Here is a 72,089-nt window from a genome sequence, read left to right as displayed (position 1 = left end):
AAATAGCTAGCAGATATTAATTTGAATTTTCCCAGCATAAAGAGAAGATAGAGGTTTAAGGTAATGGATATCCCAATTACCCTCATTCAATTATTACAAATTATATGAATGTATCTAAATATCATATATACCTTGAAAGTATGTACATCTATTAGGTATCAATTTGAAAAAAGAAAAAACCTCATGGAAGAGATGATGCTATGGTTTGAATGTGTCCCCCAAAGTTTACGTGTTGGAAACTTAAACCCCAGTGCAGCAGTATTGAGAGGTGGGACCTTTGAAAGCAATTAGGTCACGAGGGATCTGACCTCAGGAATGAATTAACGTCATTATCCTGGAAGTGTGGGCTTATTATAAAAGTAAGTTCAACCCCCTCTTGGTCTTTTTGGCCCTCTCTTTGCCTTTCTGCCAAGGGATGATACAGCAAGAAAGTCCTCTCAAGATGCCAGTCCTTGAATCTAGGACTTCCCAGCCTCTGCAACCATGATCCAATAAAGTTATATTCATTATACATGACTCAGTTTGTGGTATTGTTATAGCAGCACAGAACAGACTAAAACAGATAACATTTAATATGGGGTGGGAGAAGCAAAGTGCAATGCCACGAAGGCAGAAAAGCATGACTATGTATGTTAGGGGAGGGAGGTAATGGAAAGTCACAGAAAGATTTTGAACAGAGAACTAACTTTAGGGTTGCATTTAATGGATATTAACCAGGGAATGGTATATAACACAGATTTAATTAAAAGGTTGGGGGATGAGAGTAATTGGTGTCGAGATTCAGTTCCCTAATTCTAAACCATGATATATCAGAATAAAGCACATAAAATAGATTTACTTTAGGGGAATATATTAGTCAGTGTTCTCCAGAGAAACAACACAACCGGTAGGATATGTGTCTATCTGTTTACAGACATTTGTCTGCTACTTCTTTCTCACACACGTATACATACATAATTACGGAGGCTGAGAAGGTCCACAAACTGAAGACCCAGGAAAACTGGTGGTATAATTCATTCCAAGTCTGGAAGTCTGAGAACCAGGAGAGTTGATGGTGTAAATTCCAGTCCAAGGACCAGAGAACATGAGATGACTTGTCCAGCTCAAGCAGACAGGCAGGAAGCAAAAGGGAAAATTCCTCCTTCCTCCACATTTTGTTCTATTCAGATGCTCAGTGGATTGGATGATGCACAGCTGTATTGGGAAGGGCAATCTACTTTACTGAGTCTACTGATTCAAATGGTAATTTAATCTGGAAACTCTTTCACAGACACATCCAGAAGTAATGCCTCCTCTGCACATCCTATGGCCAGTCAGGTTGACATATAAACTTAACCAACACAAGTGATAAGACAGTTAGTTCAGACTTGGATATTGAGCTTGAAATGCCAATGGGACATTCAAATGAATAACTCTAGACACTTCTGGCTCCATTCTATCCTTCTAGTGGTGGAGAAATAGACTGTAACTCTTTGTGGCAAGAATTGCAAATAATTTCTTTTTGCCATTTTTAATATCCACCCCACAAATTCTGCAATTTATTTGCTCTATAACCTAGAACATTTATTTAACCTTTCTTAGCCTGAGTTTCCTACTGTGTCAGAAGGAAAACCTCATAGATTTCTGAAGGTTAGATAACACATGTACTTACCTCACACAGTCCTGGAATGTGGTAGGTGCTAAGAAATGGTAACTATGACCATCGTCATCATCCTTACTGACACAGGTTCAAATACTGTCTCCATCACTTAGCTGTGTGATATTTAATCTCTCTAAACATTGGTTTGCTCATCTTCAAAATGAGGATAATAAGAATAACTACTGTAATGGTGGTTGTAATGATTTGTGAGAAATCTGTGTATATAATCTCTTAAAAGGCTAGTACTAGTAACTCCCACATAAAGTTGTTGTGAAGACTTAATAAATTCTTAAATATAAAGCATTTAGCCTGATGGCTGACATATATTCCAAGATTCAATACATGTTAGCTATCATTGCTATAATTACTACTACTACTACTACTACTACTACTACTACTACTACTACACCAATTATATTAGATAGATAATTCACTGTCACCTCTCTATTCACTATGGGTTCTTTAAAGAATTTTGTCAGTACCTATCTCACTTAGAAAACTGGATATTAGATAGCTAGATATAGCTATTTTAAAATATAAACTGAAGATATATAGAGGGTAGTTTTCTATGCATTTCAGGAACTTAGGGGTATCTGGGTTTTAAGTATATATATATATATTTAATTATATCTATATTTCAAATTTAGTTTAAATGAATTTAATTTATTTTTTGTAGTTGCAGGGTCTCAGTGTGTATTCCCAGGCTGGTCTTAAACTGCTGGGCTTAAGTGAATCACACACCTGGGCCTTCCAAAGTGCTGGGATTACAGACATGAGCCCCTGCACACAACCTTAGGTATATTTAGAATGGCATGCATATAGATACTTAAGAATCCTGAGCAAGTATAGGGAGAAAGGTGCACTGATGAGCCTTACTAGGTATCTGTGCTTTGCAGATGGAAGAAGGAAGAGAAGACAGGAAAGGACACATAAGGAAAGACTGGTGATCCAGAAATGGATCCAGAATGATACCAGTCATAGTACCAAGGAAGGAAGAAATTACAAGAAACAGGGGAATGTTCAACAATGCTGAGTGGTACACAAAGGCCTGAGAAAAAATGTAGGCTTTGCCAATTATGGGGTAATTGGTGACCTTTGAGAGAATAGTTATAGAAAGAGAACCAAGGGTGGAGTTAAAATTCCAAGGATCTGAGGAATGAGTGGGTGGTAGGAAAAAATGGAAGCTATGATGGTAGCCTACTTTTTAAATATGTTTTCCAAAGAAGAGAAGAAATAACACAGGGCAGTAACTTGAGAGGGCAGCAAGTCAAAGGAAGGATCTTTATAAGGAGAGGGAATATTTTTAGAAACTCAAACAGAGAGCAAATTAAAACACCATCAAGAGAGGCCCTTGGTGCATAAGATCTTAAAGGAAGTGAAGAAGAACAGGAACAGAGCCCAGGTTGAACCTCATAAAGGGAGGACTTCCATCATCATTAGAGGCATGAGCAAAGGAAAGGGGTGAACAGACTAAAATTACCAAGAGATACTGAGATGGAGAGAATGAAGCTGCACAAAGTCTACATCTGATATCTTGAATCTTACTGGGAAATGAGAAAGTGATTGGTATATTTTGAGAAATAACCAGAAATTGGGTGGGAGCTGAAGGACAGGAGGGCCACATGGAAGGTTGAGAGTTGACTGTACCTGAATATAATAATTTCTGGGCAGTAATGAGAGCTTAGCTAAAATTAGACATATTAAATTGCTGTAGACCCAGCATATTCATTTTCCCTAAGAGTGTTAAATGTCCAGAAAGTGACAGTAGAGAAAGCATATTTTCTTTATATTGAACTTGAAAATGCTAAGACAGGAATGAGAGAAAAGAAAAATGGCAAGGGATGCTGTGAGGCGGTGAAGAGTGTATTACTGTCAGGAATAAGCATATTATTTACATTAAAAATAAACTCAGAGAAGGGAGGATAAATTGAAGAAAAGAGAGAGTTCAAGACACAAGCAAACACCAGTAGGATTAAAAACAAGTTCAGTGATGATGAAGAAACGGAGGATTTGAGGTTGAAGTCAGACTGTGGATTTCCAAAGATCAAAATCTTGGAAGTGAAACCACATCAAGTAAATCTGGGTAGGTCTTGCCTACAGGTGGAGGTCTGCTTCAGGAAGTCCAGAAAGCAGTGAGGAAAGACTGTGTAGGAATATGACCCAGTGTTTACAGACATCAGCTTTGCAGTCAGAATCCCAGCTCTACCACTTTCTAGTTGGGTGACTCTGTGAAAGTTCCTAAACTTTTCCATGTCTGATTCTCATCCATACAATGAAGGTCATATTATTTCCCGGCTTTTAGAACTGATGTGAGGATTAAATGGGATAATATATGTAAAGCATCTCACATGTGACACCTAATAAGGGCTCGAAGTATAGTTTTTATTATTTAGTGTTACTTTCAGTATCTTCATGATTCATATGTCAGTGTTTATCCATGGGAGAGTGACATGGGTTAAGGTGCAGAGAAAGACTGTGAGTGGGGCATAAAAGTCTATGAAGAAGGTATCAGGTTTAGAGGTTAGTGGATGACTGGGTAAAGAAGGCTAGAAACCTAATAAAAATGCCTGCAACAGACATTGACGACCTTAAAAAAGGAAATTCGTTTTAGGTAGAATGGAGTAGAATGGCTCCAAAGTTTAGTGCCATTGGCTTAATGCTATCCTGAAAGACTCAGATTATTTCTCTGCTTGTTTGCTGGTCCTCTTGGGCTATGTTCTGTCATGCTCTTCTTATTATGCCTGCAGTTTTAGATATCCTTGGGGAACAAGTTTTGGAGATCATTAGTAGATCCCTCTAGAAGGTGAGGGTGCTAGCACCTATTGATTTCAGTTTGGAGAATGAGGCAGCAGAGAAGTATTATTCCATATTTTGTTATACAAATGATGCTGCAGTTAGCACCCTTAGAAATGCTTCATTATACATATGTGAAGTATTTTTCTAGGATGAATAGGAAGATATAGAATTGCTTCCAAAGAGCACACATTTTAAACATTGCAGATACTTACAAATGGCATTATCACTTTACACTCTCACTAGCAGTATATTAAAAAATTCTAAGGATTCCCTTACTTCCTACTCATATTTTGATAATATCAAACTTTTAAATATTTGCTAATCTGGTACACAAAAAACCATGTCTCATTGTTTTTTCAATGTGCATTTTTCTGGTTACAAATGAGGCTGAGTATCTTTTCAAATGTTTGTGGATCAGTTGCATTTAATTTTTAATGAATTTCCTCTTCATCACTTTTGCTTGTTTTTCTACTGGATTGCTTATGTTTTCTTAATTTATAGAAATTCCTCATATAGTCTGAATATTAATCCTTTGATTGCTATTTTCATCTATCCTTTGCTTTAGCTTTGTTGAAGATGTCTCCAACAAGGGAAACAAGTTTTAATTTGCAAGTAGGAAACAACTTTTAATTTGCACAAAACTTTTTGTCCTCTTGGATTCTTAGGCTGTTTAACTGGCAGTAACTGGTTGTTTGATTTCCAGAGTCTACTTTGCCCAAAGTCAATTACAGGAAGCTCTTTATACAGTGTCATTTAAAGAATAAAGAGAGAAAGCCTGGACTGCTAAAATATACTTCAACCCATGAGTCTGATGCCATGACTGGAATCCCCCAGATTAGTCATTCCTGAGGGACTTTCTGGAATGTGAGATTTTAACTTGGTGAAGAGTATTATTATGTTGTTGAAACCTATTAACACATTAACAACGATTATGTTCTTTAATGAAATGTTTTTCCTTTTGTAATTTTAACTGAGTAGAGAAAGAACAGAGCAGGAATGAGATGTACAGATAAAGTAAGCAAAGTATGAAAAACAGTATAGGGCCCTGCTATTTGAAGAACTATTATGGAAGGCTCTGGGCAGTAAGGAGGCAAAATTTCTCTGTTTTAGGAAGAAAGAAGGGAGATTAAAAACAAAGATGACCAAAATAAACTTTTGAGTTTTCTCCCATCAGCCTGGAATTCTTTTAATCCTCTAATATTGAGGTTACAATATCAAAATATAGTAGTTTTCCACTTAAATTAGATGTGCGTTTGATTATTCCCTTATCAAAGCAAACTTAAGCAGTTCTGCAGCTATGAGTCAACAGATCCTTTCAAACATTCTTCACAAAAGTCCTGTGATGAGGAAAGTCATTTAAGATTTAAAATGAGAGAATTACAAAGAAAGTGGCATAAAAGACTTGTCCTTTGCCATGTGTTAAGTTACAAGTATTATTCTAACTTTGTAAGTGGTTTTAGTCTCTGAGGGAAAAATATTTAATGAAAGCAGATGTTGATGAGTCACATTTAAGCTCTTATAGTTTAAAACACATTTTTTATTTGTGTATGGAGTTGTTGCTTAGAAGGTGACTGGATAAAGTCCTCAAACCCAAACACTAAATGATGAATTTTCCTGTGTTGTCAATACCAAAGAATTTGGACTACAGAGTCTGTAAGAACACTTCCAACTCTTGTATCCTACACTTTTTAAAAGGAGATTTATGGCCAGGCGTGGTAACTCACGCCTGTAATCCCAGCACTGTAGGAGGCCAAGGCAGGTGGATTACCTGAGGTCAGGAGTTCAAGACTAGCCTGTTCAACATAGTGAAACCCTGTCTTTACTAAAAATACAAAATTACCCAGGGGTGGTGGTGCATGCCTGTAATCCCAGCTATTTGGGAGGCTGAGGCAGGAGAATCGCTTGAACCTGAGAGGCGGCAGTTGCAGTGAGCCGAGATTGCGCCACTGAACTCCAGCCTGGGCAACAAGAGCAAAACTCTGTCTCAAATTAAAAAAAAAAAAAGGCCGGGCACGGTGGCTCATGCCTATAATCCCAGCACTTTGGGAGGCCGAGGCGGGCGGATCACAAGGTCAGGAGATCGAGATCATCCTGGCTAACACGGTGAAACCCTGTCTCTACTAAAAATACAAAAAATTAGCCAGGCATGGTGGCGGGCGCCTGTAGTCCCAGCAACTCGGGAGGCTGTGGCAGGAGAATGGCGTGAACCCGGGAGGTGGAGCTTGCAGTGAGCTGAGATCCGGCCACTGCACTCCAGCCTGGGCGACAGAGCGAGATTCTGTCTCAAAAAAAAAAAAAAAAAAAAAAAAAGATATATGCCTTTTTCGCGTTTGACCTAGTTATACAGCCATGAAATGATGTGACCATGAGGTGATGTAGCCACATGATGAAATAGCCCCCAACTCTTTTCTCCTGCGGCTACTTCTTTAAGTCACTGTTCAGACATTCACGGTGAAGAAGTTAGGGAGAAGAAGAAAATGTTCAAATTGTGAGTATGAGACAAATATTGAGTTATTATTTAATAAATATTTACAGATTGGTTAGCATGTGTGAGACTAACCACAAGTAGACAGACTAACCAAATAACCATAAACACAATCTCAGACAAAGTTAAGTACTACGAAGCATCCTTACAACAAAGGACTTAGGAGTCAAAGAAAACCTTCTCTCAGGAAGGACCAATGTCTGTGCTAAGATTTGAAGGAGGAGCAGGGGTTAAACAGTGAAAGAGTAGACCGGTCACTGTGGCTCACGCCTGTAATCCCAGCACTTTGGGAGGCTGAGGCGGGTGGATCAGGAGGTCAGCAGATCGAGACCATCCTGGCTAACATGGTGAAACCCCGTCTCTCCTAAAAATACAAAAAAACTAGTCGGGCGTGGTGGTGGGTGCCTGTAGTTCCAGCTACTCAGGAGGCTGAGGCAGGAGAATGGCGTGAACCCGGGAGGCGGAGCTTGCAGTGAACCGAGATCGCGCCACTGCACTCCAGCCTGGGCGACAGAGAGAGACTCCGTCTCAAAAAAAAAAAAAAAAAAAAAAGAAAGGAAAGAGAAGGCCAGGCGTGGTGGCTCATACCTGTAATCCCAGCTCTTTAGGAGGCCAAGGCGGGTGGAACACTTAAGGTTAGGAGTTCAAGACCAGCCTGCCCAACGTGGTGAAACAGGCTCTCTACTAAAAATACAAAAATTAGACGGGTGTGGTGGTGCATGCCTGTAATCCCAGCTACTTGGGAGGTTGAGGTAGGAGAATTGCGTGAGCCCGGGAGGCAGAGGTTACAGTGAGTCGAGATCACAGCACTGAACTCCAGTCTGGGCGACAGAGCAAAACTCTGTCTCAAAAAAAAAAAAAAAAAAAGGTGAAAAGGTGAAAGAGTGGGTGAGTTGGCGATGGGCATTCCAGGCAGAACAACAAGCATTCACAGGGCTCCTGTATCAGGAGACAGTGTTGTGTGTTCAGGAAACTTGGAGAAAGGTGATGCATCCCCAAGCTAGTTAGGAGGATTTGGTAATGACTCGGATAACTGGAGAGAGTTCTCTCTCAGATTCTGTGCTACTTTCTTCCTCTCTCTCCCTCTCTCCTAATGGAAAACAAACACTTCAGTCAGGCATTGTTTTAAGCACTTTATACATACTAACTCAACCCTAACTCAACACAAACCAACCAACATATGGCAGAGAATATGAACTCATGATCTTACCCGAGACATCTCTGCTTTGTCTTTTTCACCCCTCAAACACTGAACTATACTTAAGATAACAGACAGTTTCTATAGGGACAAACCCAGGGCATTTAGTTTTTGTAGGGACAAGCCCAGGATTATTTGCGAAAAGGCCAAAATAAATAAATAAATAAATAAAATAAAATAAAATAAAATAAAAATAAAAAGTAAAAAATCCCACACAAGAAATAAAGGAAAAAAAAAGGAAAAAAAGGATGTGGGTATGCAAATGTGTTTTAGTCATGCTGAATCCCAAGGCAAGGTACACTTAGGAAGAAAACTACAAAATACTACAATCCATTCATGTGTTACTTACTTAGTTGTGACGTATAATATTTATTGAGTGTATATTCTGTCAAGTATGGTCCTAAAAATTTTATAATGTATATGTTTATTTAATCCTGACACCCAAACCTGTTATGCCAATTTTACAGAGGAGAAACCAAGAGAAAATTCCAAGGATGCACAGCTAGTGGTAGTGAAGAAAGATGGGAGCTGATTCTGAACAGTCTGGCTGCAGAGCCATGCTTTTAAGCACTAGACTTCACTTACTCATTTGTATGACCAAAAAATGCCTTGTTGCCTCATAAAAAGATTATTTTCTCCCTTTTCTAAAAGAGAGCCTTATGATACTTTAGGAAATGAAGATCTTCTTGACAAATATGAGAGTCAATGAATTAATAAGAAAATAGAGAAACTCTTATGGAACTCTGTAAAAGCAGCAAACACTGAAACTGCACTTTCTCTGACAAAAGATTGTGAATAAGAATATGGAAGTAATTTTGTGGCCAGTGAACACGGAACACTTAAGATATGCAGCAAGCCGCCATGTAACTCTAGACTTCTGAAACTGGTAGTACAAAAACAGCTCTAAGGCTGATTTTGAGCAGGGATTATAGCCAATCCTGCAACACTAAACCAATTACAGCAGAAAAAATTGAGACTACTTTCAACAAAGTTGCAGAATTTTCTGATTTGCATTAAGTGTTTGTCATTTTCTTGGCATGTTTCTCTTTTCATCATTGAAGTGTGAGAGATTATGTGTTTAAAGTCTGCCTCTTTCTCATTTGGGTTTGAATCAAATTCCACAGTGTTCTTTTGGATGAAAGGGGTTCCCTAAAGTTAAAAGGAGTTTCCTCCACTTTTATTGAGATCTAAAGAAGCAGAATTGCAGTTCATCATTCACCAAAGAAGCAAAAACCAAAAAACTACTACTGGACATATCATATTCAAACTGCAGAAAATCAAAAGTTTAAAAAGAAGTCTTGAAAGAAGCCAGAGGAAAAAAATATCTTACTTATAGAGGAGCAAAGATAAGAGCTACATCTGACTGCCCAAAAACCATGCAAGCAGAGTGGAGTAAATATTTAAAGTGTTGAGAGAAAAAAAAAAACCCCACTGACCTAAAACTGAATACTCTGCAAAATTACTCTTCAAAAGTGAAGGAGAAATACTTTCTTAGACAGAGTTGAGGGAATTTGTCGCTAGAAGCTCTGCCATGCAAGAAATGTTAAAAGAAGTTATTTAGAAAAAAAGGAAAATGATATAAGTCAGAAGCCGAGATATAAATAAAGAAAAGAACATCAAGAAAGCTGGGTGCGGTGACTCACGCCTGTAATTCCAGCACTTTGGGAGGTCAAGGCAGGTGGATCACCTGAGGTCAGGAGTTCAAGACCAGCCTGGCCAACATGGAGAAACCCTGTCTCTACAAAAATACAAAATTTAGCCCGGCATGATGGCAGATGCCTGTAACCCCAGCTACTTGGGAGGCTGAGGCGGGAAAATCGCTTGAACCCGGGAGGTAGAGGTTGGAGTGAGCTGAGTTCAAAAAATTGTACTCCAGCCTGGGTGACAGTGAGACTCCATGTCAAAAAAAAAAAAAAAAAAAAAAAAGAAAAAAAAGAACATCGAGAAGGAATAAGTATAGTTAAAATTAAAACTTTTATTTTTCTCATTCTTAATTGATCTAACAAATACAGTTTGTTCAAAATAATAATAGTAATAATGTGTCAATTATGTAGCAAATCAAATCCAATAATGTATTAAAGGAAATTATAGACCATAACCAAAAAGAATTTATCCTAGAAATATAGGGCTGGTTCAACATTTGAAAATCAATTAATATAATCCATTACATAAAAACATACTAAGGAAGAAAAGTCATGTGATTGTATCAGTAGATGCTGAAAAAGCATTAGACAAAATTCAACACTCACTCATAACAAAAACTTTTAAGGCTGGGCGCGGTGGCTCATACCTGTAATCCTAGCACTTTGGGAGGCCGAGGCGGGTAGATCACGAGGTCAGGAGTTCGAGACCAACCTGACCAACATGATGAAACTCCATCTGTACTCAACATACAAAAATTAGCCAGGCGTGGTGGTGGAGGCCTGTAATCCCAGCTACTCAGGAGGCTGAGGCAGGAGAATTGCCTGAACCTGGGAGGCAGAGGTTGCAGTGAGCGGAGATCAGGCCACTGCACTCCAGCCTGGGCGACAGAATGAGACTCCATCTCAAAACAAAACAAAACAAACAAACAAACGAACAAACAAAAACTTTTAGCAAAAAAGCAATAGAGAGGAGCTTCCTCAAATTGATCCTCAATTTGAGCTTCCTCAAATTAAACACTTACAGTTAATATCATACTTAATAGTGAGAAACTTGAAGCTTTCCCACTAAGATCAGAAACAACGTAAAGATGTCCCCTCTCACCATTCCTTTTCAGTACCATACTGGAAAGTTCTAACAAAACAATAAGACAGGAAGAGGAAACAAAAGTATTATAATTAAAAGGAAGAAATAAAACTGTCTTTGTTTGCAGATGACATGAATGTCTAGGGAGAAAATCCAAAAGAATCACCAAACCTCCTCCCTACTCCTGGAACTAATAGGTAATTATAGCAATGTTGCAGGATACGAGGTTATTATGTAAAAGTCAATTACTTTCCTACATAACAGTAATTAATACGTGGAATTTGAAATGAAAAACACAATACCGGCCGGGCACAGTGGCTCATGCCTGTAATCCCAGCACTTTGGGAGGCCAAGGTGGGTGGATTGCCTGAGGTCAGGAGTTCGAGACCACTCTGGCCAACATGATGAAAGCCTGTCTCTACTAAAATAAAAAAATTAGCCAGGTGAGGTGGCAGGCACCTGTAAACCCAGCTACTAGGGAGGCTGAGGACAGGAGAATTGCTTGAACCCAGGAGGCAGAGGTGGCAGTAAGCTGAGATCGCATCACTGCACTCCAGCATGGGCAACAACAATAACAACAACAAAATAAAAATAAAAATAAAAATAAAATAGATAAAATAGGTAAAATAAAAACACAATACCATTTATATTGGCACTCCAAAAATGAAACACATAGGAGTACATCTAACAAAATATGCAAAAGATCTGTATGAGGAAAACTATAAAACTTTGATGAAATCAAAGAACTAAATAGACATTCCATGTTCACAGACAGGAAGATTCAATATGTCAAGATGTCAATTCTTCTCAACTTAATCTATAAGTTAAATGCAATGCCAATCAAAATCCCAGCAGAAGATTTTCTGGATATTGATAAACTGACCATAGAGTTACATGAAGAGGCAAAAGACCCAGAATGGCCAACACAATATTGAAGGAGAACAACAAAGAGCACTGATTATAAATGACTTCAAGATTTACTACAAACCTAGAGTAATCTAGGCAGTGTGGTACTGGTGAAAGAATAGACAAATAGATCATTGAGACAGAAGAGAAAGTCCAGAAATAGACCCACATACACACTTTTACATTGCCAACTAGTTTTTGACAAAGGAGCAAAGGCAGTACAATAGTGCAAAGATAGTCTTTTCAATAAATGGTGCAATAAATGGTTTGATAAATTTATTTAATAAATAAATAAGATATCTGGAGAGCCATATGCAAATATATATACATATGTGTGTGTGTGTGTATATATATATATATATACACGCTGACCTTACACCCTTCACAAAAGTTACATCAAAGTAGATCATACACCAAACGTAAAATGTGAAACTATAAAAGCCTTAGACGATAACGTAAGAGAAAACCTAGATTACCTTGGGTATGGTAATAACTTTTTAGATGCAACACTAAAGGTACAATCCATGAAAAAAGAATGGTAAGCTGGACTGCACTAAAATCTTCTGCTTTATGAAATACACTGTCAAGAGAATGAGAAGACAAACCATAGACTGGGATAAAATGTTTGCAGATATATTTGATAAAGGATTATTAAGCAAAATATATAAACAATTTTTTTTTGAAAAAAAAAAAAACAAAAAAACTGTCACTCTGTCGCCCAGGCTCCTGGAGTGCAGTGGTGTGATCTGGGCTCACTGTAGCCTCCGTCTTCCAGGTTCAAGTGATTCTGCTGCCTCAGCCTCCTGAGTAGCTGGGATTACAGGCCTCCACCACCACGCCTGGCTAATTTTTGTATTTTTAGTAGAGATGGGGTTTCACCATGTTGGCCAGGCTGTTCTCGAACTCCTGATCTCAGGTGATCCACCCACTTCAGCCTCCCAAAGTGCTGGGATTAAACTCAAGAGCCATACACCTGACCCAAATATTACAAACAATCCTGAAAATTCAACAGAAACAACACAATTTTAATATGGGCCAAAGACTTGAGCAGAGAACTCACTGAAGAAGATATATAAATGGCATGTAAGCATACGAAAAGATGCTCCACATCATATGTTATTAGAAAACTGCAAATTATAATAAGCTATCACTATACACCTATTAGAGTGGCCAAAATTCAAAACACTAACACCACCTAATACTGGCAAGAACGTGGAGCAACAGGAACTCTCATTCACTGCTAGTGAGAATGCAAAATGGTACATCCACTTTGAAGACAAATATTGCCAGCTTGGCAATTTCTTATAAAATTAAACATATCATATGATCCAGCAATTGTGTTCCTTTGTATTTACTCAAATGAGTTAAAAACTTATGCGGGAGGCTGAGGCAGGAGAATGGTGTGAACCCGGGAGGCAGAGCTTGCAGTCAGCCGAGATCACGCCACTGCGCTACAGCCTGGGTGACAGAGTGAGACTCCATCTCAAAAAACCAAACCAAACATAAAACAAAACAAAACAAAAAACACAAAAAAACAAAAAAACTCACGTACACACAGAAACTTGCACATGGATGTTTATAGTAGCTTCATTTATAATTTCCAAAACTTTGAATTTTGACATTAGAACCACAATGTCCCTCAGTAGGTGAATAGATGAATAACCTGTGGTGCATCCAGACAATGGAGTATTATTCAATGCCAAAAAAATGAGTTATCAGTTTATAAAATGACATGAAGGAAACGTATATGCGTATTACTAAGTGAAAGAAGCCAATCTAAAAAGGTTACATACTTTATGATTCCAAGTATATGACATGCTGGGAAAGGCAAAACTATGAAAACAATAAAAGGATCAGGGGTTGCCAGGAGTTAGGTGGGAGAGACGGATAAATAGGAGGAGCACAGAGAATTTTTAGGGAAGTAAAACTACTCTGTGTGATAGTATAATGGTGGATACATGCCATTATACACTTGGCCGGGCATGGTGGCTCATGCCTGTACTTTGAGAGGTCAAGGTGGAAGGATCCCTTGAGGCCAGGAGCTTAAGACCACCTTCAGCAACACGGTGAGATGACCCCATCTTTACAAAAAATGGATAAAAAAAAAGTTATCTGGGCATGGTGGCATGTGCCTGTAGTCCCAGTTACTCGGGAGGCTGAGGTGGGAGGATCTCTTGAGCTCAAGAGTTCAAAGTGGCAGTGAGCCACAATTGTGCCACTACACTGCAGGGTGGGTAAAAGAAAAATATCCTGTTTCAAAAACAGACAACCCCTTCAAAATCCCCCGTAATTATACATTTGTTCAAACCCATAGAATGTACACCAAGTGTGGACCCTAATATAATCTATAGACTTTGGGGTGATAATGTATCGATGCAGGTTCATGGATTGTAATGTATGTGCCACTCTGGTGCAGGGTTTTGATAGTGGAGAAGGCTGCACACATGTGGGCTTAGCAGGGAGGTATATGAGAAATCTCTGTACCTTCCACTTAATTTTGCTGTGAATCTAGAACAGATCTGAAAAATAAAGTCGTTAAAAATAAAACAAAACCAGAAACAAACAAAACAAAACAAAGAGCCTTCCTGGACCTCATATCCCTTCCAGTCACCATCTCATTTTTCTGCTGCATCTTACAGAAAAATTCATGAGTTGCCTATGCTCACTAGTTGTCTTTATTTCCTCTCTTCCCATTCCCTCTTGAGTCTGTTCCCACCAGGCTTTTGCCCTCACTATTCCACTGAAATGTGGGCAATACTCAAGTAAGTCCTCATCTTACTTGAAATATCGGTAGCTTTGACACCATGATGCTTCATCTTTCCTGATTAACTTATTTCACTTGATTCCTCAGACACTCATTCACCTCCTCCATTATGGGCCACTCTTTCTTGATTTCCTTTGTTGGTGTCCCCTGATGTCCCTAAATGCTAAGCATTAGAGTGCTTCTAGCTCAGTCCTTGGTCTTCTTTTCTCCATCTACACTTACTTTCTTGGTGATCTCATTCAGTCTTGTGATTTTTAAATCCCACTAAGAACTGAGGACACATCAATTCAAAATACCTCATTTACTGGCTGTAGTGAAGATTAAATGAATTAATGTTGATTAGGCACTTAAAACTGTCTGGGGCAGAGTAAGTACTTTATATAATCAGCTATAATCTTGTAAGCTGTCTAATAGGCACCATAAATGTCACAAGTACAAAACCAAGCTTCCAATTGTCCTCCCTTAAACTCCCCCTCCTGCAGACTTTTCTCACATACCTTACTATTGCTTCCTATCGTATACCGCATCTAGTCTATGAGAAAATCCTAGTGGTTCTACTTTCAAAATATACTTGGAATTCAAATTCTTTCCAATAACTTCATTACTACATCCTTATCCAAGGTATAACTATTTTCCACCCGTTTTATTGCAAATGTACTAACAAGTCTCCCTGCTTTCTCTTGTTTCTCTGTGGTCCAGTTTAACATGGCACACAGAGTAATTCTTATAAAATGTGAAATCATGTGACTTCTTTTCCAAAATCCTCCAATCTTATGCAGGGCCATAGCCAATATCCATGCAATGCCCTATAAAACCCTATGTTAACTGGCCTTTTGATCTTTCTCTGATCTCATGTCCTACCACTCTGTGTGATCACTCTGCTTCTGCCATATTAGCCTTCTTGCTAGTGTATTTGCCACTAGTGTGTTATATTAGGTTGGTGCAAAAGTAATTGCTCTTTTTGGCATCACTTTTAATGGCAAAAATATTATATTAGTGTATAATATATCAAGTATACTCCTTGCTCCATTACCTTTGCATTTGATTTCCTTCTTTCTGGTATGTTCTTCCCACAAGATAATCTGCCCAAATATCTGCTCATCCTCTCTTACTTTCTCCAGTGTCTCTCTCAAAGAATTTTCCTCTCTCTCCTGCATCATAAGGGCCATGAGGGGACAACGCAGCCTGTGCACTAAGCAAAAACTACAAAATCAGTTTCTTGATGAGATCCTCTGAGCATAGATCAAGGCTTGCCTATTGATAGATTCAGTTACAGGAGGCAATCATGACCTTTAGAGTTTATTATAATATTTAGCAAGTTCTTCAAACTTGGGAGGTGATATACATTGAAAATATCATTAGTAGTAGTATATTTTAATCATAAGTTGTTATTTTAATGTGGTAGAATTGCATAATGATTCATATTAGAAAGAAACATGTAATTTGTGTAAATAGAGGATAAAGAAATTCATGGCTTAATCTTTTCTTCTGGAAACATGATTATATTGTACAACATCAAAAGAAGTGAAAGAAGAGAGGGGAAGGAGATAAAGAAAAGGGAGGAGAAAGTTATGAACATTCAGGCTTTGTGCTAAGTGCTTCATATACATTTTCTTCTTCAAAACTCGGCATCCCCAGGGCGAGTCTTTTTCACTTCATTTTACAGGTGAGGATGGTCAGAAGGTTACGGTCATCCAGCTATTAAGCGGAAAGAGTCAGGATTTGTGACTAGGGTTGTGTTACTCTGAGACCCATCCTCTTGCCATTTTACCATGCTGGGATTGGTCTTTAAATCTTTCTACAATAAATAAGTCTTGTTTATTGAGTCAGTGAGTGAAGCCAGAAACCAAGTGGAAAAAAGAGTTCTTTTCAGTCTGCAAATGTCAAGCGTGATAATATGTAACTGTGTTCTTACCATCCAGCTTAAAATCTTGCAACTTAGGCTTTCACAAAAATATGAGGAAGGGAAGAAATTTTCCATCAGCACTTCCAATGTATTAAAGAACTATGAAATGTTACTGCACACAGTTACAATATCCTGCCTCTTTCCTGGAATCCATTCTATGATGGAGAAGGATATGAATCAACTATAAATAGAATGCATTAACCCATCTATTCTTGCCAGAAGCAGTGAAATTTAGTATCTAGGGTAAGGAGAGGTTTAAGGGTCTCCCTGAACTTACTTTTCAGGGGGCAAAGAATTTTGAAATAGTGTATGTCTAAGAAACTATGATTATTCACTGTATTATGATATAGATTGGGGCTTAAACTGTATCATTATTAGAAATATTTCAAGAAAAACAATGTGATACTGTCTCAGGAGAGATTAACCTTAAGCTACGGGGAAAAAAATCTAGTTAATTCATTCAAGTCAACATTGTTTACTAAGTGCCTATTTGTACTTTGAACTCAGCTGGATACTGTGTACAAAGAGAGCATGGTGTACTCAAACGATTTCATAGCCCTAGAAATCCTTCAGGGACCCCTCTTCTTTTGTGAGCTCCCAGAAAATTCAAAAGCTACTTGGGATGAGTTATATCCTGGGCACAAAGAAATAATTTAAGTTGGCCAGCTCCACTCCTTCACAGAGCAAGAAGAATTGAAATAAGGGCAGGGTATTCTTTTTCAGTCCTTTGCCTAACCAACCTAAATATATCCTTTAAATACCTTCTAAAATAGTTTGTCTTACACATTAATTATTTTTTGAATCTGTATCAAAATACATATTCCCAGTACTTAGAGATACTTAGAAATGGATACAATAATTTCCCAATAATTCTTCTGGATACATATGTGTTTAAAAAGTCAACATTCTGGTTTTTTATTGGGACAGCTGATCTGCAAGGTTTATTGTTGACATTCTGTTACTTTAAGTTTGATAGTCATGTTTTCCTTTTAGATTCAATGTTTAATTCATTTGTTGTTGAGACTGTCCTCACCTCCATTCAACTTTTGTGCTGTGTCAAGAACATGTTGTAATCTATATAAATGTTTTGCCTTTTGTTTCTGCTCTCTCAACAATTTGCAATAGTAGTCACTCTCTATTTGGGGCCACTAGTGTGTCACTGTGCTATCCTTTCATATAATAAGGAAGTTGTTCATGGTGTTAGGTCATACAGTTAGAAGTTTCCAAGAAAAGGGTTATTCAATTCTAAATCAACCACACCGTTCAATACACACATACAGCAGTGTCTGTACATAGATGGGAAAAACACTTGGAAAACAAGACTACAATACTCTTGCAGGAGAAGGAAGATGACACACTGAATTTTTACTTCTGAGGCCAAAAGGGCCTTTCTGCCTGCACTTTCATACTCTCTCATCCACTTTGGGCTTTTGAGTGTCCAGGTTCAAGAAACCCTTATCAGTTCTGGCAGCCTTGCCTTACTTGTACGGTTTCTGGAGTTTGGGTGGGGCATCTATGCTTGTTCTGAATGTGAGGCAATTTTCAGGGACCCTAATAAGCAAGGAATTATGACTACTACATAATTGCATTCTTTAACAGTTATGGGACATACAACTTTTGTCAGTTTGTGGTCTGTGCATAAGTTGGGCAGCATCCATGGAAGAGTATAAAGAGAGAGAAAAAACGTTTCTCTGTCCTTACATACAATATGTTGAGATACATTTTCAAACATGTAACTCTAAAACATATTTATAGGAACATCTTCCACTTTAGTGGGAAATATTAAGCTCCAATATTATTTTGCTATTCTTTAGAAAGAAAAGCCTAAGGTAATGTTCGAAAGACCTAGACAGTTGATAGAAACTAATTTGGAATTGAGGTAAACACTGGAAACGTGTTTTTTCATTTTCATGTTGAATATATGAAATAATTAAATAATAATTTTTCTAGGTTGGGTTTGGTGGCTCACACCTGTAATCCCAGCATTTTGGGAGGCCGAGGTGGCAGATCACTTGAACCCAGGAGTTCGAGACCAACCTGGACAACATGGTGAAATGCTGTTTCTACAAAAAAATACAAAAATTAGCCAGGTGTGGTGGTGCAAGCCTGTAAGTCCCAGCTACTTGGGAGGCTAAGGTGGGAGGATCACCCGAGCCCAGGAGGTTGAGGGTTGAGGTTGCAGTGAGCTGTAATCATACCACTCCAGCCTTGGTGACAGCAGGACAGCCTCTCTCTCTCTCACACACACACACATACACACACACACCATTTTCTGTGTTAATAATGGACATGTATAGCTTACTCTGTTTTAAAATTTTCATTTATCATGTAAATTAGTATTGTTTAATTCTTTTCTCTGGGTTATCTAAGTCAATAAATATGAGAGAACTTGGTCAATGTAGTTAAATCTAACTTTTGTTCTATGTTTGGCTAATGCCTATCAAATTATAAGCATATTAAAACAAGACATTATTAATAATAATTATATTTGAAAGTTATTGATGAGTAATTCATTCAGATTCAGAGGAAGCTAGGGAAGGTGGGATATATAAGCAAGGAGAACATCATTTTGGGGTTAAAAATCTGGCCCTTTTTGATGGCATAATAGTCAATAAAATTAACTCAGTTATTGCTTGGGTTTGATGAAATTTTTTGCTAAAGATCACCATTTCTGGCAACATTGAGGACTCAGTAGTGGCAGGGGCTTCTTAGCCACTATCGGATTTTAAGAAGCAGGAGCTGACTAGCTTTGTTGTGTGAGCTATTTCTTGAAATATCTCAGGAATGAGCTTTACTATAGTCTTCATTCCTCTGCGCAAGCCACCTCAGAACCTCTTATCTTACTCTCTAGCTTTATCTAAAGGAAAACTGCATGACATTTGTTTATCATTAAAAGCCTTAGCAGCATCTAATAATTTGATCACTTTGGAGGAATGCCAAGACAAAAACATTCCTTTAATTTTAGCAATAATTATTTGACTGTGAAAGCTTGCTTTTGGAGTTCTGAAACTCTTAATTATTGTTTCCTTAGGTCTAGAATGTTTTCAACTAAATCAGAAATCTCTTACCACTCCTCCTTAGCTTCATGTTCCAACTATACTGAACTAGTTTCAGGGCCTTTACATGAGCTGGGCTCACTCACATCCTGTACCTCTGCTAATGCTGCTCAAACACCAACTTTCACTTACTCATTTGGGCAATTTTAACTTGCACTTCAAGTTTTAGTGAAAACATTATTCCATCTTGCTCCTGCTTTGGTTAGATGCTCCTCTCACATGCTCTCATAGCACACATGCATCTCTCTATCACACAGTATTAAAACCATTTAGTTTTCTGTCTTCCTCATTAGGCTAGGGCTTCCTGGAGACAGGATTTTTTTTTTCTTCTGTTATCCCCAGTACCCAGCACAGTGCTTGGCATATAGTAGCTGCACAAGAGTTTGTTGAATAAATGAAGGAAATAAGTTGAGATGCTTAACAAACGAACAAAACTGTAGGGATTTGACTACTTTTTGCCTCCATGTTTGAAAAAACAAAAACAAAAACAAACTGGAGTCATTGCTAAGCAGACACAGCACCCACATGGCCAGTTTCCATACTGATCTCTGCTCCTAAAATTATTTCAAGTAAATTATTCTCTGTAGCAAGAAGTTCTCCATGTGAAGCAAGCACGTTAGCTTCACATCATTAACATTATGTATAATGGCAGTATATTATTGATGGGGCACTTTGATCATTCTAATTAAAAAGTTCTAGTTATAAGGATTGCTATAAGGATGTCACACTGAGAAACAAGGAATGAGTACATATAGGAATGTAACAAATGGATTCATTTAATGGCTAAGCGGCCTGCTTTAGAAGTTCACTGCTGTCATTTCACAATCTTTTTTTGACACAGAGAGATCAGTATCCATTTTGAATGGATCTGTTATGCCTTGATTCAATTAATTAATATTGCAGATCCATTGCCCAGAAATGAGTTGCTGAATAGACTCAGATATTCTTCTAACTAAATCACAGTAATGTTGATTTTTATATTGGTAATTATAATAGCCCCACAGTATTCAAAGTTTAGGTTAGGAATAAAGAGCTACTCATAAAATAATGCCCTTAGCAAAGCTCTTAAGACAAATCAGGATTTGAATTCTGCTTCAGATGCTTACTAGCTCTGTACCTTGGGTAATCTTCTTAACTTTTCTGGGCCTCATTTACATTTTATGTAAAATAGGTATAACAGTACTCAGATCATAGGATTATTGTGAGGAATACATGAGATTATCATGTAAAGAATTTAGCATGATGCCTGGGACATAGTAAGTGCTCAGTAGACATAAATTGCTCTCCTCCTCTCCTCTTCCTCTTCCTCCATATCATCACTACTACTGCTCCTTATGTGACTGTTATTTCTCCTCAATTCCATTGGGTTTGAGCTCCAAGTAAAGGAAAATCAAATCTAAACTTAATAATTAACAAAATCCAAATTTTAAAAAACCCTTCAAAGTACTTTAAATATCCAGTAATTAATTATAATATCTCATTTGTATAATTATATTTACAATAAAATGCAAATTTAAATATATATTTCTTATATTCATGCTATATAAATATTTTAGAAATTTAGGCATAGTCCCATGAGTGTTTCTGCCATTCAACTTATTAAAATGATTTCAATATAGTTTTTAAGATAGGAAAGTAATACTATAATGTAGAACAAAAAAATTCCCAATCACAATGGAGGAAAAATATTAACTGTGTTTATGAGTTGTGCGATTTGGTAACTTTTCTTTTTTATACTCTCTATATTTTTCAAATTTTATATAACAAAACATTTTATTTTAAGCTTTTAATACATTTTTAGGCAGTAAACATATTAATCTTGTCATGTATATATGCAAATATTACACAAACATAATTTTGTATTTTAGAATACACACTCCTTATAAAAATGGTATAAACCAAATAGGCATGTGTAAAACAGAAAGTTAATTCAACATATGAAAATCAATCAGTGTAATACACCACACATTAACAGACTGAGAAATAAAAACCACACAATCATCTTGATTGATGCAGAAGTCTTAAAAAAATTTTCTTGTGAGATAGGGTATCACTCTGTCACTCAGGCTGGGGTGCAGTGACGCAGTCAGCTCACTGTAACCTCAAACTCCTGGGTTTAAGCAAAGAGAAAAATTTTGATCAAATTCAATACCCTTTAATGATAAAAATACTCAACAAACTAGGAATAGGTGAAACACAGTACCGAAAATTCTAGTCACAGCGGTTAGACAAGAAAAAGAAATAAAAGACATCCATATTGGAAAGGAAGAAGTAAAATTATTTCTATTCACAGACGACATTCTCTTGTATTTAGAAAACCATAAAGATACCACCAAAAAGACCCGTTAATAATTTCAGCAAATTTGCAGGATATATAATCAACATATAAAAGCCAGCTTCATTTCATTTCTTTTTTTTGTTTTTTGAGACGAAGTTTCACTCTTGTTGCCCAGGCTGGAGTGCAATGGTGCGATCTTGGCTCACCGCAACCTCTGTCTCCCGGGTTCAAACGATTCTCCTGCCTCAGCCTCCCAAGTAGCTGGGATTACAGGCATGCGCCTCCACGCCCAGCTAATTTTGTGTTTTTAGTAGAGATGGGGTTTATCCCTGTTGGTCAGGTTGGTCTTGAAGTCCTGACCTCAGGTGATCCGCCTGCCTCGGCCTCCCAAAGTGCTGGGATTACAGGCGTGAGCCACCATGCCCGGCCTGCCAGCTGCAATTCTATACTCTAAAAATAACCAGTCCAAAGAGGAAATTTAAAAACAAGTCCCATTTGCTGTATCATCAAAAAGTATAGAATACTTAGGAATAAACTTAATCAAGGAGATGAAAGACTTGAATACTCAAAGTTATATAATATAGCTAAAAGAAAGCAAAAAAGATAAAATGGAGAGACATCCATGCTCATGGATTGAAAAACTTTAATTTTGTTAAAATGCCCATACTATCCAAAGCCATTTACAGATTCAATGCATTATTTATCAAAATCCCAATGGCAAGCTGGGTGTTGTAGCACATGCCTTAGTCCTAGATTCTTGGAAGGCTGAAGTGGATCACTTTATCCCCAGTTCGAGGCCAGCCTGGGGAACACAGTGAAATCCTGCCACTAAAAAACAAAAAAAATACCAAGGGAATATTTTTGCAGAAACAGAAAAAAAATCTTAAAATTCATATGGAATCTCAAGGGACCATGAATAGCCAAAATAATATTGAAAAAGAACAAATTTGGAGAACCCCTCTTCCTGATTTTAAAACCTACTTCAAAGCAACAGTAATCAAGATGATGTGGTACTGGCATAAATAGATATATAGACCAATGGAACATAACAGCCCAGAAACAAACCCTTGTGTATATGGCCAAATGATTTTTGACAAGGATGCCAAGACTACCTAATGGGGAAAGGACAGTCTCTTCAACAAATGGTGTTGGGAGGACTGGATAACCATATGCAAAGAATGAAGTTGGACTCTTACCTTACACTATATGCAAAAATTAATTCAAAAGAAATTAAAGACCTAGATAAGACCTAAAACTATACAACTCCTAGAAGAAAACATAGGTGAGAAGCTTCGAGGACACCGGACTTGGCAAAGATTTCTTGGATATGACATCCAAAGCATACGTAATAAAACCAAAACCAGAAAAATGTGACTATATCAAATGTAAAAAAAAAATGTGCATCAAAGGAAATAACTGAGAGTAAAAAGGCAAGGTATGGAATGGGAGAAAATATTGAAAATCATATATTGGATAATGTACTGATATACAGAAAATAAAAGGAACGTTTACAACTCAACAACAAAAACCAAATAACTCAATTAAAACATGGGCAAAAGGCTTGAATAGGCAATTCTCTATTATAAATGACCAACAAGCATATGAAAATATGCTTGACATCACTAATTGAGAGAAATGCAAATCAAAACCACACTGAGATATAACCTCACACCCCTTAGGATGGTCACTATCAAAATAACAGAAAGTAAGTGCTGGGGAGGATGTGGAGACACTGGAGGCCTTGTGCACTGTTTTAGGGAGTGTAAAGTGGTACAGTCATTATAAAAAACAATAAAACATTAAAAATAGAATCCTCAAAAAATTAAAAATAGAATGTGATCCAGCAACTCCGCTTCTGGGTATATATCAAAAAGAATTCAAAGCGGGCTCTTAAAGAGAAATTTGCACAGCCATGTTCACTGCAGAAATAGCCAAGAGGTGGAAGCAATCCAAATGTTGGAGAGATGAGTGAATAGAGAAAACATGGTATATACAAGCAATGAAATACCATGCCGCCTTTAAAAAGAGGGAAATACGGTCACATACAACAATGTGGATGAACCTCAAGGACATTATACTGGAAAAACAAGCCAGTCACAAAAGGACAAATACTGTATTATTCCACTTATGTGAAGTATCTAATGTAGTCAAAATCATAGAAATGAAAAGTAGAAAGGTAGTTGCCAAAGGATTGGCGGGAGGAGAAAAATTAAGGTTTTATGAGTTTTGAGTTTCAATTTTGCAAGATGAAAAAGTTCTAGAGATCTGTTGCACAACAACGTGAATATACGTAACACTACTGAACAGTACATTTAGAAATGGTTAAGGTGGTAAATTTGTTAGGTGTCTTTTACAATTTAAAAACAATAAAAACATGAAAATCAAATTCTCTGTAGTTATACCTCTTCCGCCCTACAAACACCAAAGACGACTATGGTTAACAGGCCTATAACTTCTAGATCTTTTTTCATTACATACACACATACACACTATACACTCACCTAGCTTGAGTGCAGTGGTGCAATCTTGGCTCAGTGTAGCTTGGACCTCCCAGGCTCAAGCGATCCTCCAACCTCAGCTTCCTGAATAGCTGGGACCAAAATAAGTCCTGGCTTATTTTGTTTATTTTTTGTAGAGATGGGCTCTATGTTGCCCAGGCAGGTCTTGAACTCCTGAGCTCTAGTGAACCTCCTGCTTCAGCCTCCGAAGTGCTGGGATAACAGGTGTGAGCCACTGCACCCAGTCACACATGCATGAGATTCTCATATAGGCTTGCTTGCTTATTTATTTATTTATTTTGGGGGCAGGTGGGACAGGGATCTTGCTCTGTTGCCAAGGCTGGAGTGCAGAGGTGCAATCAACACATTATAACCTTAAATTCCTGGACTCAAGTGATCCTCCTGCCTCAGGCTCCCAAGTAGCTGGTACCACAGGCATGAATCACCACGTCTGGCTTTTTTTTTTTTTTTTTTTTTTTTTGTAGAGACAAGTTCTCAGTACATTACCCAGGCTGGTCTCAAACTTCTGGCCTCAAGTGATCCTCTTGCCTTGGCCTCCCAAAATGCTGGGATTATGGGTGTGAGCCACTACACCCAGCCATACTTATCTTTAAAAAAAGGGAAAAAGGGCGGGCGCAGTGGCGCCTGTAATCCTAGCACTTTGGGAGGCCGAGGCAGGCGGATTGCCTGAGTTCAGGAGTTTGAGAACAGCCTGGGTAACACGGTGAAACCCTATCTCTACTAAAATACAAAAAATTAGCTGGGTATGGCGGTGTATGCCTGTAGTCCCAGCTACTCGGGAGGCTGAGGCAGGAGAATTATTTGAACCCAGAGGCGGAGGTTGTAGTGAACCGAGATGGTGCCACTGCACTCAACCCTAGGCGACAGAGCGAGACTCCGTCACCAGCAAAACAAACAAACAAACAAACAAACAAAAAAACCCCAAAAACCACTAAACAGAACATCATGGTCATCTTTGTCAGTACATGGAAAAATCTTTTCTCATTCTTGTAAACAGCTGTGTAGTATTTTACTGTATGGATATACTATATTTGGCAAAGGCAGTATCATAAGTCTCAGAGTCTTAATATTTCCAAAGGAATGGTCCCTTTAATGAAAAAAATTTAACAAATATTAAAAATATTAATTAAAAAACTAAAAAAAGTTAACAAATATTCTTTGCCTAAATGTACAGCACTAAGGAAGAGGGCACTATCAAAGAATGACAGAGTTCCTACTCTCAAGAAAACAACATTCTTATTATAAGAGCCAAGATACATAAAGAAGGTAGAGAAACAGATTCTTAATTGCCATGTGAATTTTGAATCCCCAGTTTCGGGGAATCAAAGTCTTCATGGGAATACATCTTCAAAACATTCAAGGATAGGAAGGATTTAGGAATGTGAACACTATCAAAAGGGATATTTCATGAAGTAGGAACCCATAGAAAAGGCATAGAAAACTACAGTGTATGGGCTTGGTGTGGTGGTTCATGCCTGTAATCTCAGCATTTTGGGAGGCCAAGGAGGGCGGATGACTTGAGGCCAGGAGTTTGAGACCAGCCTGACCAACATAGTGAAAGCACATCTCTACTAAAAATACAAAAACTAGCTGGGTGTGGTGGCAAGTGCCTGTAATCCCAGCTACTTGGGAGGATGAGGCACAAGAATCGCTTGAATCCGGGACTTGGAGGTTGCACTGAGGTGTAATTGTGCCACTGCACTCCAGGTGACGGAATAAGTCTGTCTCAGAAAAAAAAAAACAAAGCAAAACAAACAAACAAACAAACAACCCTACAGTGTATGTGATAATAGCTACTAATACCTCAGTGCCTATGTACTAAGTACTTGCTGCTAAGTACTTATATAACAACCTACTTTCTCTAGATATAATTACAGCTTCACAACTGAGGAAGAGACATTTTAATCCCTACCTTACTAATGAGGTAACTCAGGATCAAAAAAGTTAAGCATTACATTGTGAGTTACTTGAAAAGAAGTAAGAACGTAGGAGAGGGAAAATGGGGCCACCAAAGAAGAGTTTGAAGATCAGGCCTAAATATTTAGATTGTATTTGGTAGGCAATTTAGAGCCATTAAAGAATTATGGAGTGGGAGACCTCATGATTAAAACTATGCTTAAGAAGATAAATCTGGCAATGCCTTGGATGGATCAGTTACAGGAAGGAAAGGAAACAGGTTAAATTAATTACAAGTACAGTGACCATATGCCCAAGTTTGCAAAGGACAGTTCCAATGTATACCAGTTAATATAAGTACTAAGAGTTTTCTTCACTCTCCATAGTGTCCCTTCCACACTCAAAAAATGTTTCAGTTTTTAAGATAAATTACATGTGACTAATTACAAAAAGGAGATGATAGCCTGAGTAATATAGGATAGTGGCCATATGAATAGAAAAGAGGACGGATGTGGGAGAAATCTTGGTCTGGCAAAATAACCAATAGATATTTTTTAGTCCACTTGGCTGGACAATAAAATCTCAATAATAGGTAAAAAAGAAAGGGGAAAAAGGAGGAAAAGATTTAGGAAAGAAAATAACGACTTTAGTTTGGAATCTGAAGAACTGGTGGATATTCATGTTGAGCTGTGCAGTAGCTTACTGGACATGTGAGGCTAAAGATATAGTTGTTCATATGGAAGCAGTTATTTAAATCATGAAAGTGAATGAGACTGCCAAGGGATAGAGAATAATCAAAGATGGCAAAGAGGTCCGGAGGAAAAGGAACACTTCTTTAGAAAAACCCTCAACGTGTAAATACCAAATGAGGTTAAAGACAGTTCTATAATTACTTGATCATCTTGAGCCAGTGAAAATTACCAATGGTTCACATGGAATGCTGTGTTTGACAGGAGCTGGCCAGGATACGAAAGGGCAACTTCACAATGTGCTTCCTGCTTATCATTTCATGGCATTTTCATCACCATTTTTCCTGTGAATGTGAACTCCTGAGGGTCATGTTATAAATGTAATCTGAGTTCAAGACTAGATGGATTGATACAAGAAAGTAAATACAGCAGTAAGTGATGTGGGCCACTCAGCTGTCTCCATTTTCTGTCACTTTCCTGTACATCAGCACATCTGTAATAACGCTATTGTTTCCCACATAACTTGCCTTAGACTGTCATGCTGAGGGTTCTCCCTCATCAGTGATGACATGAAGACTGAAAAACAGAATTTATCTTGGTTTTATCAGTGTATTCACAACCACATAGTACACTGCCAAGTCACTTAGTGTTCACATGTGAAAGCCCATGACTTACAGTTTCATTTATATAGAGATATAATTCTCACCCAGGAAAGGCAAAGTACACCTTAAAATTACTATATGGAATTTATCTATGTAAAAAAGCATTTTGAATTTAATGGCTGCTGTGAATGAAAAAAAAAGTGCATTTAAAAATTTTAGGCCAGGCTCGGTGGCTCACAACAGCACTTTGGGGAAGCTGAGGTAGGTGGGTCACTTGAGGCCAGGAGTTCGAGACTAGCCTGGCCAAGACGGCGAAACCCCATCTTTAAAAATACAAAAATTAGCCAGGCACGGTGCTGCATGCCTGTAGTCCCAGCTACTCGGGAGGCTAAGGAACGAGAATTGCTTGAACCCAGGAGGCAGAGGTTGCAGTGAGCCAAGACTGCGCCACTGCACTCCAGCCTGGGTGACAGAGCAAGACTCCATCTAAAAAAAAAAAAAAATTAAAATTGTATAAGGCAAATTGATATTCTTTTGCCCAGAAAACAAAGTCGTATGGAAGCACATCCAAAACAAAACTTCACTTAACTGTCTGGGAAGTTGAAATTAAGCAGTAGGAGTACTGTCATGCTTACTGTGCTTGTCTCTCTTTTTAAAATAACTTTGATGCTTCAGTAAGTACCAATAACATCCATAATTTACTACAGTTCAACAGAAAACACTAACTTTGCAATTATTTACCTATTTTTTCCCCCTAATTTAACAAAATTCTTTTTTTTTCAGTGGAAAAAGTTTTAAAGTAGACTACATATTTCCCCATGTATCGGAATACAAATGGTTCAGCCCACTGGGGTTACATTAATAGAGCAGAATAATGAATCTTTTCAAGCAACTCCAATATATTCCAAACCTTAAAACTACTGTCAAAAAGACATAGTGCAGTAACTCAACTATAACTCTCTGAGAAGCAATGTGTTTTTAATACCTGCTTGGAAGAGAAATATGTATGTATACTACAGTTAAGAATTCAGATTCTTTGCCAACATTGTGAAATGAATTCAGGCAGTTGTGAGAATTTGCAAAATGCAGAATTTATTACTCATCAATGCAAGCAATTTTTTCCAGGTTGACACTGGGTCTTTCAAATGTAAAACTGGTAAGTTTTAATATGGTCACCATGAGAAGCTTGTTAGTTCAGTGATAAGCTGTGGAGAGTTGACAGTTGACTCTAGCGAAATTCTTGCCAGACACTTGTTGTTTGACATTAGCTAAATGATTATACCAATGATTTGTTCAGGGCTTGAGGCAAAACAAAATGTCATCTTACTATATTCCTTGAATTTCTAGAGCTTAGTTTTTAAAGTTTAGATTTTGAACAAGTTGTCATTTCAAAATGTTTTTCCTGTTTTTACGGTAATCTTCAGGGTATGGACAAGCAAATGAACCAAGGAAACAAAAGTGGTCAAACATGTCTCAATATTTCTTGAGTTCTAATATCCAATTTAAAGCAATAGTTTTAATCTGAACACATGAAAATAAAAATGAGACATAATGATATATCTGTATCTTTTCTGAGAAGGTCATCCACTGAATATTTCAGCCCCTATAAAGTTCTACAGGGTTTTAAATGATTTGTTAGTAGTTACTGTGGCTTCAACATAAGAGCAATATATTTGGGGGAATCTTTCTTGTTTAATGGAATCACTTTAAATACACATACATCTTTTTAACAGTGAAGTCAAAGGAAACATGTATTACAACAAAAACACTATGCAATTCAACAGACCTTTTTATTAATTTCTCCTACAGTTCTTGACATTTATATTACAACAGCCATTCACATATAAAGAATTTCTACTCAAATGCTTAAAATATCATTCATCTTGGCCATTAAAAAAGAATCTTGTTAGAAAAAAATCAGATTATTCTTTTCAGGTTGTCTTAAACCTTAACTTTCTCAATATTAGTAAAGCCATTTCTGTCAAAATTAGTGTTGACTAAAAACAGAAGCTACCTGGGTAAACATGAGGATCTAGCTGTGAGGAATTAGCTGGGGGTTCTGTAGTTCTCAATGCCTATTTTAGAAAAAGGATCAAATCAATAACCTCAACTTCTAGGTTAAGGAACAAAAAGCAAATTAAACCCCAAGTAAGGAGAAGAAACAAAGATCAGAGGGGAAATCAGTGAAACAGCAAATTTATACAGAAAAATCAGTGAAACCAAAAGCTGGTTCTTTGGGTTGATCAAAAGTCGACAATTACTTTTGCACCAACCTATATAAGTTTCAAGCTTTAACAGAAGAAGGGTCAATTTCTATGTTTAACCAAAAATAACTGTCTATGGGACTACAGAGCTGGTTTCAACAGCATTATCCTGATACAAAAACTACAGATTAATTCATCAATTATGAACATAGAAACAGGTACGCTAAATTTTTTCAAATCAAATCCAACAATATATAAAAAGAAAATGTATCAGGCTCAAGTGGGGTTTATCCTAGGAATTCAGGCTGTTTTCACCATATTAGTAAGTTTTTTTAAAAAGCCATTTGACCACCTCAATAGAGTTAGAAAAAGATTTGACAAAATCCAAAATCCATTCTTGATTAAAACAAAATACAAAGCAACCCCCCACTAAGTCTCAGTAAACTAGGAACAGAAAAAAAACTTCCTCTGCATTTACGATATACAGCTGTCATTACTTAATCATGCAAGACTGAATGCTTTCCACTTAAGATCACAAACAAGGCAAGAATGTTTGCTCTCATCACCAGCACAGTAAGGCAGAGTTTGACCAACTTTTTCTGTCAGTCTCTGTGCAACTACTCAACTCTGCCATTGTAGCATGAAAGCAGGTATAGACAGTGCATAAAGAAAAAAACTGTCTATAAGTTCGCTGACTCATGCAATAACATAAGAAAAAGAAATAAAATGTATTCAGATTGGAAAGAAAGAAAACCATCTTTATTTACAGAGGACATGATTGTCTATGTAGAAGACAATCTTGTGAAATCAACAAAAAAGTTACTAGAGTAAGTGAGTTTAGCAAGGTAGCATGATAAAATTAAAATGCAAAAGTCAACTGTATTTCCATATACTAACAACAAATAATTGTGAACTGAAATTTAAAAAAACATTTATTGCTGGAGTGATTTTAAAAGACCTAAATATTTGAATATACATATGGGTCACAAGGCTCAATATTAACATTGAGACATTGTATTAGTCCGTTTTCATACTGCTATAAAGAACTGCCTCAGACTAGGTAATTTATAAAGGAAAGAGATTTAATTGACTCACAGTTCAGCATGGCTTGGGAGCCTTAGGAAACTTACAATTCTGGCAGACGGCAAAGGGGAAACAAGTTACCTTCTTCACAGGGCGGCAGGAAGAAGTGCCCAGCGATGAGGGAAGAGCCCCTTATAAAACCATCAGAGCGCATGAGAACTCACTCACTATCACAAGAACAGCATGGAGGAAACTGCCCCATAATTCAATTACCTCCATCTGTTCTCTCCCTTGACACGTGGGGATTGTGGAGATTACAATTCAAGATGAGATTTTGGGTGGCAACACAGCCAAACTATATCAGATGTCAACTCCATAAATCTGATCTACAGATTTAATGCAAACTCAATAAAAATTCTTGTAGTTTCTTTTGGTAGAAATCAATAGCTGATTCTAAAATGTACACTGAAATGCAAAGAATCTAGAATAGCCAAAGTCACTCTGAAAAAGATTAAGAAAGTTGGATTCATTCTATCAGATTTCAAGACTTATGTTAGTGTAAAGATGGACAAATACAAAAATGAATCAAAACAGAATTAAAAAAAAACAAAGCACTATTGACTGATAATCAGTTGGTTTTTGACAAAGGTGAAAAGATAATGTAGGATAGTCCTTTCAACAAATGGTTATAGAACAATTGGATTAACACAAGGAAAAAAGTGAACTTTGATCCAAACTGTGATTATATACAAAATTTAACCCCAATGGATTACAGATCTAAATTAAAACTGACCAGATCAAGTGTTACTGAGGATGTGGAACAATTGGAACTTTTTTTGACACAGGGTCTCTCTGTTGCTCAGACTGGAGTGTAGTGGTGCAATCTTGTCTCACTGCAAACTCCACCTCCTAATTCAAGTGATTGTCGTGCCTCAGCCCCACCTGGAGTAGCTGGGATTACAGTTGCACCACCACACTTGGCTAATTTTTTGTATTTTTGGTAGACATGGGGTTTTGTCATGTTGGCCAGGTGGGTCTCGAACTCCCGGCTTCATGTGATCCACTCACCTCGGCCTCCCAAAGTGCAGAGATTACAGGCATGAGCCACTGCACCAGCCTGGAACTCTTAAAAACTGCCGTTGGGAATATAAAATAGCACAACCACTTTGTAGAAAACATATGAATCAGATATTCCACTCCTACAATTTACCCAAAAGAAATGAAACCATATGTTCATACAAAGATTTGTATGTGAATATTCATATTGACTTTATTTGTAATAATTCCAAATTGGAAACAACACAAGTCCATCAACAAGTGAATGGATAGTGTCAGATCCATACAAAATACTATTACTAAGCAATTTACAGGAATGTACTGATATCTACAATAACATAGATAAATCTCCAAATAATTATGCTGAGTAAAAGTAAAATGAAAAGTATATATTATATGATTCCATTTATATAAAATCATTAAAAAACTGTAAACTAATCTATGGTGACCAGTGCTTGTCTGGAGTTGGTGGGTGGTTGGTGTTTGGGGAGGAAAGGATTACAAAGGAACATAAGAAATCTTTTGGGAGGGATGAGTATGTAGATTATATCTTGTTACAATTTCACAGGTAGATACATTTGTCAAACACCAAATTGTACACTATGAATATGTATAGTTTATTGTGTCAAATATACCTTAAAGCTGTTTAAAAAGTTTAGTAAAGATCTATCAAAAGCTATTTTGTTTTACCAGAGGAATTAATCAAACATATCTCTCAATTTACCTCTTTGAAATTTAGTTTTACATTTTTAGATGTTAATAAGTCACCATATAAGCTCCCATTTTAAAAAAGAAAAATATATTTCACTTAAAACTGTGGCCAAAATTTCCATGTAAAAACCATTGCCAAACAAATCCAAAATATTGTTCTGTTTCTCATAGAGGGCTCATTCTCATTTCTACAGTCAAGTATGTTGATTCTCATTTACTTATGCAATTAAGTCAGATATAAAAATGTCAGTGCAAGTATAAACCTGTTAGCCGCCCTTGTTTGTTGTCTAGGCCTCTGAAATCCTACTGGCTCACTTTAATATTTTTCCTATGCTTTTACTGTTTGCCTCTGGACAAGTTCTGACAGTGAATTTTGCATTTGGTCTTCTGATCTTCAACTATCAAAGGGAAGAGATGAAAAAGATGGACAATCTTTTCAAAACTGTTAGCAGCAGGCAATTCTGTTTAAGAAGAATGAGCAGTAATACATTACATTATACATTTAAGAATCTTATTGAAACCTTAAAAAAAATTCTATTTGTATTTGACTTCTAATAAACCAGTACAGTTCTAGGCAGCATACAAAGTTTGTTAAATTTTAATGTGTGTTATTTCTAATAAAAACTATGTACATAAAGATAAAATAAAGACAAGCTTAAGATGACTGACCACAAAATACTATTTTTAAATGCTAACAGGTTAAATCCATTCAGGAAAACTTAAATTCCACTTTTGCTGTTTCCTACTCCCTGAATGGCACTTTTTTTGCTGGGGGCAGGGAGTAGTAGTAGATATTTACCATTGTCTCTATCTCCTCATACTAACTAGTTCTTTTTAATTAAAATGTCCAGTAATGCTCTGAAAATCATTTTTGGAACACTTAAGTATTCAGTAAAAAGATTAAAAATGACTTTTTAATAAGTATAATATACTTTTCTAAACATAATAAAACTTATATTCTATACTGTACTTTCATAGCACTTCTAGTTTAACATGAAAAATTTCAGGTGCAAGCACTTTTTTGGTATGGCCATCTTATGCTAAAATTCATTCCTTTGAAAATTCAAACTCAGTATTTCTAAAAAATCAGCAAAAGAAGTGTACTATCTGGTATTCTCTCTTCAACAGAAGTTCACCTTATTTAATCTTGTATTTCTTCCTATAATTGTACAGATTACATAATCAAACTGGGGGAGGGGGAACAACATCTGAACAAAGAATATTTGGCTCTTAATTTTGAGGATTTTATTGTAGTTTATCCCTTATTAGCAATAGTTGATTGAAATTAATTGCCACATGCCTCTCTGGTGAGTCATATTCTGCAATTCTGAAAGAGGGAGGTCAGCTAACTCTGTGTGGAAGGGAACTGTGCTACCTTTTAAAACTGTTACATTTTACACTAATGCATTCGAGAGATTTAAAAGGCATTCAACATGATTATTCAATATCAAGAATATTTTGTCATCTCTAGCTATAGAAGTCTTTGAGATTCTCCCTTTCTTTTCCATGCACATGACACTCGCATGTATAGAGTGAAAAGTGCATTTATGTACTTCCCAGAAGAAACCTTTGATTTTGTGCAAATGGATTATCAAGAGAACTGATTCTTTAAATGATACTCACTTGTTCCTTGCATTCCTGTATTTTTAGATAGTATTATTTTTGTACAGTAGCATGCTGTATATGTACACAGAGGTATATAATCATTAGCATACTATAGAACTGTTCCTGTGAATACCCCTGCAGCCTTTTAAACATTATGAGGTGGTAGCTCACTTTTTCTCATCTTCTTATAGACAACTCATCTGTGTTAATACTTCTGTCTCTTCTAATATTGATTCTGCTTTCGTTTTTTTAATAAAGGGTAAACCTTCACCCTTTATACAATTTTTTTTTTTCTTGAGATGGAGTCTCACACTGTCACCCAGGCTGGAGTGCACTGGAGTGCAGTGACGCAATCATGGCTCACTGCAACCTCGAACTCTTGGGCTCAAGCAATCCCAAAGTGCTGGGATGACAGGCATGTGCTACTGCACTGGCTTCACCTATCATACCATTTGGACTGTTATACATGTCATCAATCGACAAGTACCTAATCAATCTGCCAATTAAATAATTTTCTTAGTTGTTATCCCTAATGTGAATATATAAAAATATTTAAATATAATAATAAAGAGAATTATTTGCTGCCAAAAACCTTCTTGGAAGAGGAACAGGGGTGGGAGTGGTGTGGGTGTCAAGGCATAGATGGAATCTCCTGTACATAAGGCATTTCATACATCTAGGAGTCCTTAAAAGCTGCATTGTAGATAGTTGAGGCTTTGCCCTTCCATTTAGAAGGTTGCTCTGGGAAAAAGTATTAAAAAAGGTCAGGTAATTAAAAAATGGCCATGATTAGATTGAACTTGATTATATAATTCTTCTTAGTCCTAGGTTTTCTTAAAACTAGACTGAAGATATCAGTGGTAGGTATCTGACAGGCTGAAGATATCAGTGATTAAGTTTCTTCCCTACATGGGTAGAAATAGGTCCAGAGTGTAAAATAATTAACCACAAATATACACAATTATCTATTCAATCAAAAAAATTTTTTATACGTAAATTAAAATTTTTCTTTTCCTTCTATGGTGAGTCATTAGTGCCCTAAGTGTAGGAGTAGATAATAATTCCCAACGTATCTGAAGAAAATGATCCATGGAGTGAATCACCAATGTAGTTAGTCTGTATACAACTGACAGACAACGTATCTCCACAAATTATCTAGTTTTTCAATCGAATATTCTCAAAATTAATTATCAAAGAAGATTTAATCATCCCCTTCCCTGCTTTTTTCAAAGAGATAAGGTCTCACTAAAGTTGGAGTGCAGTGGCTGGTCACAGATGCAATCACAGTGCACTGCAGGCTCAAACTCCTGGGACCAAGTGATCCTTCCGCCTTTGAATCCAGAATACCTGGAACTACAGGCACATGTGATTGTACCTGGCAGATTTAGTTACTAAAATTTTTACTTTCAGTACCTATTCAGCACAGTGTAAAAATTCACAGATGAAGATTCCTAACACATTGGATTCCACTTCTCATGCATTAAATTTCTCTTTTAAGTGAAATATGTCCATATATACAATAATGCACAATCATGAAGTGATCCACATAATTACTATATTATATACTATACTTCTAACTTGAGAGATTTTAAATTCTTTTAATTATACATTCTCTGATATATTTCCATACATGCTGTAAAAAGATAATTCAAAATACATAATCATCAAATATGGTAACATAAAAAATTCTTAAGTCATATTGATGACCTTTGTCACTAAAATATACAGTTTCCTAAGACTTAGATAAAAATATAGTTTAAAGGAGTCACAGGTGGAATGAAACACATTTGGAATGAAGCTGATATATGGTCCTTTAAAAACACCCTGGAGATTAACTGGCAAAAAAAAGTAGTATTTCACTGTCTTTTGGTTTATAAGGCTAACTACATAGGAGTAAGGAAACTAAGTCTTGATACTTAAGTCCCATAAGGACAAGTTAATTTTACATTTGAAAACCAGATCAGCTGTAACAGAAATGTATGCCTCTCGGGACTGAGTACAAAATAACCACCTTTGTCTGAAAAATGTCCATCACACTATCTTCACAAAGAAAATCTTTATTTTAAAAAAAAACACAAAAAACTCAATGAAACTGAATGTAAAATACTGGAAAGTCTAATTGAAAAGGCATCTTTGTTAATGGTCAGGAACTTACTAGTTCTGCCTTGTATAGTTGTGATTTTCTCATTCTAAAATGTATACTCAAATCAGGCTGAGACCATGTCTTAAACTGTCATACAGTTCATGCTATCTGTAGTGCCCAATACAAGTGCTGTATGTGTGGCAAAGCACACAATATTAATGAAATTAATGAAAACGAATCTCCTTTTCTCTTCTTTCGATATTAACAAAGAGTAACAATTAAAAAATACAACATTAAAAGGAGAAAATGTGAAAATACATTTTGCACTATTATTTCATTTGGGTTTGTTTCTAGAAATATTATAAAATTTTGCAGATGTTGTCAAATTCTAGTTAGAGTTCAGCTTCCAGTAATTTCTACAATTGAAAAGTAAAGTGTTATCTTTGTTTTCAGAGAACCTACCTATCATCAGTAAGACATATGCTTAAAAAAAAGAGACAAAACCCCAAAACACAAGATTTTGGTAGTTTATCCTCTCATCTGGTATTCCTTGAAACGAATTTATTACAACATATATCTGAGTTCATATGATATGAATGGTGTGCTAAGTACCTAGAAGCATTAACATAATAGTGTATGTGGATATGTATCTGTATCAGTATCACAGTCTTATACAGACATAGGGAGAAATCTCGTCTGTGATTCTGAAAGTTCTTTATACAAAGTTAACTACCCAGAACAAGATAACTCATATAATAATACTACTAATTATCTGTATGAATGTCTGCCGTAAGTTCCCTTTGTCCACTTTATGTGTTAAAACCTGATAGATGCAATGTTTTCTTAATGATCTGATCCTGTAATCTCACTGCTATCACATTCTGAATCATTTAATGGTCAGCGCTGAATAATACACATTAAAAATATACTGTACAATTATACCATTTATATCGGTCCATGTATGATGGGCTTACAGCATCTGATAAACCATCTGTGCAAAGATAAGGTAAAATTCACAATGTAACTTCAGTCATGCACCGCTTAACTAAGGGATATGTTTTGAGAAACCCATCGTTAGGTGATTTCAGTTGTGTGAACATCATAGTTATACAAACCTAGAGGGTACAGCCTACCATCTACCACACCTGCCAATAGGCTATATGAAATAACCTATTTTCCTAGGCCGCAAACCTGTACAGCATATTACTGTACTGAATACTGCAGGCAATTATAACACAATTGTAAGTATTTGTGTATCTAAACATAGAAAAGGTTAAGGTAAAAATACAGTTACTGGCCGGGCACGGTGGCTCAAGCCTGTAATCCCAGCACTTTGGGAGGCCGAGACGGGCGGATCACGAGGTCAGGAGATCGAGACCATCCTGGTTACCACAGTGAAACCCCGTCTCTACTAAAAAAATACAAAAAACTAGCCGGGCGACGTGGCGGGCGCCTGTAGTCCCAGCTACTCGGGAGGCTGAGGCAGGAGAATGGCGTAAACCCGGGAGGCGCAGCTTGCAGTGCACTCCGGCCTGGGTGACAGAGCGAGACTCCGTTTCACAAAAAAAAAAAAAAAAAAAAAATACAGTTACTATAATCTTATGGGACACCTTTGTACATGTAGTGCAGAGGCAACTGAAACTTTGTTATGTGACACATGACTGTATTTTGAATTAGAAAGACTGGCAAACATGCGATCACTATAGGCTGTAATGGTTATTTACATATAAATGGGTTTGAAAAGTAGAGCCAATTTCAAATTAACTGTACCAATATTGAGTAACTACATTGAAAATACAAAAATTTCTATAAACCTCTGAAATGTACTATAATTTTAGAAGCAGATTAAATTTTGCACTCTGATTCTCTCAGATTAAAATACTTTTGACATTCTCTGTGCATGTATTGTCTCAATAATGGAAGAAATTTCAAGGCAAGATAGAGGAAGGCCACCCAGTAATTAAAGACTTGTAGGTATAAAAAATTACCTCCACATTGAACCATTTTGCTAATTTATATCGATACTTACTAAAAAACACCTTGACTTTTGAGATCACATTATTTGCTGTAAGATAGTAATGTTTTAAACACACCTAAAATCTTTCAGCATCCTTTTGTTTATGTGGCCCTACTTTATATACAGTTTAAAAATAAAAAGCCCCCAAACTTAAGGTCGAAAGCAAGGGTGTCCAATCTTTTGACCTCCCTGGGCCACATTGGAAGAACGGTCTTGGGCCACACATAAAACACACTAACACTAGCGATAGCTGAGATTAAAAAAAAAAAACTCATGTTTTAATTAAGTTTACAAATTTGTGTTGGGCCACATTCAAAGCCATTCTGGGCGGTATGTGGCACATGGCTTCAGGTTGGAAAAGCTTGGTCTAAAGTAAATGGATTTTAACTTTTATTTATAAGATAAATTCTAAGAAAACGTTTTAGATGACTTCAAAATAGAAAAAAGGTTTAAGCTCTTTAGACTATCCTGAAAATGTTTCATTATTAAATAATGCAGTAAGTACCATTTAAACTTTTACAAAACAATGGAACAAATCTTTCATGAACATAAACTTTAAAACTCAAGCTTTTAAAAAAATATATAAAATATATATATGAAGTATTTAAGTACACTTTCATTGTAGCTGGGAAATAAACTTGGCTCCTGATGTTCTGTATTTAAAAACTGTCAGTTCTATAGTACTAGTACTAAACAACTAGGAAGTCAATTTCTTTATCAACTTTGAATTTATCACTTGACAAGATTTTCAATCATGAATTTCTTAGGCTTCACAACTTAGAAGTACGTTAGTGATCGTTGAGTCTTTTTTTTTGGTTTGTTTGAGATGGAGTCTTGCTCTGTTGCCCAGGCTGGAGTGCAGTGGTATGATCTTGGCTCACTGCAACCTCTGCCTCCCGGGTTCAGGTGATTCCCTTGCTTCAGCCTCTTGAGTAGCTGGGATTACAGGCATGCACTACCATGCCCGGATAATTTTTGTATTTTTAGTAGAGATGGGGTTTCGCCATGTTGGCCAGGCTGGTCTTGAACTCCTGACCTCAAGTGATCCACCTGCCTTAGCCTCCCAAAGTGCTGGGATTACAGGAGTGAGCCACTATGCCTGGCCAGATCATTGAGTCTTAACTTTAATATGCAAATAAAGAAACAAAGATTCAGAGATTTAAAAATCATATAATTTATCTAAGGCAGAAATGAGATTAGGGCCCAGCTCACCTGACATTTTAGTGCTGTTACCTTAGTTGTCTTAAAATCCATTTATATTCGCAAATAACAAAAGTAGCATATTATTTGAAAATACACAACAATAAAAAAGGTGTAGCTAGTATTAAATATGTCATGAGCAAATTGTGTCTATTTTAAATGTATTATCACCCTAATTTTTCAGGGGATCTTAGTGACAAAGACCCTCAGCCCAAAGTTTTCTGGTGAATTTGTTTATACTTACATTAGTATGTACTATTTTAACACCATGGATCTCAACAACGATTCTTAAGCAGTACTTGATTCAACTGCAGGTGATATTTAATTAGGTTGATGTTGTATCAATTCCGAAGTCACTCTTTCATGTAACATCACCTATAGTCTTTTTGGAAGCTTAGTATTTGTGTTATTAAACTCATCGTAGTACTGTCAAGTACTCTAGATGCTTCTGTAGTAAATATTAAGAAACAATGCCTTATGTGATACTATTAACAGGTATTTTAAATCCTCAAGCTAGAAATGTTAAATTTTTCATAGAAAAACTTAAGAAAAGGCCCATATTTGGATTTTAATGTATGATGGTCTTTATTTACAATTTTATTGGCAAAAAAGAAAAGGGAAAACTTTTAAACAATTTAACACAGGGCATTGTAGCTGATCCTGTCAGATATAAGAAGTTCCATTTTAAATGTCCATCTAATTGTCCAAAGATATACAATACTGAATCTGCATATGCAGTTTCCTTTATGAAGTACAGTGTTGATGTTTTAGGCAGTCTTCTAAACATACAAATACAAAGGAAATGAAATCACTCATTAAAAACTGTGTCAAATGAAGGGTATTTTAAATGTAAGTTTGTTGTTTCTGGTAATAGCACATGCCCAAATGAAAACCAAAGATGGAAAAGCAGATACACTTCTTACTTGGGTGGACAGTTACAACAATCAATCATTTTCTGCAATGACCATTATATTTTCAATTTATCATGAACTACTCTGAACTTACTATGAGATGTAGCCAAAGTCAGAAGAGAAGACGTAGGGACAATATTCCTTTTTCGCAGGAGGTTAACTCCTTCAGAATCAGCATAGGAAATAAACATCCTGTTGATTCTAGGTGGAAAGAAATTAATGTAGTCAATTTCAACTCATGCTGAGCTGACTTAATTTTTTCAGTGACGTGTTTGATGTCATTCTTCTAAATCAAGTGTATTTAATTCTTCTTCTAGTTCATCCAAATCCTCTCCAGTGAAAAGATTTTCATCAACAGGAACAGCATCAATGGCTCCATTTTCCGGTCCCTCCCTTTCGTTGTCCTCTTCCAAGTCACTTCTTTCACCATTTTCAGCCCTACCTCCAGAAGCTTCACTTAATTTGTTTTCTAAAAATAAAAACTGGAATCAGTAAGGCATAGAAGCAGAAAACAACATTCTACATTAGCAATAGACAACACAGACTCATACTACACTTCCTCTTTTCCTTTTCTCCATGAAAGCCATTTCCCTAGAATTACTCCAGCAAGAACTGATCATTCTTTTCTGAGCTTATTTGTGCCAATTATCTATACCTAGTATAAAATACTGTTTTTCACTGTAGACATTTGACTACTTAATGGTTTATACATTTAAGGACAGGGTCAATCTTCTACACCTCTGTGTTCCCGACATAACCTAGCAATTCGATTTTAAATAGTCAATTTCCATACAATATTTTATTTGAATAAATGGTTATAGAAACAAAAAAAGTGTTTGTAATATAAGCAGTTACTTGGCTTTTGGTTTTGCAATAGTATTTAAATCACGCTGTTGTAATGCTGTGATTGTGACAGCAGAAAATCTTCATCATGTAATCAAATTGTTAAGAAAAAACATAGTGCTATACACAGCTACTTTTCCTTATAGATTATAAATAACTGAGAGGAAAAAAATGCTGCCTTTTCTTATTTAATGCCATCAACATTTACACAGACATTTTTTAACAGCCTAATTTAGATTTTAGCTATTTCAAACATCTCTGAAGACAAAGTCTTGGGAATTTTATAATCTCTGAATTATTTACAGTTGTGTCTACTGTCACCAAAGCCCCTACTTCTACAAAGAGCAAGTCAATCTGAATACAGGCAAGACAGTGGTTTGCTAACACTCTCAGATCTTGGGAGGGCAAGCTGGTTTTTCAAGTTATAGTTTGTGTGCTTTTATTGTAAAAATAAAGTTCAGACTTTTCTGTCTCGGCTTTTGCCTTAATGGGCATTTCTTCTGCCATTTTCTCCCAAACTTTTACCCCTTTCTTTAAGTACCTAACTCAAGGCACAATTAGACATAAATTATACCAACAATCCTAGATAGCCTTCCCTCCATTCTCATACCTAACTCATTATTTATACTTTCATGTCTTACTTCTATAACTGATCTTTTATTAGCAACTTTTCCTCCTTACCAGATCCTCTCCCTCTGACCTACAGATACATTTAGGTTTTCCATATCCTAAAAAGCCCTTCCATGACCATGTCTTCCCTCTAAACATTAAGATAGAGAGGACTGCATTCATTTTTCTTCTCACTGTTATCACTGCAGTCTCAATGAAACTGGCACCTTATTCCTATAACCAATTACAACTATAACTTATTTATATTCTTTTTCATCCTACTTGCTTCTTCGGAAACTTGTTTCTTAATTTTTCTCTGACCTTCTCAATGTCTTTCCTTAGTATTTCTTCTTTTACCTACCCCAAAACACTGATGTTTTGCAGGGTGTTCATGTCTATACAATATCCCAGACAGTACACTTTTGATAATCAAAAAATCTCAAACTCATGAGGTCTCAAAGTGAACTTACTGACTTTAACTCCAAGCTCATTTATGTCTCCTTCTAGTTTCCATTAATGATTTTAATATATACCCAGCTGCTCATGTCTGGCCTTTTACTATTTATTACTCTTTTTATATATGGTCAAACCACACATTTATGTTACCAGTCTGGTACCTGCACACATCTAAGTTTGCCAAGTCTGGTATAACCCCCTATAGACAATTTCCTAGTTCTTAAAATTAGGCAAAAGTTAGCATACTTACCATCTTTATCTGAAGTATATGTGCTGAATCTTTCAAGACTGGCTACAGTAATACCTGTTTCATCTACATCTCTTGGGATGTACAGGCTTAAATCTATGTCATTTACACTCACTGAATCATCAACCTTTAACAACATATAGAAAAGAAAGTTGTTACAAATAAGAACAGTTTTCTTTTACTCCTGACATTTATCTTAATTAGCCAAAATTATCACTGATCCAAGTGAAAAAAAAAGACCAATTACTGGCCAGGTGTGGACGCTCACAACCGTAATCCCAACACTTTGGGAGGTCGAGCTGGAGGATCACCTGGGCTTAGGAGTTTGAGACCAGCCTGGGCAACAAAGCCAGACCTCGTCTCTATAAAAAACAAAAACAAAAGATCTATTGTCAAAATTATTTTTCCTAAGTTTCTTTTAAAAAGAATAGCAAGGTGGTATATGAACCTTCTTCCTCTGCCATCACATTTTTATATATAGAGTACGATTTTTTTCTTTCAACCCAGAGGCCAGAATTTTGTAAGTACACAAAAAATGAATAGTAACTTATCTGTTATTACTAAATCTGTCAACAACCAAATGACTGTGCTATTGTCTCATGCTCCCTACACTGTAGTTTTAAATTAGTGCACTTGTCCCATAACTTTAAACATAAAATATTAAACAAAAATTACTCTTTTTCTTTTAGAAGGAGGACAAAACATACTTTTTACAGGTAATACATATAGCACTCAACCACCTACTAGGCACTATTCTAAGCTGTATAAAGAACTAATTCATGAACTCATTTAATTCTCACAAACTCCCTATGATGTAGAGATAATCACTATGTCCATATTACAGATGAGGGTGGAGGCCTAGAGTAATTTCCCATGGTTGGAGTAAGGATTTGAACCCAGGTACCGTGGCTCTGATGTTGGTGGCTCTTAACCATGTTGCGATATTATTTATTGTTTCTTTCAATTAACATAAGGAGATGAGGCACAAAACTTCCTCTTACCTCATCACCACCTGTTCCCTGGGTGTAGCGGGTATCATCTGCTTCCTCATCATCATCATTGACAAGTTCAGGACGAAATTCAAACACTTCACGACCACTGATCTATTCAGACACACAAATATATCAACTCAGGTCAAAAATCTAAACATTCCTTGTCATTGATGAAATAAGGACAAAATCTTGCATGACACAGAAAATTAAAAATGGAAGAATAAAGAATCAGTTTGGGTGAGTCAGAGACATACCACTAGTGCTTTCCCTGCTTTGAAGTCAGCTTTCCTTCTTTCCATATCTTGTTCAAGTTTATCAATCTTTTCTTGTCTTTTCCTTTTCTTCCAGGCAAGAAAAGATTCTAGAGTGATTTTGGTAACATTTGGACCTAGGGCAGAACGCTGCAACAATAAAGAGTTAATTTTTTTTCCCACAGAATTCACCTCAAATAGTGCTTAGTGCAGTTTCTCTTAATGTGATTAATTCCTTGCCCATGACTATCCTGAATATATTACATTTGAATAAGCTGATATATGTATATTTTTACTTTACATGGCAATGAGCAAAATGAGTATCCAGAGATACAAACACTAAAAATATACTATTCTGAGCTAGATTTCTTCTCAACATTGAAGATGAGTAAAACTTACTTGTCATAAGAAATTGTTTTAACATGAATCAATTGCTGAAAATAATAAATATAAAAAGCACTATAACAATATCCAAGTTTCACTTGTGTTTCTGAGGAGATGAGAAATAAAACTAAACAAACAAAAAAACACCTGCTTCTCAGGGCCAATAATCAAATAATAAATATATAGAACAAATAATTTGCTGAACACCTGCCAGGTATTAAATGCTTTATACATGCTAATGCACGGATTCCCAAAAATAAGTGAACAAAGGGTAATGGGGAATTTACAAAAGATGAATAGCTAACAAGTGTGAGAACCAGTACACAAACCATCTCAAACATACCTGACTCTGAAGTCTATATTTTCTATTATAGTACGTTATATCCTGACTGAGACACTAAATAATAAGGCAAAATGGATACAGTTTTTAATATGCAACCCTAAATCTAATGTTTCTAATAATCTCAAAATTTTCATAGAATAAAAACTGTGTTTTGTACTGAGCCAAAGACAAGTGCTGAATATCCTCTTCAGACTTATTCCCTTCTATAAGCAGAGTGAGTGTTTTGAGTCCAGAGCTGATAAAACATGTAATTTAAAAACTAGAGTGTTGTCTTCTTCCATACATATGCTAATAACTGAAATACCAGTGAAAAACAAAAGAAAACAGGGCAAAAAATCTAAAACTACAAAAATTCAATCAATCTGAGAACTAAGCATTTTGAGTAACTCAATCTCAGAGAAACAATTTGATAAGCCAGTAGCTAGTACTTAAAAAATTGTTTCACAACCCTAAAATTAATGTCATGATTGGCTCATGTTTATGGCTAGGTTAACACTTTACATATACAAGAATAATTAAAGTAGGGCAATTTTGGAAATAGATCTCAATATATATTTATTTTTTCCTTTCATAAAAGGCTATTGCCCCCAAGTGGTAAGTATTAGAATTTCACAATAAATACTGCTTTCAGTTTTTATGGTAGGAAAAGGATACTAGTTACCTCTCTCTCAATTAGATCTTCTAATGAAATTTCATCTTCTTTCTCTTCTTTCTTTTTATCTTTTTTCAACACAAATCCAGGAGGAAGTGCATGACGATACATGCAAATATCACCCCCTCCAGGGCATACCCAAAACCAGCCATACTTGTTGTTTTCAATAGCTTCAAGGAAATGCTTGCACACCTATAGAGACAATATTATTCACAAGCGGTGGCTCAGTGTAAGCCATTTCCAAGGTAAATGCCTAAGTATATGGAACAAGTATAGACACAAGTATGTTCTATTACACAAGTACATTCTATTCATTTCTGTACATAAGGGTGCTCTGTCTAGCTTCTATTCTCTGCAAAAATGCAACATATGTTTATCTTAAAATACCCAAAACAATGACAAATTCCCTTAAAGGGGAATCTATAAAAAATTTTCATTTGTTCTAAATTCTAAATCATACAAAAATGACTTGTTTCAGTTACCCTTTGCAAATATACACCCCCAAATCAGAATATACAATTGGCTATAAAAAAATAAAATCAGGCTGGGCATGGCGGCTCACACCTATAATCCTAGCACTTTGGCAGGCTGAGGCAGGTGGATCACCTACTGAGGTCAGGAGTTCAAGACCAGCCTGGCTAACATGGTGAAACTCCTACTAAAAATACAAAAAATTAGCTGGGCATAGTGGCACATGCCTGTAATCCCAGCTACTTGGGAGGCTGACGCAGGAGAATCTCTTGAACCCAGGAAGCAGAGGTTGCAGTGAGCTAAGATCGTGCCATTGCACTCCAGCTTGGGCAACAAGAGCCAAACTCTGTCTCAAAAATAAAATAAAAAACAAATAAATCGAATAAATAATTTTCTTTGGTTTGATCTTTCCTAAATAAAAACGAATCACAAGCAGTATACAGGAGCAAGGTACGAAAGGAACACAAAAGAGAGTCACCCTTCACAACATGGATGGAAGATACAATTGTATTTAAGCCTCAAGTAATAAGCTTTGCAAGTAAGAGAAAATTAACAAACAGTATCCGCCCCCTAAAACAAACATAACAGATGTGTATTAATGTAGTATTTAGAATTTTTCTAGCACAGCAAGACTTTTCACTGTAACTACACTATAAATATAGACATAAATGCAAAGTTTGAGATATAAAGAACCAATTTTTAATGGTATATTTCCTGGAATTAGAGCCACTACCTACCAAAAATTCATTCTGGAATTGATATGTAGTAATATTTTAAACCTTAAAATTAAAAAATTTATGTCTATTGAAACTAAATAAATTATTAAGTGGGTTAGTTTAACAGGCCTCCTTCCACTCTATGCAAAAAAAATAGGGATTTTTGTCTGGGTATGTAATTTTGTTTATCCATATTTGAGAAAGTTCACCTCAGAAAATGGCATTTAAGGCCGGGCGCAGTGGCTCACGCCTGTAATCCCAGCACTCTGGGAGGCCGAGGTGGGTGGATCACGAGGTCAGGAGATCGACACCATCCTGGCTAACACTGTGAAACCCCGTCTCTACTAAAAAAATAGAAAAAATTAGCCAGGCGTGGTGGCAGGCGCCTGCAGTCCCAGCTACTTCGGAGGCTAAGGCAGGAGAATGGCGTGAACCTGGGAGGCGGAGCTTGCAGTGAGCTGAGACAGCACCACTGCACTCCAGCCTGGGCGACAAAGCAAGACTCTTGTCTCAAAAAAAATAAATGAATAAAAATAAAAAAGGCATTTAAAGGACTTCAGTAACATAGTTTTTATTCTTGTTCAGCTATTTCTGAACAAGAATCTACAAAATCTAACTTGTAAACTCCAAAAATAAAGCTTCATGTACCTTACCTTGATGAAATCAAAATTTCCAATAACTTACAGAATAATCTAATAGAAAATAGCAGCAAATACCTTGCCACATAATTCTCCCTAATGATAAATATCACAGCAACTCAATTCAAGAAAAGGACATACTATTTGAGTTTTTGGTTTTTTCTTTTCCGCCTCACCGTGCTTCTTGTTCACTACTTCTTCCAGCTTTTTCTCATCCCAATTATCCATAGTATCTAAATAAAGAAATGAAGATTAAATACTGTAATTTTATCTACTACTCCCACAACACGTATCTCCTTAGACATGAATGATGTGTTATAAGACTCATGGCTTAACATTTTTCTTTTTCTTTTATTTTTGTTGAGACAGGTTCTCACTGTTGCTTAGGAAGGAGTGTGATGGCATGATGATAGTCTACTGAAGCCTTGACCTCCCTCAATCAGCCTCGATTGATTGAGCTCGATCAAGTCCTCCTGCCTCAGCCTCCCAAGTAGCTGGGACTAGAGGTATGCACCACAATGCCTGGCTAATTTTTCTATTTTTTTTGTAGAGATGGGGTCTCATTATGTTGCCTACGCTGGTCTTGAACACTTGGGCTCAAGTGATTCTTGCTGCCTTGGCCTCCCAAAGTGCAGGGATTATAGGTATGAGTTGCTGCTCCTGGCCTCATGGTTTTCTTAAAACACCAAAGGCAGAAATGAATAGTTTAAGATTATTCACCAAGGCCAGAACAGTGGCTCACACCTATAATCCCAGCACTTTGAGAGGCCAGGGTGGGTGGATCATGAGGTCAGGAGATCAAGACCATCCTGGCCAACATGATGAAACACCATCTCTACTAGAAATATAAAAATTAGTTGGGTGTGGAGGCGTGGACCTGTAGACCCAGCTACTCGGGAGGCTGAGGCAGAAGAATTGCTTGAACCTGGGAGATGGAGGCTGCAGTGAGCTGAGATCATGCCACTGCACTCCAGTTTGGGCGACAGAGCCAAGACTCCATCTCAACAACAACCACCAAAAAAAAAAAAAAAAAAATTATTCACCAAAGCTTCCTAAGTACTTTGGACAAACTGAGAAGGTAGTACTGAAGGAAAGAGTGACAGACAAATCCAAAATAAATCACTGTTTTTTGAAGTATCTTCATTTACTTAAAGGGTATATTATGGTAATTTTCAGATTTTATAAAACATAATAAACCCAATTAATTATTCTTGATAAACACAGTCTATTAAGATTGAAATGTTCTTCATTTAATAAATATCTTAGTAACAAACCAAAAGTATTAAACATTTATTTCTAAGATAATGTTTTAAAAAAATTACCTTTTTCAAGTTCTTCATCTCTTGCATCAATGTAAACACTTCGCTTTTCACATTTTCTCTCCAGAGTCAAGTCATGAGAGAACTTACACTTATCTCCTTTAGTACACTGTCCTTGCTTGAAGAATGCACATACCACAGACTTGGGATCTGCACCTATGTCAAATGGTATATGGTATTTGTATTATAACCTGCCAGACTGTAAAATATGGATTCTACCTGAAATATGATTAATTTTGGTTAGCTTATTTTCCATTCACTGATGTGAAAGGAAAATGGCACTTATGGGTGATTAGCAAGACATTTCTTTAAAGTTCTTTTTGTAGCATTTTATGTCTACTTTTGTTTCTTTTATTCTGACTATAAAAGGTGGCAGAGAGTGGGAAACCAAACAAGAACGTAGAATATTCCACAGGCTTTGTCTAGTTGATGTCAATAGGGCAAGAGGTAAAACAGGAGGCCAGGCATGGTGGCTCGCGCCTGTAATTCCAGCACTTTGGGAGGCCGAGGCAGATAGATCATGAGGTCAGGAAATCGAGACCATCCTGGCCAACATGATGAAACCCCTTCTCTACTAAAAATACAAAAACTAGCTGGGCATGTTAGTGTGTGCCTGTAATCCCAGCTACTCGGGAGGCTGAGGCAGGAGAATAGCTTGAACCAGAGAGTCGGAGGTTGCAGTGAACCGAGATGGTGCCATCGCACTCCAGCCTGATGACAGAGCAAGACTCCATTTCAAAAAAAAGAGGCAAAAAAGGAATGAACATACATGGCAGAACAGTGCAAAAAACTTGAGAAATACAGTTTATTCAACTATGGCTTTGCCTTGGCTACTACCAAAGACTGAATGTTATAAATCAATTAGCAGCCTGTTAAATTACTAATTTTGCCTTAAGTGTGGGGCGCATGGCTGCAGTTCAGCTGTACAATGACACTGATGTGAACATATACAGAGGAACCATAAGCAACCCACTGACATAGGTAATTTTGATGAAGGGACTAACATTTTCATTGCAGACACAACTGTCTTATTATCTAAAGAAAATAACATTAAAATAAACAGTTTTTAGCATAAACCACATTTGATAAAAAACACACTTCTGAAATTTAAATTTTACCTTTACTTATTTTTTGAGCAGCAACTACAGGTTTGAACAGCTCATTTAGCTCCTGCAATTCTTTCTTCTTGTCATCCTTCTTCAATTTCTTTTCAGCTTCACTCTGTGCTACCTATAATATTCCCAGGTTTAAAATGTAAATTTGATTGTTTACAAAATTGTTTTTACTGCACAATTAGCATTAATATAACAAGACACTTGCATATTTATAGTCCTTACCTTTTAATAACAGTGTTATAATGGCCTTACAGTGTCTATTCAATGTTGTGGTTAAACTATTAAACAAAATTGTAATGATGGTACCATGCCTAGTTAAAAGCAAAAGCTTACAGCAACAAGCATTTATTAAGCATTTACTACATGCCCAGCATTTTTAGCAAATACTTTTCACCTGCAATATTCTTCTGTGAAAACAGCCCACTCCCCAGAAATGTACAGGTTCATTTTGAAGATCAGAGAAACAAACATCCTGAAATGTACAGTCCCACATGATAATGAATTATACCACCCCAAAAACTTATATAGTGCCCTCATGGAAAAACACTGGGTTAGGTCAATGTAGGATATTAAACAAAACAACTCAAAACAAAACATGACATATAATATAGTTCCAGGCACACGATTTACATACCTAATATGATTAGAGGATTCATCCAAACATTTATATGTCAGGTCCTATGTTAGATGACAGAGAATACAATGAAAAGACAAAGATGCTTATTTAAAGAAGCTCAGAAACTAGCAGGATGACAGACATGTCAACAACTGTAACATAATATATAGTGCTCTGGGAACAAAGAATGCCCATATACCTGAGAAAATAAAATTGAGCCAATAACCTTATAAATGAATTCTTCTTGATGGGCAAGGAAAGAAATACAGAAAGGGCCAGCCAATGCAAAGTTACAGGGACTAGAGGGGCAAAGTATGAAAAACATCAATGAGATGCTTAGATTGTATCAGTAGATTGAACAGAGTTCCACTCAACTGTTTAAAGTAAGCCAGTAACAAGATCAGGTCACATTTTATAAAATATCAAGAGAGCAAGTTTTGTGGAGGACAGACTGGGAATCCAAGAATAAATTCAAGAGCCTATTGCAACTGCTGCACACAAGAAAACACAAGAGCTTAAAATGAGCATTACTGGTGAGGATGGAGAAAAGGAGACAGAGCTGATAGGACTGTGACTGAACATGAAGTAGAAAGGGGGAGGAATCTAGGATTATCATGTATATGGTTAGTGCTGTTAAACAAGACAGGGAATACAGGAGGAACAGGTTTCAGGGTAAGAGGTGAAGATGAGCTTAGTTGCAGACATACAGAATGCAAGATGCTTACAGAGCATCTGGGCGGAGATCTTTTGAAGGCAGAGGGACATGCATATTGATTCCACTGAAATCAGAGGGTCTGCTTTGAGATAAAGACTTTAGAAATAGCAGCTTACAGATAACAATTAAAACTTTGGGTATATTACTCAAGGACAGCATAAAAATGTGGCAAGAGCAAAGGACACTTCCTTGAAGAAAATCAACATGAAATGGGACAAAAGAACCTAAAAAGCCCAATAAAAAGACCTAGAAACATCAAAGAAGCAGATAGAAAACCAGGACAAAATATGTTCAAGAAAGAGGAAATTTAAGGAAAGGAATGGCCAAATGCTATAATTAGGTCAAAGGCATCCCAAATGCTGAATGTGACCCTATATGGTGGATGTGTTTAAACAGAAAAAATGTTTTGAAAGAAAAAATTTAAGTCGCCTTATTTTTAATAGAAGTATCCTTTGCTCATCAGGCCCATCTCAAACATTTGTGGGGCCCAGAGCAAGAATACAATGGAGGCCTACAAGCCATTTATCTAAATATTTAAAATTAGAAATCACGTTCATGATGAATAAAATGTGGTCTGTAATCCTACTTCACAAATATACCTTATGACCTGGAAGGACAGGTTGAAATTTAAAATGCTCAGACTCCATGGAGTTCCACACTGAAGCACGGCAGTAACACAAGAGTCAGCCCGGGGCTCTTTTTTCTCCTCTTCCTACCCCATTTCATTCCACTTTGGGTGTAGGGAGAGGTAAAGGTGCAGGAAGGAAGGAAAGGGTATGGATGCAGGCTCTGTTCAAACCCTTAGCATATGCTGTTGTTTTGGCTACCTCAGACATATTGGTAGCACAATGTACCTAGACAGCGATGGGCATGGGGGAGAGGCCTTTGTAGGCAGATAAACCAGGGTCAGACTGTTGTAGGAAGAGGTGTTGCAAAATCTGGGTAGGTACACCTCCTTGGCTTCAGTGACTCCTTACTTGAGGGGAGACAGCGGTCTGGAGAAGACACATATATCATAGGGCCTAGACCAGGATAGCTCCTGTCCAGCTCTAAGAGCGGCACTACTGCTCATTTCCGATGTTATATATGATGGGTAGGTACCCCGCGTTCACAGATAAAAGTCCAGTTATCCATGCAAGTATCAAAACTATAATATTAAATATACTATCAAAGTTAACTACCAGCACACAAATTTAATAACTTTCCCAGGTTTATGAATTCTAGTATTACCACTCAAAACACTTCCCACTAGAAGAAAAAGTTGGGGAAGAGGAAACAGGATTGAAAAAGGGACTAAGTGAAGAAAGTGAGTTCTTCTTACACATTGATATCTATATTCACCAGAAAATTTACATTATTTTCTTATTTAACCACCAGAAGAATCCAAAAAGGAATAACTGCACTTCCACAATGCATATAAAGACCAGGGTTGCTATTTAAGGATCATGTAACAAAAAAGATAGGAAGATTCACACCCAAGTCTATCTGACTGCAAATTCTCAGCTGATCTGCCCGCCGCGGTCTCCCAAAGTGCTGGGATTACAGGCGGGAGCCACTGTACCCAGCCATGGTCTAAGCATTAATTTTTATTAAACCAGGCTATTAAGTTAGCAGTTTGGAAGAACAATAGTTTTAGATTCTAGAATCAAGCTGGGAAAATGGATGTGAAAGGAAAGTGTTGGGTCACTGATTTGTGGACAGCATGAGCAAGAGAAATTTATTTATCTCACAAATACATATTAGCAGATTTTTAAAAAATCTGTAAACACATGAGACATTCTTTTTTCTCTCCTACATTACAAAAATGTGTTTCCAGAAGTTAATGAAAAGGATATAGAAATGGTGGAAAAAATGTACTTTAAAAAATACAGGTCCATGTCTATGAAATCTTTAGAAGTGAGAGGTCTAAAGAACCTGAAGAAAAAGGGGCTACATTTTTTTCAAACGAGTTGCCAATGGATAAACTCATTTTAAAATTCATATGAAAGAACAAATGCCTAAGAACAAACAGGAAAAATAGAAAAGGTATACCATTTTGGGGAAAAGACTTGCCTTGAGACTTTAATGTACAGTCAAGTACAGCATTATGACGTTTAGGTCAATGATGGACCACATATGACAGTAATCCTGTAAGGTTATAATACCATATTTTTACTCTATCTTTCTATGTTCAGATACACGAATCATTACTAATGTGTTACAACTGCCTATAGTATTCAGTACGGTGACATGTTTTATAAGTTAGAAGCCTTGGAGCAACAGGCTATATCATATAGCCTAGGTGTGTAGTAGGCTGTAATATCTAGGTTTGTGTAAGTACACTCTATATTATTTGCACAATGACTAAATCACCTAACAACACATTTCTCAGATTGTATTCACATCACTAAACAACGTATGACTATGACTGTAGGTCAATAGTGGTATTTCAGTGGGATAAATAATGCTGGTGTAAGCAGCTATTCATTTAAAAGAAAACAAACTTAGTCTGGGCATGGTGGTTCACATCTGTAATCCCAGCACTTTGGGAGGCCAAGGCAGGCAGGTTGCGAGGCCAGCCTGGGTGACACGGCGAAATCCCGTCTCTACAAAAAACACAAAAATTAGCTAGGTGTGGTGTCATGCGCCTGTAGTTTCCAGCTACTTAGGAGGATGAGGTGGGCGGATGGCTTGAACCCAGGAGGCGGAGGCCACAGTGAGCCAAGATCACACCATTGTATTCCTGCCTGGACAACAGAGTGAGAACTTTAAGATATATAAAATAAATTTATATGATAAAATATAGACTATAAAAATAAAATAATTAGAAATGATCTAGGAAAAACACACAGAATCCAGTGGCAGGGGAGACCTTTTAACCATATTTTTAAAAAGCTAGCAATGTAACTGGCAATATTAAACTCTATATATACATATAAGTTAAAAATTGGTGCATGGCAAAACATAACTGAAATATCACCAAATATCTGCAATGCAGACAAAAGGTATCTCATAAATTGACAAGAAAAAGACAACCAATAAAGCAAATAATTTCAATAGGCAAGTCACAGAAGTGCAAACTCAAACAGCTAACATGTATACAAAAGACACTCTCTAGTAGTGAGAGAAACAATGTAACACTAAGTATCACTTTATACTTATCAGATTGGAACACATTAAAAAGAACGTTAGTATCTATTGCTCATGTACTACAAATGAAAATGTGAAGTACTACAGCCTCTATGGAAAGTGATCTGGCAAATTTATAATATTAAAATTAGAAATCCATTTCCCTTGATCTGGAGTCTGTTACCAGACAATTTATGCCACAGAAATAAAAGCACAAACACACATAAGAACTCCTGTATTTCTTCTAGAGGTGGTCTTAGCATCAGAAAGCTGGAAACGCCGGGCGCGGTGGCTCACGCCTGTAATCCCAGCACTTTGGGAGGCCGAGGCGGGTGGATCACAAGGTCAGGAGATCGAGACCACGGTGAAACCCCGCCTCTACTAAAAATACAAAAAATTAGCCGGGCGCGGTGGCGGGCGCCTGTAGTCCCAGCTACTCGGGAGGCTGAGGCCGGAGAATGGCGTGAACCCGGGAGGCGGAGCTTGCAGTGAGCCGAGATCTCGCCACTGCACTCCAGCCTGGGCGACAGAGCGAGACTCCGTCTCAAAAAAAAAGAAAAAAAGAAAGCTGGAAACAAAGTGATCACTTATGAATAGTCAAATGGATGAATATAACACACCTGTACTGTAGAATGGCATGCAGTCATTATTAGAATAAATGAGAGCTATATCACAATGGCTTGGACAACATCCAAGAGGTACTGCTGGTAAGGAAGGCCAAGATGCAAAAACGTTTCGAGTAGGATTCTGTTTTGAAATACAATTACATAATAATACCAGACATTTTATCTGAAACAGAGGCTGTATTAATATTACATTCATAAAAAGATATGGAAATTTAAATTACTTACCTGACGTGGATTTTGTTGACCAAATTTAACTTGATGTGTGACAGCCTTAATAAACTTCTGTTGCTTTGCTCCTTTCTTATTCTTCAAACCAAAAGTTTTGTCCTACATGAGAAAGAGCACAGAAATATCTTAGCAATTTATGTTACCATATATTTCCTCCAATGATACCTAAAAATTATTCTTTTATTTATTGATAATTATTCTTTACTAATATAAAAACATACAAAACACTGAACATCAAGTCAAGGCAATATATGACGTTTAATCATCACCCAGATTCTTTACAATTCAATACGTACTTACCATTATCATCACTAAACCTGTTATTCTATGAAGCTTTTTCTAAAGCCTGTTTTGGATTATCAGTTCTATGGGATGTGTAAAGTTCTTATACCGGGATAAGAAGTCCTACAGTTAAATACATTTAGGAAAACGCTTGATTAAAAGGATTCTTAATTCTTAAGCACAAGGTATCTTACAGCCCTTATCAGAGGGAATATAATATGCAGCACCTCCAAATCTTCCTTTGCAGCAGAATCCATTTTTACTCAGAGTATCTTGAGAGGCTATACAATACTGAACACATGTTTGGGACTACTACATAAGAAAAGGAAGATACACTCAGTTCTGGACTGGTTTTTTAGTTAATAAATGTTATCCTCTCAAAAATAAATTTAATAAATTGAATCAAACTACGGAAATGTATACATTTCTAGTTATTGCTAAGATAGAAATATTGAAAGTATGTAAACTAAAAGCAACATTTTCTTTAAATCTGGAATATTAATACAATAACTTGGTAATATGCAATATAACAGCAGCTATCACTTATGGAATGCTCATTATGTGCTAAGCACTAATGGTGATCCTTGGCTATCTACTCATATTTAGTTAGTATGCAGTATGGGGTTGGGGGGAGAAAAATATAAAAAAAAATAAGTATGCAGTACAAAAACATTTAGTAGCCATTGCACAAGTATGAGTAAGTGTGTGTGTGGAAGGGGGCAGTGGTCTGTAGTGGGCTGAATTTTGGAATGTCCCCCAAAATTCAAGTCCACCTGACCTTAAATTTGACTTTATTTGGACATAGGTCTTCACAGATGTGATGAATTAAGATGACATCATACTAGATTAAGGTAGGACCTAGATCCAGTAACTGGTGCCTTAATAAGGACCACACAGACACAAAGAGAAGGAAATGTGAAGACAGAGGCAGACAGACTGGAGTGACACTGCTATATAACCCAAAGAAGGCCAAGGATTGCCAGATGCCACCAGAAACTAGGAAAAGGCAAGGAAGAATTATTCCCTAGAGTCTTCAGAGGGAGGGAGCATGGCCCTGCTGACACTAATTTCAGACTTTTAGCCTCCAGATCTCTGAGAGAATAAATTTCTGTTGTTTTAAGTGACCCAGTTTACAGTCATGTTACAGCAGCCCTAAGAAACCCATAAAGCAGGCTTGACTAGTGAGCTTCTCCCTAAGGTGAATGCGTGACAAGCCTGACAAGAAATAACCAAATGCTAATATCTGAAATATTTTTTTTCTGGGTCTTTTCTGATTCTCTGGAGAAAGATCCTCTAGCTGGGAGGGTAGTAAGTTAACTGTAAACAGGAGAAGAGAGTAGGTAGAAGGGGTCTCAGTTTACCATACAGATTTACTAGCTTCCATTTTCAGGCTCACATCCCACCTCCTCTGTGCTTAGTGTTTTGGAAGCAGAGAGGCCTGTTCCCCGCCACCCCCTACCTCCAAGAAGACACCTCCTGTTTCTTGCAGAGGTGGTCACCTGGCTGAGTTGTAGTAGGTAAGAATTATTAATTACTCCTAACACTTTTAACTTCTAGTTTTCAGCCTCTTGCCTTCTGTATTACCTAGTGCTTCCCATTGCTGAGGTTTTTTTCATAATTTTGTAGAGGAAATGCACTTGATTTTTACTGGCACACTCCTAGACAGGCACTCAGACATAACCGCTCTGCTCTAAGTCAGTTACCAACTCATCCATCCACTGCCAATCTTCATATGTTGAGGTTCAAGATTATAGATGTCTTCTAATTTCAAAATAGAATTTGTACTTCTTTCTCATTCTCTTGTTTATGGGTGGTTTTAGAGAGGAAGAAGAGGCAAAAAGGTCTTCTCAAAGTAATCTGAGACCTTTTAGTATGAAACAAATTAAGTGGCCATTTTATAGCCTTTATTTTGCTATTAATTCTAAGGCAAAGGAAAAAGTAATAATGAGTAGAAAGTATTATAGAAACAAAATACCACCACGTGGACAAGCTAGAAATAGAAAACCACAGTACTGAAACAATTAGTATTTAAAAACATCCAACATGACATAATGTTTATAGCAACTTCAAAATCAGTAAAAGACCTTTCAATAGTCTTAAAACAAAAAAGTACAGAGGGTTTTGCTTCTAAATGGTTATCTCTCATTGGGAAATATCGCTTTATTAATGACATCTATCTCCATATACCAAAACTTTGCTTTCCTCTACTTAAATGCTTGTTTCATGATTTAACATCCCAACATGGTATTATACAAAATTCTACATGAATTTTCTACAGCCTATGTGTATGAAAAAAGGTAGGATGCACACAAACAAGTTGGATGTCTCTGCACTGAGCCTTTTACGGATGGCTTCCCTTGTTTCTATAAAGTTTAACACTCAATTCAATTTGAAGAAAGATGGTCAAGATAATGTGATATATACAGATGAACACAGTGCAGCAACTAAGTATAAAATGCCATACTTTTCCTTTACAAAAAGTGAGCTCTCACGGGAGGCAGAGGAGGCTCTAGAAAAAAAATATGATCAGGATTAAACAGCATCTACAGGTGCTCTGCCAGAGAAAATAAACGGGTTCAACCCATGCTCCACCTGTAATAACAGAGAAGAAACAATGAATAAATAAGGCCAAATAGCAAAGTAGATACTGCCAGATAGACTTAGGAAAGAAATAAGTCCCCTAAGGGGACCTGGCCAGTAAGAAAAGAAAGTACTCACAATGGCAGTTACTGGTAAAGGTGTATAAACTCCAGATCCCAGAAGAAAAAAAAATTCAGGTTTCATTACACTGCTCTGGCACATAAATGGCCAGTTTAAAGAGATAATAAGTGAGCTGTGTTCACCTTTAAGTTAGAGCTCAGAAATTAACATTTTTCCACAGAGAAAGGGGACTACTTATTCATCTAGCATTCACTAAACATAACCCCTGAATATATACTTTATTGAATCCTCTCAACAATTCTATGATACACAGAAACTCAGAAATCATAAATTCATTTGAAGTTAAGTCATTAATAAGGGGCTGGCTGTATAGTGCAAAGATTTAGAAGTATAAACTCTGGAACCAGACTGCCCAAATTTTAATCCCAAACGGAGCTGGGTAAATTACCCTCTTTGCCACAGTTTCTTATTTGTAAAGTGAGTCTCACTTAGGGTTGTTGTGCAAGTTAAAAGATTTACCTCAGAGAGACAGTGGTGGACAGCACGGACTCTAAAGGCAGACTTCCTGTGTTAGAATCCCTGGCATGGTTACTCGCCAGGTTAGTAAACTTGAGCAAGTTATTTAATCTCTATGCATGTTTTTAAAACTGTAAAAAGGGTAATAATACGTATCCCACTGAGAGAATCAAAGGAGCTAGTATATTTATCACTTGTAGTTGGCTTGTTTCTCTTCTCTCCTTCTCCCCAAACACTGAGAACCTTGTCTGGCCCAGTAAATGTTAACTATTAAGTCACAGATGATATTTGAACCTAGGTATATTTCACTCCAAGCAAATTCCTTGTTCTTTCTACGGTTTTTAATAAACTACTTCCCAGAGACACCTTGTTAAGTTATTGAGCTGGCTGGTGCTCAATAAGCTTTCTAAATATCACACTGCAGATGTGAGATACCAATAGCACCTCTTGAAAACAGAATGATTTGCAATTTGGAGAAGTTCAAAGGCTTCTTCCTGAGTTTAGGACAGAGCCTTACCTAAAGATTAATCTGAACTATAAGGTAGAAAAAAAGAAGGTTACAGTCAACCCAAACCACAGTTAAAATAAAACTAGGGGAATAATGGTCCTCATTAGATTAATAAGGTCTCAAAAGTTAACGTGATAGTAAAGGAACTTTGTGTTTTATGTGTGTTTCAGAAGACAACTTGGGAAATGAATACAGAGGAGTCTAGAAAGTGGGTAGTAAGAAAAGGACGACTTCCTGAGGCTCCAAGAGCCTTAACACTCAGTGAATTCCAGGCTTCTCTTAAAACTCCCCTCCCATCTCTAAGTAATCCCATTCCTTTTACAGGCCAGCGTCCACTCCCTAAATAAGACGTTTGGAAAAGGGAAGCAGCGGAAGGGCAGGTCCACACTGAATAGTGCTCCAAGATAATGGGAGTCCACCTCTTGGGACATTCGGGTAGGCAGAGGCTGTCACTGTTTTATCTCGTTAGTTTTCTCCCACATGCACTAATGTATTTTTGTTGTCCATCCATGCAATACATATTACACAACTGGTTAATCCACCTTCAAGTAATCAACATTTGATTTTGGCTGTTGGCAGCTGTTCTACACTGGCAACCAATTTCTCTTGCTCCATCCTTCACAACACTTGGATCCTGTCTCTATAGGACCCTATTACTATTTCCTTGCTGATACAAGTTCTTAGCTGGGTATCATTTATTTGCTTGCCCTAAGCCCAAGATTATTTCCCTCTTTCCATATTCAAACTTTCTATTGCTCAATGCTGACTCCATTTGTCACTAAATTTTAGTTGTAAGAAAGAAAATGGCATATGCCATTTTGGACTAATGTGTTAATTTCTAACAGAACCATAATCTTGTTTGACATATTCATTTCGGAAAGCATTAATAATACAAATGAATTCATAAAGTTTTGGGGCATTTGAAGAGGCAAATAAAAAAATGGAGGCAGTATTTAAAAATGGGCAAGAACTAAGCACTGTATAAACAGTGCAGATCGGTCTGATTATTTCCCCCAGTTTTTATTTAGAATACACTATCAAAATAGGCAATAAGAATAGCTGCCATTTACTGAATATACACACCATATGGCAGGCACTTTACATGTATTATCTCATTTAACTCACGGGAACTAGCTGCATTTTGCAGATGAGAATTGCAGTCCAGTTAGATTTTGTAACTTGTCGAAAAATATAGAGCTAGTAATTTGAAACATGGGACTCAAACCCAGGTCTCTGACTCCAAAGCTAGTGCTATCTGATGTCTTTTTTACTTCCTTAGTGTTCCCAAAACCTGCATGTTGATTTTTCCACAGTGAGGGTCCATAGAGGTGGCAGCAGAACAGGTACAGAAGAGGAAAGAGGTAGGTAGGGCAACCATTATTTTCAAGTCTATTGAAAAATGCTGTTTAAAAATACATGTTTTAGTTAACTATTAATTTTGAGCAATTTAGAATTTCAGGTCATACAGCTATAAAACCTCCCAAAGTTAACCAGATTCTGAAATAAGTATCAGTCTTTATATGTCAAAACAGACTATAAAAAAGTAGTATTTCCCCCTCCAAAATTATAACAGCCACAGAGATCAATTATCTTCTTGGAATAGTCACTGAGATGTGCTAGGCTTTTAGGGAAGTTTAAAAAAAAAAAGTTGCCTGTCTAATGAAGCAGACTACAACATTTCCTAACCAGGCTGGATTAACAGAATAGTCTCTATAAATCTAATTTCACAAATGCTGTAACTTAACACTACAATTCAAAATATTGTTGTACCTCTCCAGTAGTAGCAAATATTAATGTTGCACATGAGTCTGAAAAACTTTATTGCAATATTTTTTGAAAAAGCTCATCAGGTCCCTGGACCGGGACATAAAAGAACATCTAGATTACAAGATGTCAGGCTAGGAGGACCTTCTTAAAGGCAAGCAGACACATTTCAAAGGAAACAAACTATGATCACTGAGAAACAAACAGAAGATCTGAACATCTTGTTCACTAAGAACCCATACCCAAATCTCAGTCTTCAGAAAGAAATCGCCTCAAAGACATACGTCCAACGGTACTGCAGGTTAGGTTAAAGAATGATAGTACAAAACACAAGAAAGCAAAATGCAAGCATATTCAGCAAAAGCAAGAAGCTCAACAATTGCAATTACCTGAGGGTGTAGTCAAGACCAGTCCTTCCAAGAGAAATACAGGCACAGCACCCGAATCTCCTAATGATGCCTATCCTGTAGCTCTAACGTATACAGATGATTGGACACTCTCATGCCAACTCAGCGTATGCCCCAAGGTTGAGGTCCCTACAGATGACTCCATTAGCCACAAAATAATTCATTCTGGCTGCCACGATTTTAACCAACACTGCCTCTAACCCAATTTGAAATCCTAAGTTTGTTCTTCAAGCGTCAATTATAGTATCTTTTGGCTCTTCCAAGTAGAGAGAGACACTAAACACAAAAGGTGAAATATTGTAATGATTCTCATACAAGAGAATACTTTCCAGCAATAAGGAACATACTAGAAGTATACACAACATGGATAGATCTCAGAAACGCTGCGTGGTGTGAAAGCAAAAAGGAGGACACAAAGGCTACCTACTGTGTAATTCATATGAATTCCTAGAGTGGTAAAAACTAACCTATCCTGTCAAAAAAATTAGTGGCTGCACGAGTGGAAAGAATTAAATAGAAGCACAAAACAAATTTAGTGGGGTGATGGAAATGTCTCAAGTCTTAATTAGGGTGGCAGTTACCTGGGTGAATAAATTCCTCAAACACATAGAACTACACATCTAGAACCTATACATTTTATTTTACATAAGTTATACCTCAACAAAAAATAAATTAAAAAAACATTATATTAAATGTGGAAAACACAGAATCAGGCTTAATTTCACCACTTTGTTAGGATATTTTTAGTTAAAAAGTGCAGTTGTCTTATTTTGCATTTCTCTTTGGTGATATCTTCATTATTGAAACTAAAATTGCTTTCTCTTTACCTAAAAAATAACTGTCACAAGATGACTAGAATCATAACAAAAGCATCATTTTAAAAGTTGATGGATACTATAAACAACTTTCACACGTAATTCCTTAAAATAAAAATACTAGTTCTACTAATTAAAAATAAAACAATTAGATATAGAGAAAGCCCTACAATGCATAAAGTATAATTTAAATTGTCTAAATTGTTACATAACATTTAATTTCAGTGGAAGTCTTACTTTGTACCATGGTCCAAACTCAAGGAAAATAACATCCCTAAAGGGTACTTGGTTTTCATAAAAGTGAATGCCATCCGATCAGAAACCCCTGAAATTTACCTAAGTGCCACAAATCCAGGTTGTTCAAATAAGGTAATAGAAAACACAGATGTGAAGGTAATATTTTGTTTGTAAGGGTCTGGCTATAGTACTTCATGACAGTTTTAAACTGTACAAATTAGCAATAAGAATACCAGTTCTGCTTCAAAGTTGAACTTGGCCAAGGATACCAAAATTCTTAAGCATTTTCTTAAATCCAATGAGCTGACTTTACACTTTATGCGGTGAAATGGTCATAGCTTTTTCTAATTATATTCAAAGTACAAGAGGTCCTATTTAATTATGAGGAGGGTTAATAGCAGAAATAGAGGGAAGAAATACCTCGTTGGGGTCTGTATGGTATGTTTATGTAATGTCAAATATGGTTCATCTTTTAAGGAAACTCACAATCCAGTTGTTGGAAAACAAGTACAGAACATGTAAGAACGTCAATAGGGTTCCTTGGCCACTAAAGGGCTACAGGCTCAATATGTTAAACGAATATATATATACACACACACGTATACGTATATACGTATATATACACACACACATACATATATCTCAAACAGTGTCACACAATTAGTGACACTGAAACCTAATCTCTTTCAAGGCGTTATTCTATTTAATCCACTTCAGAATACAAGTATCAAGCGCTGCGTTCAAGACACTGGGTTGTGATGGAAAGTCCTTCTATTCTTTATGGGACTTCAAACAGTTCAGAGGTGGATCGAAAAAGCCATCAAGTAGTAATTTGTTGGTTCGAAAGCACAGTACCACCCCCGGGTGACGGGTAAAGAAATAAGGAACACAAAGACTAGTCATGAGTCGGTTTTCCAGAAAGACGCTGGCCCAAGACCGTTCAGCGAATTTCTTCACACACAACCCTGGAAAATCTCCTCAATTCTGAGAGGACTAGCGAAGGATAAAATCCTGTGGCAGTCCCGAGGGGTCATTTAGCACCCGGGTGCATGGGTGGGTGAACACGGGCGTGTGGGCGGAGAGGCAAAGCCCAGGTGCGGGGGCGCCAGCAGCGTCACTATAGTAATGAGAGACAGCTAGCGTCATCAGGGGCTGGAGAAGGGACAGTGGGCCACACAAACCTTAAGGGAGGAACACGTGGCCCGAGGAAGAGAGCCGGCTCCCAGGGAAGCCCGGAGCGGGGAAGTGGCTTTCCGGAGGGCTCGCGGCACGAGTGGGGGAGGGGTGGGTACTCACTTCGATAATCTTCTCCTTCTTTTTTTGCTCCGCCTTTTTGCTGCCCCCGGCCTGAGCCTGTTTCTTCGGGGGCATTGCGGAGACAGATGACACCGGCCAGACTTAAGCGCAGCTGAATACTGTCAGGGGTTCTGGCCCTGCGGCAGGAGGAGGAGGACGGGGACCTCACTCGCCGCACCGCACGGAAAGCGAGTCGCTCATTCGCCCCGCAAACGCGGCCTTTGCGACAGGTCGATGTCGCAGAGCATAGTGGGTAGCGAGGAGCGGCTCCCGGAAGCGGAGCTGCGCGTGCGCATCCACTGAGTCCGACAAGGAGGGGGCAGGGACGGGACGTGGGAAAATGACTACGCGTCACATGTGAGGTCGCGCATCCGATAGGCCCTTTCCAGATGGCAACAGGCCTGAGGATGAATCTGGGCGAGCTGGTTGAGTCCATGCGTTTGTGCTTCCTCTCAGTCAACTTTCGCTTACCATGGGGCAACTCTTGTCTATCGTCGCCTCAACTGGAAACTTTTCCTGCTGGCTCAGTTAATGGTCCCCTCTACCATCCCCATCCTGAGTGACTACTGAGCAGCCGCAGGGACTCGGGGTTGCTCCGTGACCACGTTACTCAGTTACCTTCTTGTTCCTTGGAGAGGCGGAGCTGAATGGCCCGTGAGTGCAGTGTACTTCAGATTCCTGTGAAGGATTATGAAAAAAATGGAAAAAGTTAACTTTCATTTGAAGAGCATCTGAGATGGCGTCCCAGATAAGGAGGCACTTGAACCCCTTAGAAGTACTGTATTAAGTTATTTTGAGACTTATTTTTTTTTATTTTTTTTTATTTTTTTATTTTTTATTTTAAAATAAAAAAAGAAATATGTTTTTAAAAAGTTATAATTTATAGATGAAAGGGTAGGGCTTTAATACAGTCTTTTTTTGGTTTTTTTTTGAAGATGGTAAACCAGGAATTGAGTACTAAAGTTTAAAGAAAAAAAAAAAAAAAAAAAAGTTATTTTGAGACTTTAGGAGAGTGCCTAGGTGATTCCTAAAAATTCCTTTATAATGTGAAAGTAACCAAACTTAGTTTGAACTTAAAGTACTTGGTAGCTCCAGAAATTGCTTGGCACATTACACACACTATTTCATTTAGTTATCACAACGACACTTAGGTGGGAATTGTTACTGTTTTCATTTTATAAATGAAGCAGAGAAAGGAAGAAAGATACCCAAAGTTATACTAAGTACAGAGCCAGAAATTGTAATCTTGGCAGTCTAGCTTCAGCCTATATGCCTATTACCTAACATTACAAACTTAGATCCTGTTTGAAAAGGTACTTAAATGATGAATGGGACCCATTGATACTTGTACAAACCAAAATACTGGTTTTTTTAAAATGTACAATGCTTAGCTGTTATTTTTAAAAATGATTATTTTTTATTTCTGTTAAGCATTGTGGAACCAAGAATCATCTTTATAGATAAAAGTTTTTTATCTTTTTCATTAATTCGAATAGGGAGAAAACGATAAGCCCCCCTACTTAGTCAAATTGATTATTTACTTAGTAATTTTCTACGGAAGATAATGTCAAGGAACCCCAAGTATGTTGTGTGTGCGTGTGTGTGTAGAAGAAATGTGATAGCTACTAAAAAGAATTGTGTCGAGAATGATAGGTGTGTGTAGACACAATGTTTTGCATTTGGGCTCCTATTGCAGGTTAATGGGTTCCCCCCTTTTTTACATATTTTCATCTTTATTTTTTGTTATTGTCATGGTTCTTGTCAGAGGATGAAGGGATGCAGCCAGCTCCCTCTTTACTTAGTATTATAATACATTTGATTATTTGGAGATCGTCTCCTTTGAGACTTTGTTTGCATATGGAATGTAGTTGTCTTAACTTCCTACTTTTAGTGCCTCAAAGATACCCTTTGGGTCTTTGATTTTGAGTAATTGTACTGATTATTATGAGGCAAATGAATTATAAGTAACAAATACGGGGAAGTTACAAAAAATCTAGAATCTCATAATGTTATGATAATGGCTCCAGTTTTCGTGATTCATAGCTTCCTCTGCCTCCTTGTGACCTTTGCTTTCGTTTTTTTCCTCTGAAGTGTGGCCCTGGTAGAGAACAAAGATCCTTTCTTGCCTCAAATGGAAAATTTCTGAATATAGTACATGCTCTCATAGCACTCTCCCTCATACATTATTTCTTCATACATTTTAGAAATAACGAAGTCCAACTCATTGAGTTCACTAGTTTTTGAAATAAGGTAAATGGTTTTTCCTGATCTCAAATAACAAATGGAAGCAGGGCTGGGAATTTTATGTTTTCTACTGATATTTTTATTGACCTTACAATTCAAACGAAACTTTCACAAAACAGTGCTTAGAAGGCATAGTCCAAGGGTTACAATTCAAATACCCAAGAAAGCAGGGCTATAAACTTGAGCGTCAGGATGAGTGAAATACATTAGGAAGTTGTGGGAACAGTGTTAAACCTGAGGTAAATACCCACCATAAAAGACCTAAAAGAAAAACTGCCAAACCTGACTGCTTTCATTTGGTGGACAGGCTGTGAATTTACTGCCTTGGATATAGCCATTTGGATATCTTTACATCTATTGGAATGTATCAGATGTAATAGATTAAGGCAGTAGATTTTGTACTGAATAGAAATTATTGTTTGCTATCCAGCATTCTAATGTCCTTCTGTATAGGAAGGAAGCCCTTCTTACAGAAGGAAGCCCTATGCCTAGGGCTTTTAATCTCAAGAAAATGAGAAAGACTACCTTTCAAAGTGTAGGAATTTTTCAGGGCATTAGAATGCATGTATGGTATTACCAGTCCAGTGGTGGCAGGCCAGTGTGGCAAGATCCATACATGTCCTTACTTCATTCTTTGCTATTATTTCTTGCTTCTTTTGTTTTCCAAGCCTGATTTTCCAAGCTTCCTATAGATTCTGTGAGGAATATTTCCATAAACACATTTGAAGACATAGCTAGAAGGTATGTCTGCAAGCCAAGAGAGAAGCCTCAGAAGAAACCAAACCTGCTGACACCTTGATCTCAGAGTAGTAGCCCCCAAAACTATGAGAAAATAAATTTCTGTTTTTTAAGCCACCCAGTCTGTGGTACTTTGTTATTGCAGCCCCAGTAAACTAAGACAGCCTCATTAATAACAGACCAAACTATGCTATGGGTGGTAGGCAGAGACAAGACTACTAGTTTGTCTAAGTACATTTTTGTCATAAGGACAGGCCTAATTTTGCCATATAAATTGTTGATCTGTTTTATGGGTTGAGGCAGTACATATTAGGAAGTATTTTGATTTAAATAGTGAATGCTTCAAAATTCTGACAGGTAGTCAGTCTCCTTTAATACTTTTTTTCCCTCTGAATTAAGATATTACAAAAGATTTGCCAATGTTTCAGTAAAGCTTATAAAATGTCTTTTACCTTGTCAGTTTGAATTTCAATACTGTAAACTTTCACTCCAGCCTACACTGACACAAAATTTTCTTAAGTGGGTGACTTAAGTGGGTGAATTCTCTGTTTCTATTTGAAATATTTCTTGGTGCCATTATGATAATAGTTATTATGGCATTTGTCAAGAAACCAAGATGTACGATTTCCAAATATTTTTTGCCTCATTGACACTGAAATTATTAACAATGATTTAAATCAACCATGTCATTTCCCTAGTAATAGTTTTCTAATGGCTTTTTATGTCTTTCTAAATGCAGTATAAGGGATTCCACATCTTCCTCAGCGTATAACATTTGCTTTTTATCTTCTGTTATTTCAGTTCTTACTCCTCATTTTAGGCCAGCTTTTCCTATTCCCCACCTTCATATTCCCTCGCTAATTTTATATGCCTTAGAACTTTTCATAGTCTTATGTATGAAAATTATTTCCTTCCTACTTCACTATCCTATTTCAGGGCCCCATTTTTACTTGGACTATTGCAAGTGCCTCTTGTTTCTCTTGATCTAATTTCTTCAATGTATGGTATTACCAGTATTACATACCAGTATGTATGGTAATACATACAAAATTCTGTGAGACAGGTCTTTCCAGCAACAGATTATTCTGGAAGTCCTGGAGGGGGCCAGCAGTTGTCACTAGCAATTATAATTTCTTCACAACACATTACTCCAAAAGTAAATTTTCTAATATATGAATTTGATAGTGTCCCCCTATTTTGTAACTTCTTTGAAGACCTCCCATAGACATATATATAGGTTTTAATTTGCATTGATGATTATTCTATAGCTACAATAGTTAATTTTCCTGTAATAAGCATAAACATTTTTCATACATTTATATAGTCTTAGAAGACAAAATCAAAACCCTGTAAGGAATTTTTTTTCTTCTCAGTAACTTTGTAAACTGAGACGATATTTTATTCTGTTTTCCCATAACACATTGCATATTTTCTTAAATATAGGTGCTTAATAAATGTTTATTTCAGTGGTTCTCAAATTATGCTCATATGAAAGAGTTCAGTAGGTTGGACTAAGATGATCGACTAAATTGAATGATGATGTATTTCTAGTTAACAGAAAAATATGCATTTTTTTCAATTTTAAGCTTTTTTCCCTCATAGTCATTCTTAAAAAATTAGTAGATTGCTAGCGTTTTTCAGCTAGCAACTTAAAAAAAAAGAAACAGTAATGGATCATATATTTCATGTGACTGAAAAACCTGTGTATTCAAAATAATGTGGGGACATTTATGTAAAATATGGTCTTATGTTACAGTCTTTTTGGTGAAATTAAGTTTATTAATATATTTTAAATTTTCCCATATGACACTGCAAGTTCCAGGTATTTGCTACCTGAAAACATTTCAGAACTACTGTTTTAATGGATTGAATACCATCTTACCTTATAGCTGGATTTAGTGTCATTTATCCTTGAATCTTAAAACCTTTGAAGTGGGAAAGTTGTTCCTAAAAGAACTATCAAATTAGTTTCTTATTTTTTCTTATGAAAGCTAATTTTCTATTTCTTTTTTATAGCACACTGTATAAAAGGTCATGTTTTAGAGTCAAAATATGTGGGTTAAATTTCTTCCCTTCCACTTATATAAGTGACTTTAGGCAAATTGTTGGACACCTGTAAGCTTTACTCTTCTTATATATGAGGAATAATACTGTTCCTAGCTCATAGGGCTATTGGAAGGATGAAATGATACAATGCATGTAAGTCACTTATTAGAGTACTTGGGACATGTAAACACATAATTAGTGGATACTACTATATAATTCAGGTCATAGTGTAAAGAAGCAAATAATTCAGCATTGATACATTAATTTCTAAATGAGCTTACTCCAGTAAATATGGAGAATATAAAATCAAGAGATTGGGTGACTGAATGTGGGAGCTGAGGGGAAGAAGTCAGAAAGTAGAAGAGGATCCAGGTGGCAAGCATGGGCAAGTGATCAATGTGGGTGCTAGGGAGGTTACGTAGGCCATGATTGGAATGTGTGGCCAGGGCAAAAATAACATATCTAGTTTTGGCTCTGCTGAATTTATGGTCCTAGTGGGTCATTTATGTGGCAAAATCCAACGGTATATATTTGACTTGTAAACTCAGAAGAGTTTAGAACATGGGGGCCAATGGGAATGGATTACTTTGAGAAAGATTGTAGAGAGTCAAAAAAGAATAAAAATGTGAGGAACAATGTTTAAAAGGTAAATACAGAAAAATAAGTTTAGGGAGAAAAGTGAAAAGAGGCAACTGTGGCAGGGACCCTAGGGAGAAGAAACTTTCGGGTAATAGAGTATCAACAGGGCCTGGTAATTTTGCTTTGAGTTGGCTTAAAAAATACGGCTACTTACTTATTCCAAATTAGGATGAATCATACTGGACATCCAATTTAAGACATGGCTATCTGAAACAAGTGTATATTTCAAATTCTATTGACCTATATTTCTTTTCTTACATATGTGGATACTGTCATCTGCTGATAACTGGCGTTTTTGAAGGGTCTTTTTTGTAATTATGACATTGTATTTAAGGTATTGTTGCTGTTGTTCCTTTTTTGGGTATATTCTTCCTACAGGTCTCCACGTGGCTGGCTCATTTTCATCCTACAGATACCAGCTCAAGTGGCAATTCTTCTAAACAGTTATCCCTGACTACTACATCTAAACAACTTCTACCCTCTGACCCTAGTTAATATCTATGCCATCACATATTTCACTCCTTTAATTGTAGATTTATCTTAATTTGTAATTACTTTGTGTTTTTATGTCTTCATTTCTTACTTGGGTGTCTCTTGTCCCAGAATATAAGCTTCATGGGAGCAGGAACCTTGGCCCTCATCAGGTGCCTAATGCAACCTGTTTCTTAGAGCTCAATAAATGTGCTTTTAAAAATGAGTGATGGCTGCTGGGCGCAATGGCTCGCACCTGTAATCTCAGCACTTTGCGGGGCCGAATGTGAATCACTTGAGGCCAGGAGTTCGAGACTAGTTTGGGCAACATGGCGATACCCCGTCTCTACTAAAACCACAAAAATTAGCCAGGCCTGGCAGCACATGCCTGTAATCCCAGCTACTTGGAAGACTGAGGCATGAGAATAGCTTGAGCTAGCTAGGAGCGGGAGGTTGCAGTGATCAGAGATTGCACCACTGCACTCCAGCCTGCGCAAGGAGAGAGACTCGGTCTCAGAAAAGAAAAAATAAAGAAGATGGCTGAGAACTAGAGCTGACTGAGAGTTCTTGCCCCATTTGTGCTATAGGAGTATATATAGTTTTGGTATTTATCTTATATTTTGAATATGAATTTAACAAAAGCTTCTGTGCCAAGAGGTTATGATCACTCTGATACTTCTGGGGATTTTTCCAATAATAATAGTGATGTGCTATTTGTCCCTAAGTCTAAGATTATACAATAAAGGAACAAAATTAATAGATGGCGCTTATAAGGATAAATGTCTTTAACTAGGTGTATGCATACGTTTGTAGGCACCTTTTCTTTGAGTTCACCTGATGATACCTCAGCTGCTTATCATGGAATGTGGGTTTGTAATAGTGGGGAATACGAAGTGCGCAATGTGGAAAGGAAAACGTTCCTAATATATTTACGTGTGTTGTGGACTTGAAATAGCACTTTGTCTTCTTCAGTGATGCAGATTAACAACACAAAATGAGAATAGATTTCAAAAATTCTGTGAGACAGGTCTTCTCCGGCAACAGATTATTCTGTAAGTCCTAGAGGGGGCCAGCAGTTGTCACTAGCAATTATATTTTCTGAATTAAATAGTGGAAAACAGTCTGAAATATTTATTCATGTTCATACAAAGACAAAAGGACAAAATGTTTGAAACTGAATCAGTCCTAAAATCATTCACGAAGTATAGGTTAACAACGATATGCCATCAGTATATGCAAGATAATTTGGAACCATAGTGGATGAAATGACTTCCCACCTAGGGAAGTCAGAGAGAGCTTCATGAAAGAGGTGCTGTTTGAACTCTGGAAATAGGAGTTTCCCTAGCAGAGCAGAGAGTAGTGGGTATTGCAGGCAGAGGAAATAGCATGTGCAAATATGTGAATGTGTGAAAGTGCATGGCATTTTCAGGGAATGACAATGATTTGGTGAAAATTTCTTGAGACATTTGACGAGATGAAGCTAAAACATATTAGGATCAGATTTTAAAGGGCCTTATGTATCATTTTAAAGAGCTTGGACTCTTTAAACTGGTTATTGGTGGGCTATTCAAGGTTTTTATAGAGATATATGATCTCAGATCTATATTTTAGCCAAGAGAAATCTGACAAAATAAATTAGAATGGGGAGAGACGAGACAGGAAAATCAATTATTAGGCTACTGCAGTAGAGTTGGAGAGGAATGATGACAGCGTGTACGAAGATGGTAATGATGATGAGAAGAAAATAAATTGAGAGTTATTTAGAAGACATAAACAGTAAGGATAAATCCATATCAAGGGATATGAGAGGTAAGAAGGAGAAGTAGGAATTGAAGATGATTCATGTTTTCTAACATGGGTAATTGGGTTGAAGATATAAAGAGCCAAATTGGAGCAAAGGAGAAGAAAAACAGAAGTTTAGTTTTGGACAGGTTGTACTGGCTTTCTAGTTGAAGATGTAGGATAAGCAGTTGAAAATACAAATACGGGTTTGGGAAAGGGATCGAGGCTAGAAACTGATTTTAGATTCATCTATAATATAGATGACAATTGAAACAATGGGAATAGTTGAGAACACCCAGGAAAGGTGAATAAGATGATAAGAGGACAGAGGTAAGACCCTTAAGTAACAGCAACATTCAGGAAATAAAATGTAGAAGTTTGTGGTAGTATAAAATACGTTCATAAATTAATTGATACTCTTAAGAGGTGGAGTTTAATTCTTCTCCTTTTTAGTGTTGGGCTGGATTTAATGGCTTACTCCCAATAAATACAATTAAAGCAGAAGTAACAGTGTATAATTTCTATGGCATAAAAAGTACTGTAGCTTTCTCTGTCTCTCACTCGCTTGCTTGCTTTCTCTGTCTCTCTCTCACTCTCTCTGTCTCCCTCTCCCTCATTGTTCAATCTGGTGAAATCTATTTGTCATGTTGTGAAAATACTCAAGCAGCCTGTGAAGAGATCCATGTGGTGAGGAGCCAGGGCTTCTTGCTAAGAGCCAGTGAGGAACTGAGACATCTGTAAAAAGCTAGTGACAGACTAAGACCTTTACCAACAGCCACATGGGTGAACCATTGTGGAAATGAATCCTCTAGCCCCACTGAAGGCTTTAGGTTATTATGGCCCCAGACATTATCTGACTGTAACCTCAAGACAGACTCTAAGCCAGAAGGGTGTTTTCCCTTTCCCCCAAGACATTTCTAAATTCCTGACCAACAGAAACTTTGAGATAATTAATGTTTGCTGTTTCAAGCTACTAAGTTATTGTCTATTTAATTGTTATTACTATTATTTTTTGAGATGGAGTTTTGTGCTTGTTGCCCAGGCTGGAGTGCAGTGGTGCAATCTCCATTCACTGCAACCTCT

At 36.9% G+C, this 72,089-nt stretch overlaps 1 protein-coding gene across 1 annotated transcript; it reads right to left on the bottom strand.

The window, feature by feature from the left end:
- Positions 1-33,185: 33,185 nt before the first annotated feature.
- Positions 33,186-63,306, bottom strand: LOC105468260 (zinc finger CCCH-type containing 15). The gene is made up of 10 exons (XM_011718360.2): positions 63,087-63,306; positions 54,598-54,699; positions 49,311-49,422; positions 48,196-48,348; positions 47,015-47,106; positions 45,058-45,240; positions 43,673-43,819; positions 43,428-43,529; positions 42,430-42,553; positions 33,186-40,740 (listed from the first exon to the last, which is right to left on the bottom strand). The coding sequence occupies exons 1-10, from the start codon at positions 63,159-63,161 to the stop codon at positions 40,550-40,552; spliced, it is 1,281 nt and encodes a 426-aa protein (XP_011716662.1). The 5' UTR covers positions 63,162-63,306; the 3' UTR covers positions 33,186-40,549.
- Positions 63,307-72,089: the final 8,783 nt, after the last annotated feature.

This window comes from Macaca nemestrina, chromosome 11 (genome assembly GCF_043159975.1).
Source record: "Macaca nemestrina isolate mMacNem1 chromosome 11, mMacNem.hap1, whole genome shotgun sequence".
Lineage (NCBI taxonomy): Eukaryota > Metazoa > Chordata > Mammalia > Primates > Cercopithecidae > Macaca > Macaca nemestrina.
This window is presented reverse-complemented; position numbering and strand designations above follow the sequence as displayed.

Bases quoted from the DNA above. Each gene is read 5' to 3' on its own strand.
- LOC105468260 (XM_011718360.2), bottom strand. From the start codon at position 63,161: ATGCCCCCGAAGAAACAGGCTCAGGCCGGGGGCAGCAAAAAGGCGGAG. The intron at 49,423-54,597 runs GTAAGTAATTTA...GGAATATTATAG, and splicing joins GTCAACAAAATCCACGTCAG to GTAGCACAGAGTGAAGCTGA. The intron at 42,554-43,427 runs GTAAGAGGAAGT...ATGTTGTTAAAG, and splicing joins AGGGAACAGGTGGTGATGAG to GTTGATGATTCAGTGAGTGT.